Raw genomic sequence first — 72,089 nt, 5'->3', positions numbered from 1 at the left:
TAAAACTCATTTCCTGTAATAGTTATGATAAACCTAACCTTGGCAAGTTGTTGGATTTATCATAACTATTATTTTGATACTTGAAATCACTGTGCAAGCTCATCCCTCTCAAACATTAGACTTTTATTCAAACCTTCCCAAGTTAGACCATGGAGCTACAGTGCTAAAATGGGGAAAATAAAAATGGGCAACTTTTTACCCTTGCAAGGGCATATAAAACATAGGTAGCTGTAGACTCAGGAAGCAGGGCTTGCTTCATAATTACAGCGGAGACCACAGTAGTGCACATCTGAGTGGATTAGATCCACTGGGGTTTCTAAACCTACATGCCCTATCATGTACTAGGGTCTTATAGGTAGGCTGTCTGAACAATTGTAATTACACAAATTACCATATACCTTTTAAACAGAGCACTGGCCCTGTGCCTAATTAGCAGAGCCCAGGGCACACTCAGAGAAAGTAACCACCATTATAAATAAAAAAAATAGGGGTGATCAGGGCAAAAAGGGTGCCCTCAGAATGGGTGCTTGTAGTTTTGCCTGTCTGGTAGTGTCATATGACAAGCCACAGATATTGGCTTTGGCGGTGGTTATTCACTCAGACACTAGAGCATCTTTCTTCTACAAATGCAATATCACCTTGTTTTTTTTAAATTAATTTAACACCACAAAATAATGACACCCCAACTTTTTAACCATTTAAAAACACATAATTATTTGGTAAAATCTTACTAACCTTCTGCTTTTCTGAATGTTGCCGACCATTTAATATGAAGAAAAACATAGCAAATTGTTGCAAATGGGTTCCGTCCATTTAGTACACCAGGTTGTAGACCTTTACAGTAGCTGAATCTTACTACCTGAGTCTCAGTCATGAAAATTGCATAGTAATTATAGTGCTCTTATTTGCCACCAATGTCCACCTTTTAAGATAAAGCCACTGCAGTGCAGCTAGGGTAAGAGGCACTGGGCTGGTTCCACATGAACATATGTGCACATGCATGTGAGCACGTGTGCAGGCCATGCACAAGCCTATTGCCCATAGAGGCAGGAAGTAGGACGTGTAGACATTTATGTTGAATATTTCCTTACAGTGAAGTATCCACAAAAACGATATTCACTGTAGCAAGGCTGGTAATTGCAGGAGAGAATAATGGGCTACATTGTTACATGTATTAAGTGCTAAATTTTGATTCAAGACATCTAGAGAACTACTTCTTCCACTCATTTCAATTGTGATTGTAAGTCCTCTTTAATGGTAAAGTCAGACTTAAAATCTTTATTTTGGAAATGGATTTTAAACATGGTTACTAATTCCAGTGATATGATGGTGATTCTTTTAACATGTGATTATTGGACTTATAATGTGATGACCAACTGACAAACAGAACAGACTCCTTGACAAAGCCAATAGGCTTGCCTCATATTTTAATGTGGTGACCCTTTGATAAAGTCAATAGGATTGGCTTATATTTATGGGTACCCTTTAACTAAGCAAATTTGTATGTTTTATTTAAAATGACCACCTCTATATAGTGGTGTTGTACCTGGTATAATTGGGGTACTGTGACTTTAGGGGTCATGACAGTAGGGTTTGAATGTGGTTTCAAAATCCATATATCGGATGTATATATTTGTAAATTACATGTAGTAGTGACTGTATAATGATTGTACATTTCATTTTTCAAAGAAAAGGCACTGACTGGACAATGGATTATTGAGTGTTGTTATTGTGTGCCAGCAAATGGGGAATACCAGCTCACACCAACTCCCCTGATTTGGACTTGGACTGCTCTGCTTTGCAACCCTGTGAGAGTCACGTACTACAATGGGGTTCGTAGCTCTAGTGAGAAAACATTTATGACCTATTACTTGTGCAGGCCTCACATCCTATATAATTATTAACTCAATTTCTTAAATTGATGCTCAGAACTGGAATCAATGGTACAGAGTTTTAGTAAGCATTGATAACGTTTGATGAGTTCAGTTTTGCTACACACTACCTATGCATTAAAACACAAATATCAGAGCAAAAGCCTCTGATAGGGGTTCAAAGATTTGGTTATGTGACCTCATATTGTGGGAAAGAAAAGCCCTAACACGCATATGTTGTGAAAAAATGATGGGTGGTTGATGTACTAACTGTGCTTATTACAGCTTGTTTCCATGTTTAACAACGTGATTGTGGGGTGGGGATTTACACACTAACTCCGTTTCGGGTCTTCCAGGCCATAGTGTCTTTTGAACCTCAGAACTGGAAAGTAGACCTGAAAAGGGCGGGTGCCTCTTTATGGATTTAGGGCCTGAAATAGGTACCTACAACATAGAATGGGGTGAAAGGGTAAGCCCTGCTCCCTGGGTTGGAAGTGACTGGGGGCTCCCAGAGTTTATCACACTTACCGCAGGCAAGGTAGATTTCCTGTGAGGGAGCCCACCGTGAGTCATTCCTTTTTGCAGAATTTCCTACCATTGGTGCAGGCCAAAAACCACTATAAGTGTGAGGTGGCAGGGTACCACTAGGAGATCCTGCCAGAGGGTGGGGTGGTCCCCGAGAATGTTTCTCATGGTGACAGACGTGAGAAAAGGTTGTGGTTGCCATGATCCCTTAGGTTATCTTGTGGGGATGGGTGGCTGTCCAAGAGTGGCTCGTAGTGGTGTGTGGTCGAGAAAATAAATGCTTCTTGAGGTAGATGATGTAGTGACTGACCATCAGGAAATCAGGGAGGGGGTGGTATACTCCCTAGATTTCAAGGATGGGTTAGTGGTCGACCCTTAGATGTCAGGGTAGGGTAGCAGACTGCCTGAGGACTGTTTTACTCGAACATGAGGTGGCAGCTGTGGTGGTGCCCAGCTAGGACCAGACCCCAGAATGGAAAGCGGAGGTCCTGTGGGCATGGTTAGGGTGTCCCAGCCAGATGGTGAGGTGGGCCTACTCTTGGAGATTGCTTTGAGCATTGGTCTAGGGAGAGGAAACCATGGGCCTGACTTAGCTTTTAGCTGAATCGTTCTCATCATTATTTTTCCACCGGATAATCTGTTCACTGGCTAGGCAGTCCGCCCACCTTATTTAAATGCTGGCAGGCCCATAGATGAAACTCGATTGATGAGCCCCCATCACCATCAGAATTTTAGACCCATGTCAAAAGTGCCATAGGCAAAAGTGACTGGCGGTGAGACCACAGACAGTTTTACGGCCAGCCCAATCATGATGTGCCTTCCAGCCGACATAAATGTGGTGGCTAAACCTCCACACCTGAGTTGGTGGATTTAAAGGCATATAAGGTCAAAACTTACCTTTTTCTACTTTTCACTTTTCTTGCTGCCATGTACCCAAACATACAAGTCCTTCATTTGCTGCTGCTACTTGACCATGTTGAAAATAAAGCATGTTGTTGCCGGAACCGAAAGTAAGTGACTTTTCTAACTGTTACCATCAGAATTATCTGTTTAAATTAGCTCTGGACTCATGCATTTCCTATAAATACTTACAATACTTACAAGCAATAGTATAATAATATTCAATGCTTATGTGTGTATTGTGGCAGTTTGAGTAATTTAATGAAACACAACTGTATATTTTATTAACAATTACCAATTTTGCCCAAACTGCCTTCATGCTAATGGGAATCTACGCAAAAAATCCCATTAATTCCAAATTATAAATATGTCCACACAGGCATGTTTAATCATTTTCTTTAAACCATCAAATCAGATAGATATGCATTACACATTATGTGAACAACATTATTCTAATAAAATGTAGTAATTGCATTGCACAATGCAACAAGTGGGTGTAAAAGAAATATACATGCAATGTCACGTCTAAAGTTAAAACATTTCATATATGTTTTAATGTCACATTTCCTGTTGTCTAGTGCATTTTCTCAATATCATTACATTTCATTTAAACCAAATGTTTTAATAATTAAAATTTTTAAATAAACACACCTGTATCAAAATGTAAAAAAACATTTAACATTTTTTAATTTTGGCAGGTATCCATTATCACTACTGTATGTACTCTACAAATAAGTACAAAATAACACCTGTTTTGTTCACTGCCATGAATAAATTTAAATTAATGTTACTCACATTTCATAAATAGCATTGTTATCAATCATTTACTTTTATTCAATAAATAATGTCCGGACAAACTTTCAAATTTTTATTTTTAATTTTTAAATGAGATCCATCTGTCAAAAAATATCTGAATAAATAAACCATTAATGTCCAAAAACACAGGATCAACTGAATTAATATTTGGGCTTATGCCCATGAATTTGCCTCATAATTGCACTGCCAAAGGAAAACCTCCTCAGGACGGGGCATTTAGTGGGCACAGAGAGACACCTCAAGGATTCTTCTTGGCAGAGGTGGGTTTGGGTTTCCTAGGGTTCAGGAACAGATAGAAGTGAAATTTGGTGGAGGAGAAGGGGTAGAAGAGGTGAGAGACGATTGGGTTTGGGAGGTAGAGGAATCCAGAGGGGGTCATGTGTGTGTACCTTTCAGTTTTGTGGGTGCATATGGGTCTGGTGCATATGGTGTATGTTTGGGTGTGTGCTTCTTTGAAGGTGTGTTGTGTTTGGGTTGTTGTGGGTGTGCTTTTCTGCGAGTGTGTTTGGATGAGTGTGCTATTGAGTTGGTTGGTGTGGTTGTGGTGTATGTGTCTATATGTATAGATGCATGTGTATCTGGTGTATGTTTAAATGCATGTGGTAGTGTAGGTGTTTTGTATTTGGATGACTGTGAGTGTGTGGGTTTGGTGGGTGTTGTTTTTTATGTAGGTGTGCATGTGTGACTGTGTTTGTTTGGATGCGTGTGCTGTTGAGGTTATTGTTGTGGTTGTGGTGGTTGTGGGAGTGCTGGTGGTTATTTGTGTGATGGCGTGTCTGTGGTGGTGGAGCTTGTGTCTGTGGTGGTGGGTGTTGTGGCTGTGGGTGTGATGGTTGTGCTTGTGGGAGTATTGGTGGGTGTGGTGGTTGTGTTAATTTTTGTAGTGCCTGTAAATGTAGTACGTGTAGTATCAGTAGTGCATGTATGTTGGATAGGTGTATGTGTTTCATTGTGTGTTTGTGTTTTTATACGTGGGTGTGCTGCTTGTGTCTGTTGGAATGTGTGCATACAAAGAAGTGCGTGTGCTTGGGTTTGGGGTGGGAGTTGGGATTTGGGATAAGGAAGGGACCGCAGTAGGATCACAAGGTTGGGCTAGTTGGGGTCTGCAGTCAGTGCAGAGGCTATTTTCGCTAGTGATCTCTGCATGCCAGACATTGAACTGTGAATGACACCCAGAAATTTGTTGCATTTGGCAACTAAGGCCCTGGATGCCATTTACAATTACTGTCTCCCCTACTGCTATGTAACAGATCAATAGATTCTTCAGTAAAAAGCAGTTGGGTTTGGCCAATGGGGGGAAACAATAGGGAGAGTGGTAATTTGGTTGGTTTACTCAAATGAAGGTGGTAAAGGTCCTGTAGGGTCTGCCACCACTAGGAGCTGGCTGCTTGTGGAGACCTCCAAAGATGATGACAAACAGCTGGCTGATGTTCCAGTCCCCTCAGCCGCCATACCACTGTGTCCATCGGTGTCTGAGGTCTCACCACCTGTCAGGAATAAGGTTGTACGCGGTCCAGGTCCCGCCCAAAACTCCGCTGCGCTTATTTTCAGTGCTTCATGCGCACCACTTGCCATCCCCTCTTGTTCTAGAAGTGGTCATCAGCATCACCTGCCCTTTGGTAAAGCTCATGTAGTTCCAGGGTCAGGACATTGGAGGACAAGATGCACTTATCAGTGCTATTCTATGAATGGACTACAATTCCCAGGTTTCTAGAGGCAGCGGCCATCTGGGGTATGGCTGGCCTATAAAGCCCAGCCACACCCAAGCACATTGCTCACTAATTTGAAAACTTTGATGCAGTCAGAACTCGTGGGGGTCCCTCTGAAGAAGAACAGATTTCCTGCATGGTAGATTGACAGCAAATCGGAGTATCCTTGTTTCCATGGTGAATTCAGATACGAGTAGGCCGTACTCGTAGCGGTAATGTCTTGATGAGCCCAATCTTGAAGGGAGTTGTTACTTCCAAAAGTAAAGCGCCCCTTAGCACAACGAGCAAAGCGCTTTCAGTCCAAAGAGTAAAGCGTTCCTGGCACGACGATAAAAGCACTCCAGGCCAGATGAGTAAAGCGGCCATGGCGTGACAATCAAAACGCTTCGGGCCACATGAGTAAAGCGCCCCTTAGCACAACGAGCAAAGCATTTCAGGTCACACGTGAAAAGCTCCCATGGCACGATAATCAAAGTGCTTCAGGCCACACAAGTAAAGCGCCCTTGGCATGACAATCAAAGCCTTTCAGGCCACATGAGTAAAGCGGTTTTGGCACAAGGATCAAAAAGCTTCAGTCCACATGAGTAAAGCGCCCCCTTAGCACAGCGAGCAAAGTGCTTTAAGTCACAAGAGTAAAGCGCCCTTGGCTCGACAATCAAAGCGTTTCAGGCTACGTGAGTAAAGCGGTCTTGGCACGAGGATCAAAATGCTTCAGGCCACATGAGTAAAGCACCCCTTAGTATAACGAGCGTAGCGCTCCAGACAAAGCGCTTCATGTATGATGATCAAAGCACTTCATGAACAACAAACAAGGCCCTCTGCCCAACGAACAAAGCGCTTCAAGTTCAATGAGTAAAACTTTCAGGCCTTAGTAGTAAATGTGAAAACGTTTTGGAGATAAGCAAATTATAGTTTCATTGTTTTCTGGGAAGCATAATATGTGGGATACATATTTAAGTCTTGAGAATTTCTAGGCTGAGATCAAACGTTTATGTTATGAATGCATAGTTGTTACATGATTGATATTCAGAGCATGAGCATAGTCCAAAGCTCTTGCCATCTCTAGGTTCAGAGGTTGCATTTTGTTCTTGTTCCATGATTCAAAGAAGGGGCTATGCCCAGTTCAGAAAGGGTCTCAATCTGATAGCACAGAGGCGCCTTTATTCAAGAGTCTATTGGTGAGTTATACTGTTATGAATGAGTATATGCATATTTGTTCTCACCGTTTCTTTTCAGATCTCTCTCCCTGCAGTTCCCTACCCTAATTCCCTTCCCCTGCCTGGCTTCATCATAACTTGGTGCTCTGATAGCTTTCTGAGTTGGTGACGCCGGGAGGTGGGCCTTTTGTTCAGCAGCATGCAGATCCAGAGGAAAGAGCATTGTGACATCACCCAATACACAGTGGTCAGCAGCTTCCCCACCTTCATGGCCCGTGTACCCTTTGCCTGCTCTGCAAGATGCTGAAAAGATAGATTCAACATTGTTATTGGATCAGTAGAAAAAACAACATGTCTTAATATTTATATTTTACTTGCTTGAAGCCTTTCAAACGTATGTATACTTTGATTTACCCTATGCATGTAGGTAGCATCTTAAGGACCCATTTGCTTACAGTTTTGAAACTTACCATCATTACTTCCACTTACATTTTTATCATTTCTCTTAAACATTTCACATTTCTCTTAGAGGTGTTTAACACATCTGAATGGTACAGAGTGGTTGTTCTGAATAGTGAACTCATGTCACAAAAATAAATATGTAGCAATAAATCTTGTCCATCTGCTAAAGTACCTTTCAATAACTCTTTTTCATCAATACAGATTTTCCATCTGAACATGACAAAGGACATAAAAATGTTGTTTTGAGGAATGTATTACTCTGTCACAAATATGTACACATTCCTATTTATTAATGTTTGCCTACCACATTCATTTATCTAAAAACAGACTGGCTTACATGCCAAACTGCAATTGTGAACATGAACTGACATACATTTCAAAGTGAAAACATATTTTTCATATGTTTTTGCTAAAGAAATTTGCCATTGTTCTAACATGCCTAGTTATTTTGGATCACATGCTCACTAGTATTTGTTTATTATACCAACTCAACACTATCACGTTTAGAACACCCACTGTATAATAGGTGCATTGTATGCTATGTCCCCTATAATAGGCTCTATATAACCTCCTCACAATTGTGACAGAGCATCACACCTGACACAATCAAGAATTGGGTTCATTTGGTGAAATTGTCCCTCATAACAGACAAAATCCAGGTGTATCTTTTTTGTTAGGCAGGCATATGTCTGCTCAAAGCAGTCCTTTGGTAGTGATTAGACATCTAGCGGTAAAATTTTCCACAAATCAATGCACAAAACATATCATCATACACCTTGTGCAAAACTTAAACCTTCCAGAGCTCTCCTTGTGTGCTGGACATGTGTCAACCTTTATGTTGGTGCCACAATTTGTTTGCCATAACCAAACAAAGTTATCTAACATTAAGAACTCAAACAAATAACTTACCCCCTTGATACTGCTGTTGGGTTCTTAGCTGCCCATCAAGATCAGGATTAGCCACCATAAGTATGCAGGGCAATGGGTGGGTCAGGGTGTGGTGCATTCACTTTCTGCATTGGGAGGACTGGCTGAGCAGGGCTTCTGATGACGTCCTGGTCCAGCATTGTAGGTCCTCCCACCTCTTTCGACAGTGTATGCTCTGTCACTTGTAGACCCCCAGGGTCCACCCCTTCTTGGTGATGCCTTCCATATGGTCTTCTTCTGATGAGCATTGACCTTTATAAATACAAATAAAATAAAAATATGTTTTGTGAGATTTTGTTTGGTTTCTGAGATGTGCTAAATATTGTGAGGTACTGAAGGCTAAACAAGTTTCTCATTGTTAGCATACAGCTCCACACCCAGCTGCACTGGCTTAATGCCTAATGTCCGAAGAGACAGATACTATGGTTAGAACCATATACTTTGATTAAGGGCAGTATGGAAGGGCTGCCACATGTGTCAATGAGAGTGTGGGCTTTGGTAATGTATGAATATGTATGCGTAGGAATGTTATATATATGAATGGGTGACTGTGAGCCTGTGTCATATGTACCTACAGCACCGGACATTCCTTTCCCCCTACGTTGCACCATTACATGTACAATACAAACAGACGCTTATTATTCAGACAAGTTCAGGACTTGAAGTTTGTTAGCACATTACATTTCTCTCATTTTAATAAATGTCTGTATTTTTCACTTAGACTCATGGCACAGTGTCTTCTGGGTACTGGAAGTAAGGGGCATGCAGTTTGTAAATGGAAAATTTAAAAATGTGAGCTCATTGTAATTAAAGGTTACTATGGTCATGAAAATATGTTTTCATTTCAATTCACAGACATTTGAAAACATTGTTAAACATAATTTTGTTCACAGCCAAATTAATGAGTTGACCTCTCCAATCACAACACTTCACTGAGGAACTAAAAGGGACATTATCCTTTCAAATATGTACCTGTTCCTCTGGTGTCACATACCGCTGGCAGTACAGGGACCTCAGCGGTCAGCACTTTCAGCCCCTCTGCAGAGATATTAGGGGCCCTATCACCCACTTTAGCAGGCATTGTTGCTCCCAGAGGTCAGTAACAGTAGCAAAAGTGGAGGAGGTGTTGACTGCAGTGCTAGGAGGCAAGTGAGCTTTTTTTCTTAATGCTGTGTACATTTACACGACGTACACAATTGCAAACAAGGCAGACACATCCATTGACTTTTGTACATTGCTGTCACACATTTTAGCCTATGGCTTTGCCTGTCATTGAATGTTACACCCACTAAGCTGTCAATTTCTGATTACAGATGTTAGTACAATGCAAAGCATTACTGTGGTAAAATGTGATTGTGGCACGGTTTATTTCATACTTCCATTGACTGAATTTTAGAATTAAAAAAATTAACAAAAATAATGTGTAACTAATGCATTCAAAATGTATTATTTAAGCAATATTTTAAAACGATATCAGACATGTAGAAAGTTATTATTTTAATTTACAGCATCACTGAAAATATTGTGTCTTATATGTTACAAAAACATATGGAATTTTGCAAAGACATGAGATGTGAGTTGACTAGCAAAGATGTGTTTGCACACTGAAAGAGATATTTCTCTTTTTTCTTAAATTGAGACATATGAACCAAGGGAGAAGTAAAAGAATGTAACATCATGTGTTCAAACCTTTTCCATACTTTGCCACCATAGAAAAACAGGATATCAAAAACATTTGATTGAATATGTAAACTATTCCTGAGTTATGTCATCAGCTGGAGCCAGATATTCTGCCTTACAATAGGAATACCACAGAAATAACGCCAATAGTCAAAATCATTACATTATTCCATTTTGTGGCGACAGGATCCTTTCAATACACTGTGACAGTATCTGGTGGCATGTCACAACCAACATTCAGTGGTGTGCTACAAATATTTCTCTCCTCCATGATGAGACACATCAACAACGTCATCCGGTTTCCATGAAATGAGGATTTTGCCAATGTGAAGGGTGATTTGTGCTTTGGGTGGCATTCCACATATGTTTGAAGCAAATTATGACACACATATTGTCTTACTACCACCACACAACAGTGAACAGGTTTACTGCAATTGAAAGAACTTCCATTCAATCTCAAGCATGTGTGCCCGTTTCCCAGGATCAACACATAGGGCCTGATTACAACTTTGGAGGAAGTGTTAATCCGTCCCAAAAGTGACGGATATACCACCAGCCGTATTACGAGTTCCATAGGATATAATGGACTCGTAATACGGCTGGTGGTATATCCGTCACTTTTGGGACGGATTAACACGTTCCTCCAAAGTTGTAATCAGGCCCATAATTCCTTTGTGCTACGTAACAGTAGCATACTCCTGCAAATGTCACAACTTACTCCTGGAAGGGCTTGGCTTATTTGTAAGTGCAATCTGAATTATAATTATTTAGTTAATTACTAGTGTTACAAGCTTCAATAGGATTAGATATTTTTGCTCAATATATTTATTTTTTCATATAGGAAACTCAGCTTACCCCTACTGACCATGGTTGTTAGCACTACTGATGAATCCAACAACACCAGGGAAAGTCCACCTAAATGAGGCCCTTGGGAGAACACCAAGGCCAGTGGAGTGCGCCTTTGTGCTCCTAAAGGCCAGATTTCACTGTCTGGACAAGAGGCCTCCTGTAATCACCTGATAATGTGTGCAAAATCACAGTGACATGCTGCGTGTTGCACAACATAGCTCTCCTAGGGACACCCCATACATTGCAGAGGATGGAGACCATGATGAAACTCTGGGTGAGGATGTTGAAATGGCAGATTAAGATGATGGTGGTAAAGAGCAAGGGACTAACAAATGTCAAGAAGTTATTAAAAACTTCTTCACATAAGTGCAAGTATATCTTTGCATGTTGTCACTTTCCACACAAAACAACTTGTAATATAATGAACATATCAGTCTGTGTTTGCCATTTTTCACGAATGGGTACTTCAGGAAATCCTAGGGCCAAAATATTTGTTGATCAAAGTTTGGACATATTGACTACTGTGTTAATTTAGATTTTTTATCTTTGATTGTAAGTAATGTGTCCGCATAATCTGTCAGTTGTAATGCATCTATTTTGTCATGTAAAATCATCATTTTTTTCTTGTTATTCTTTTTTAAGATCCTTCTCAATGTCATCTCCATTTGGACAAATCAAAGTTGTGACACGTGCAGTTATATGCTGCTGTCACAAAGTACAAAGGAACATGGGTTGATCCTATAAAAAATACACACACTTTGCATATACATATCCTGTACAAAGACAACTTGAATAGTGATTAAATAGAGGTTTTTGAGGTTGTACTAGACTTCTTTTTGTTGAATGTTGCCACAAAGGCAATATGTGCTGCTGAACTTGCTCTAACCATATGTGTAAGTTGACACAGCATACTCATCTCCCTCCACATTTGTAAAATCTTCATTTTAAATATTAAGTGTTAAGTCTATGAAGCTGTTGATGTGTCTCATCATTGTAGAAAGAACGTTTGTAGCACATCACCAGATACTGCCACAGTCTATCGGACCAAAAAATGTAATACTGATATGATTTTGACTCTTGGTGTTATTGGTGTTGTTGATGCGGGATTCATATTGTGAGACAGGATGTCTGGCTCCAGTTCATGACATAAATCAATAATTGAATGCCTATTCAATCTGACTTTTAGGATTATATCATGTATCTATGGTGTCAATGTCTTGGACTGTAGAAAAAAATGGCACAGACTATTGGGTTTATCCATGGGATTTATTTTGTTGTTTACATTTGACAACCAATTCTTTCTTACAGATGTATGAAATTAATACATTAGGATGTGTGGTATTGTTTTCATTTTAACTTTTTGGAAATGTAACTTTTGGGGGGAAAATTTTGATTATTTGCATTCTTAAAATGACAATGGAAGGAAGTAATAAAACGTAAATACAAAAATGCAGTCTTTGAGTTTGAAGTTTTACAATTTATTTTATAAACAGAATTGAACTGAAACAGGATGAAAGCCAATAAAAGAAGAAAGAAAAAAAAAAAGAAAGAACACAGTTAACCTTGAAGAATGAAACTATTATTGTAGAGGCGAAATTGTTTGAAGTACAATGTACAAAATACAACTGATATCAAAAAGGTGAATAGGTCCAGAAAATAGTCCACAGAGTGAATTCAGGTACACACTGGAGGAAACTGGCGACACTGGAGGTTTTGCCACCCTTTCCTGGTGTAAAGATGAACTTCGACTTCTGGGAGGGGGGGGGGGCAAAGTTTCAGGGACCGAGGTAGTCATGGGTGTTTTTACTTGTAGCACGGACTCCCTTTCTATTGCTGAGGTAGGTGTGTTGGGCCCAGATGTTGTATGGCCACAGAAGGTATAGATGTTGAGGGGAAAGCCCTTCACATATGGTGGTAAATGTCAAACAGCACACTTACAGGAAGTTCAAATTACAGTTGAGATGTGCACCCTCTGCAATTGCTTAATGTCCCAGAGCTCTCTAAGGACCTGGGCCATCATGTCTTGGGACTTATAGAGGGATCCTAAGACTTTGACAATGGTGGACTGGGTGACAGGAAACCCAGTGGCCTCAGTTTTGCTGTCCCACAGATTCCCTCCCACTACCCTTTACCCCTGAGCTAGTGTGCCCCGTCTCACTGGGTCCCGGCTGAACTGGAGGTGGTGATATTGGTGGTGTTAGCTCAACAGCAGCCAGGACTGGGGTGCACAAGATTGCGCTGATGTTCCTTTAGACGCAGGAAGTGGATGTATCAATTGGCTTGGGTATTGCAACAGCTGGAGTGGGAGGTATAGGTGTGAGCCCAGTGAGACTCACTAGCTCTATCCACGCAGACAGACCAGATGGACCATGCTGCTCCATATCATTGGGACATGCAGGAGTGGGGTCCTCATTGAAGACTTGATCCTGGTCTGGAATGAAGATATCCCACCGGAAGATGGTTGTCTACATACTCTGGGTGTAGGACATAATATTAATTTAAAAAAACAAACAAAGTTGAAACGTCCGGATTATGCATTTGATGTGGTTTGAGATACAAATGACGCAGCCTAAAATTAAAAAAATAAAATAATAATAGTATTATTAGACCTTTCAGTGCTTTTATGGTGATTACACAAACATTATAAATTACATACATGCAAACTTCAAAAAAAGCACATAAAAAGATGTCCTGAAAAGAAAAAGAGATTACTTAGGAAGGGTACATAAAATATATTGCACATTAAACCTAAAACAGTAGAGAGGACAAATGAGAACAATTCCAAGGCATGCAAGGCTAAAATTCAGACTATTATACAACTTAGTAGGATTAATGGCATTGGTCATCATATAAACTCTGCTATGAAACATTATTATCATTACAACTTATATTGCGCATACAACATGACATGAAATAAATTATTTCAGTCAACATACTTTGATTTGAGTAACCAATTGCATCACGTCAATTAAACTACAAGGAAGTGACAATTTACAAATTTACATAAAATAATTCCATTTTAATTTGTTGCAAAAAATGGGGCTTGAGAAATGCCTGACATTTTGACATATGTGGATATATGGAAGGAAAAGTGAGAATGATGAGCATCACATTGCAAACATATTTTTCAGATACAAAACAAAGGCATTTTGATATTTGTAGTCCTTTCAATTTGACATCGCCAACACTTGGAAAATTGTAAATTGAAGTTTCTTAGTAAAACATACGCAGTGACGATGTGCACACATTTAGGCCCATATTTATACTTTTTGACGCAAAACTGCGCTAACGCAGTTTTGCGTCAAAAAAATTAGCGCCGGCTAACGCCATTCTGAAGCGCCATGCGGGTGCCGTATTTATTGAATGACGTTAGCCGGCGTTAGCCGCCGTCGCCGTCTGGTGTGCGTTAAAAAAAACAACGTACACCAGGCAGCGCCGGCGTAGGGGGATATGGGGCTTGGGCGTCAAGAAATGGGGCAAGTCAGGTTGAGGCAATTTTTTCGCCTCAACCCAATTTGCGCCATTTGTTTTCACTCCCAACCCCCATAGAAATGACTCCTGTCTTAGCAAAGACAGGAGTCATGCCCCCTTGCCCAATGGCCATGCCCAGGGGACTTCTGTCCCCTGGGCATGGTCATTGGGCATAGTGGCATGTAGGGGGGCACAAATCAGGCCCCCCTATGCCACAAAAAAAAAAATACACTTACCTGAACTTACCTTAATGTCCCTGGGATGGGTCCCTCCAGCCTTGGGTGTCCTCCTGGGGTGGGCAAGGGTGACAGGGGGGTCCCTGGGGGCATGGGAGGGCACCTCTGGGCTCCTTCAGAGCCCACAGGTCCCTTAACGCCTGCCTTTTGCAGGCGCTAAAAAACTGCACAAAAGCGGCCGTACGTAATTTTTTTTGACCCACCCACTCCCGGGCGTGAATTTTGCCCGGGAGTATAAATCCGACACACATGCCTCGGAGTCGATTTTTTAGACGGGAACGCCTACCTTGCATATAATTAACGCAAAGTAGGTGTCCACGCTAAAAAATGACGCTAACTCCATGGACTTTGGCGCTAGACGCGTCTAACGCCAAAGTATAAATATGGAGTTAGTTTTGCGTCGGAATTGCGTAAAAAAAAAACGACTATAAATATGCCCCTTACTACTTTATGACATATATGAAATAAAGTGGAAAAAAAATTAAAAGCACCATACCTTCATGGTATATTAGATGGGGTTTTGAACCAGCTATCATAACCACAACAAAACACACTCAGACACACAAAGCAAATGCAAGAAATGATCAATGAAGAACAACACACATATTGACCACACACATTGCCTAGAAGTAAAAGGAGTGCTGGCAACATAATGCTACTAATTTGATGATTCAAGTGATTTTTAAAATTTGGTTTAGATATTTAAGTGGAAAACATATTAGCAACAGCTGATGTAAGAGCTAAAACAACATTTATGTTTAGTGGGAGATTCATAAATCTAATTTACCAGTCTCCACTCCACAAGGGATTCCTGTAAAGCCTATCAGGATATAGGATAAGCAAGACCTTCTCCTCCCAGGGAAATAATTGTAATGGTTGGGCTTGGAGAAGCCCCACCTGTCATCTGGTCCTCCAGACAACACTTGGAAGCCAGGGAATACACTCTCCCCTGCCAATCATTCTATCTCTTCCTAATTTCCTCCTGTGTGTGCAGGTTGTTGGCTAAATCATTCACTCTGTCAATATTCTGGATCCCATTTGTCTTTTCTTAGATATGATGGTGTTTTGTACTTATGGTCCAAACAATTGTGACTCTAGTCTAATAAATTCAGTTACCATGGCTTACAATCTCTGTAAAATGAGGTCCCTGCCATTGTGAGCAAATACAATTGAATGCAATAGAGGACCCACAAGGTAAGGAAAAAAATAAAAGACTGAAAAATTAACAGACAGAGAAAAATTAAAATAGCATGACTTCTGTGTGTCAAGTTCAGCAGCAAAATGATTTTGTGCAGTGGAGTGGCAAAGAATCTTGGTCTGAAATGGAGTGTGTTTTATAGTGTGGTATGCAGGTGTCCACAATTAGCCAAAAACTTCAGGTGTATGCTGCCAGCATCCACCCAATAGTCGTAGACATAGTTCAATGTTGAGCGGGTTTCATGATAGGCTCCTGCCGTCTGGAACCACAACTAGAACAACCTCAGCACAACAGTGAAATCTAAATCTGTTTGGAGTAATACCGCCATCCTGATGGCAATGGAGCGTAGTTAGCCAGCATAGAATGATGACGTGTTGGCAGCGGGAAACTGCATATGCAGCGGACTACACTCTTTGAACGCAGATGGAGGTTTAGCCACTATACATCTAAATGCGGCAGTTGGAGCTTGACAGAGATCTAAATCAGGCCCTATTTCCGTAAGGGATTGTTGCTATGAGTTTTCAGAATGACAGGCTGCGGAGGCTGTGTCTAAGTGGGCTCCTGCCTGGTGTGCTTCTTGAGTAAAAGCCTTGGGCATGGCCCGGAGAACCCTTTAAGCCTTGGCTTGTTAGGCATTGGTTAGGGTGGTGGATGAAGCCCCGAGCATGATAGTGCAGAGAGCAGGTGCCCCGTCAGTGGTACAACTAGATAGTCACTGTCACCCAGTGGATTAGTCTTGAATGGCGCTAGACACTTCTGTCTGGGATTGCCACAATGTGCTGTAAGAAGGGCAGGCTTCAGTGGATTTAGCCTGGCAGACTACTGGTGGGTGCACTTTAGGAGTACCATCCATGGGATGCCAGTATTGAGGTCAGACAGGAAGTGGAAATGGTGCCTACACTGGCCTAACTTGTTGCCTTGTGTGTGCGCACTCTAGATGGAAGAGCCCCTGAACATCAGTAAGGGTGAGTGGTGTTAGAAATTGGGTCTTTGGATGACAGTCAGGTCACCCCCTGTCCAAGCAAGGACCCTCACTAGTCATCGTAAGTCACACACAGTAAAAATTATTCTGTGCCTATTCTGTGGTAGCTTGGCTCCAAAACCTAATACCCCCGACCCCCACCCCAAAACCTAAAACGCCCCGCCCCCAACCCCTGCTCCAAAACCAAAAACCCCCCGACCTCCCACCCCCGCGCCAAAACCTAAAACGCCCCACCCCCCCAACCCCACCCCAAAACCTAAAACCCCCTGACCCCCCGCCCCATCCCAAAACCTAAAACGCCCCACCTCCCCAACCCCGCCCCAAAACCTAAAACCCCCGACCCCACCCCAAAACCTAAAACGCCCCACCCCCAACCCCCGCTCCAAAACCTAAAACCCCCCGACCCCCACCCCGCCCCAAAACCTAAAACGCCCCACCCCCCAACCCCACCCCAAAACCTAAAACCCCCCACCCCGCCCCAAAACCTAAAACGCCCCACCCCCAACCCCACCCCAAAACCTAAAACGCCACACCCCCCAACCCCGCCACAAAACCTAAACCCCCCGACCCCCACCCCAAAACCTAAAACGCCCTGCCCCCAACCCCCGCTCCAAAACCTAAAACCTCTGACCCCCAACCCCCCCAAAACCTAAAACCCCCACCCCTCAACCCCGAACAAAACCTAAAACCCCCCACTTACCTGAGTCGTCGCCTCGTCATCTGCGTCGTCCTCCTCAGCCAACTCCCTTGTTTGTACCTTAACCACGCATGTTCGTTGTTCAGGGCATGCGTGGTTAAGGCACAAAATAACGAAGTTGTTCCGCTTTTGTTAACCAGGACTTCGTTATAAAAAAGTCGGCGTAGAGGATGTTTCCCCTTCTCAGCAGAGCCAGAGGGCAGCAAGGCAGCAGGGCAACAGCAGGGCAGCAGTCCTTTGCATAAAAGCAGTCAGGTGAGTCATTTGGGCAGCCAGGCAGTTCCTCTTGGCAGGTTCTGGTTCAGGGATTCTTCTCCAGTGGTATCTTGTCCAGAAGTGTCTGAGGTGGTAGGGTCAGAGGCCCTGTTTAAATACCCAAATGTGCCTTTGAAGAGGGGGAGACTTCAAACAGTGGCTTAGAAGTGCACAAGGTCCCCTTTCAGTTCCATCTTGTCTGCCAGGGTCCCAGTAGGGGGGGCTGGCAGTCCATTGTGTGAGGGCAGACTACTGTTCTTAGACATGTAAGTGTCTGGCCCTCCACCTTCCCAGCCCAGGAAGACCCATTCAGTATGCAGATGTGAGTAGGTGTGACTGTTTATCCTGTGTTTGGGGTTTGTCTGAGTGGAATGCACAAGGGAGCTGTCAACTAACCCAGACAGACATGGATTGTAAGGCACAGGAGGATTTAAGTGCAGAGAAATGCTCACTTTCTAAAAGTGGCATTTCTAAAATAGTAATATTAAATCCAACTTCACCAGTCAGCAGGAGTTTGTATTACCTTTCTGGCCATACTAATTATGACCTTGTTACTCCTTTCAGATCAGAATCTACCACTCAAATAATATATGAGGGTAGTCCTAATGTTAACCTGTGAAAGGAGCAGGTATCACAACAGTGTAAAAACAAATTTAGGAGTTTTACACTACCAGGACATATAAACTGCACAGGTACATGTCCTTTCTTTTATCTACATAGCACTCTGCTCTATGTATTACCTAGGGCCTACTTTAGGGGTGATCTATATGTAGAAAAAAGAAGAGTATACGACTTGCCAAGTACTTTTAAATGCCAAGTTGAAGTGGCAGTGAAACTGCACAGACAGGCCTTGCAATGGCAGGCCTTAGACATGGTTAAGAGGCTACTTATGTGGGTGGCACAATCAGTGCTGCAGGCCCACTAGTAGCATTTAATCTACAGGCCCAGGGCACATATAGTGCACTTTACTGGGGTCTTATAAGTAGATTAAATAAGCATATTGGATATAAACCAATGTCACCATGTTTTAAGGAAGAGAGCATTTGCACTTTAGCACTGGTTAGCAGTGGTAAAGTATGCAGAGTCCTAAAACCATCAAAAACAGTGTCGAAAAAGTGGAGGGAGGCAGGCAAAAGTTAGGGGTGATAACCCTAAAGGCTGTCAGGTCTAGTGGCATAACACTTCTGTTAGGATTTGTCACTCTGAGCTGTCAGAAGGACATGCTGCCAAAGGCTCAGCCTTAGTAGACTTCTACCTGGTGCACTTTATGTGTACCAGCTTTGGAAGTGTCGTGCCATGAGGATGCCTGGGAGTCCTGGTTTACCAGGTATGGACTGAGGAGTTGGTGGTGCCCCTTCCTCTAAGATTGGTGGAAGGCAGCAGTATGCAACTTCGGGGTAACCTGTCAAATTTCACCAGGTGATCTAGAGGGACCCTGTCTCTAGGTTGAAAGCTTGGTCACCGGGAAGGCGCCTGAAGTGGGATCAGGTTAAGGTGTGGCCTACACAATACATAGTTGCACTTCTGCCTGACCCAGTGGGGCATGAGAGTCCACAGATGAGAGGTTCTTGTGGTAGAAACTGCCAGGGGTGACTCTTGTCAAAAGAGCAGTCTACAATTAAGCTGGGGTTGGGTTAAGAAACACAGCCCTCCCAAGAGGGTTTGGTGACAGTGACAGATCCCAGAGTAATTCATGTGTGTGGGGGTTATCAGTCTTGTGCGGGTCCTGTGTCTGCATCTGTAGGGTATAGTGACCCAGAGGAGGGAGGTTTCTGGATTTTGAATTCTTCAGAGGGAGAATAGCCAGTATACCCATAGGGCAGGTTTCAGGTCTGTCTGTTGTATTTGCATCAGTGCTCAAGCACTGAATCCTTGCCATTGGTGTGATGGGTGCAGAATTGCATGCCCCAGGAGAAGAGTGGGCCTAGACCTGCTATAGCCAAGTTGGCATTTAGTGCAGTCTGGTTCCCTTTTGGTAGAAGTGGCGTCAATGTTTGTGTTCGTTGAGTGGTCTCATTGTAGGGAAACCAACACCTTTGTAAGAAAGTGTTTGTGGGCTGCAGGAGTGCAACACCAGTCCTCCTTGGTCAACTTAAATTTACCCTATGTCTCCCAAATCCTGCAAAGCATGACCTGGGGAGAAATGTCTATGTTTTTGAAAGTAGTCACTGTGCTGGTACTTTTGTTTTGCAGCTGGGCTTGCAGAAGCCTCTAGTGGTTGGTCCTCTGTCTACATTTTATATGGCCTATGGGGCATATGTATCAATCTTTTATGTAGCACAATGCAAAAAGTCACCTTGCTGTGATAGACGAAGGGGAAAGGGCAGGAATACGCCATCTTCAACATTATTCAGTGCATTCCTGTATTTTACTACCACTGGTCCACTTTTGGCTGCCTAGCGCCAACAGAGGCACCCTTGTGTCATGTTGCAAGGGTGCCTGAATTGTAGGCAGGATTGTTTTTGTGCAGAATGGGAAATCTTACACAAAAAGTCCTCAGAGGTATTTTCTTCTTCATATGCATGCTGTAGAATGCAGCACATGTAGAAAGTGGAAAAATTAGGAAAAATAAAGATATTTCTCCTTGTTACGCGTCACCTGGGGATACGCAGCATTGTGGCACAATCCCAGGCCTATCACTAATGGTAAATCTGGGAATGCACTAAAATGCATGGTTAGATGTGTGGGAACCTCATTCTATAGAGTAATAAAGCCAGCAATGTCCACTTCCTTGTCTTACTCTACATTTGTCAAGCCACGCAAGGCCATGCAAGGTGACTATATGATGAGAGTCTTTGATGTCAATGAGTCTTAGAACTGGGGGCTAAACAAAATGCTCTTAGAATCCCTCTGAGTTCAAGTGACATGGGTCAAGTCCTTCCTCAGCAGGGCAGAGGGTAGCAGGCAGAATTGGAGAACATCAGAAAAGCAGATTTTCAGAGCAGCAGTCCAGAGTAACAGTCCTTGTATCAGCACAGAAGTCCTTCCTCCTGGCTGAGTTCTATACAGGTCAAGTAGTGTACTGAATTGGTAGCGTCAGAGGTCCAATACTTAAACCCAACTGTGACTTTGATGTTTGGGGTGACTTTAAAGAAGGATCTCTTTGAAGTGCACAGAGGTCCTTTTTTTCTGCCCTAGTTCTAGACTCAGTACAGTGTGGCATGCAGCCCTTTGTAAGGGGACAGGACACAGTCTATTCAGGTGTAAGTGTGAGCTGTGCCCAGCTCCTCCCCCCTATCCTGCCCAGTATGGCCCATCAGCCACACCTCACCTCCCTTTTTGTGTGGATGTTTAGAGGGAATGCATCAGGAGTAAGCGAAAATGGAGAGAGTTGTCTCAGCAACTGGTGACAAGCTCTCTGCAGTTCTGAAGTCAGGGTAGAAGAAAGTTGTACACTGCCCACTGACCCACCCTCTCTTTAGATGCTAAGAGGTGAGGGAGAAGTTCCCTCCCATCTTCCTCCCTATCATCTGTCACCAGCAACATAGTGACCTCAAACCTCTCAAAGTGTGGTTTGAGACCGTTGATATAAATCACCCTTACATGGTGCCTGGGGGTCTTCAGGTCTACCAGGCAGGGGACCTCCCCCTTTCTCTCAACAATCTTATAGGTCCCAGTCCAATAATCTTGGAGGGCAGTGAGCTCCTTGGGTTTCATCACCCACACTTTCTCCCCAGGCTGGAATTCCACAGGGATCACTGTTTGGATATATCACTGTTTCATTACCTCTTGGCTGGCCTCCAAATTGTCAGAAGCTTGCTTCCACAACTTGGCCATATGGCTTCTGAAGGCTAGCATAACTAGCAACGTCTTCTTTGGGGGCTCTCTTGGGAGCTTGTTCCTACCCCCTTCATCAGACTGAGATGTCCCCTTACAGGATGACCATATAGAAGCTCAAAGGAGGTAAATACAACTCCCATCTGTGGTACCTCTCTGTAAGCAAACATGGTAAAAGAACATCTCACTTGTGCCTCAGGGCTTCAGGCAGATTCTTGACCATGCATTTAGGGTACTGTTGAATCTCTCAACAAGCCCATTGGTTTGTGGATGATAGAGTGGGGAGAAATTATAGCAGACTCCACACTTTCTCTACATTTTCTACATAGAAGCAAATATGAAGTTGGTAACTCTGTCAAACAACACTACCTTGGGAAACCCACTTGGGTAAAAATCCCCATTAGGGCCTTAGCCATTGCCTGGGCTTTGGCCTTTTGCCTCATGCCCTCTAATGCTGGACACCTTGCAGAAGTCCTCCTTGGTGGATTCTCCTTCTACTTGCCATCCAGCCAGTTCAGGTAGATCACCAAGGGAGGTTATATTCTCTCTTCTGGGCTCCGGGGCAACATCTGGTGCACCATCCACCTCAGCTAGGAGACATTCATTGGCAGGTGTCTCATGCCCCTTACCCTTCCTGTTTTGGGCAGCTGTCTAGGCCATTCTTCCAGGCTCTAGACTTCCTGGACTCCCTTCCTAGGCAGCCATGGGCCTGATGGCAGCACACACCCACTCAGGCAACCCCACCATTTCCTGTGACCTAAGCTTCACTGCCTTCTAGGTAGTGTGCTCAATATCATTCCCTTACAAACAATCCACTGGCATGGCAGGGCTCACAGCTACTTTCAGAAGAACCACACTCAAATGAAACATGGGCTGCTGGGTAGTGAACCTCACTGTTGTCAGCTACTACAACCTGGTAGTATGTATTGGGGAAAATCTGCTCTGGGACCACCAGCTGACTCCTTACTATAATCATACTGGCACCTTAACTCCTTATCTCTTGATGTTAACCCACTGTTTATACTTTGCATTATTGGAAGGGACATGGGATTTTGGGACCATTTCCACATCACCCAAGTGCACTAGGGTAACCTCACTGAGTTACCCCCTCTTAGCTGGAACAAACTCCTCCTCAAGCACTACACTAACCACTCCTTGTGGTTTTCCTCCAGTGGGTGGTGGTGCCCTTTTGTCACACTTGCCTCAAAGCACTCATAGTCCTTAGGGTTTTTGTTCTCATTTTTGTCAGAAAAGCTCTTTTTCTGGTGGCCAGATTGGGAATCGGACCCTTTCCCCTGTGAACTGTTGTGAACTGTTGTTAGGGCCTTGAGAGAACTCCTCCTCCCCCCCTTCATCTGGTAGGAGCCCTGATCACCCTTTTGGGATCCCCCCCAGATGTCTTCTTGAACACTCTGGTGCTGAACCAGATATCCAACTCCTCAGCAAGCTTCCGCAGGTCAATCATCTTGCTATCACACAGTTCAGTTAAACAAATATATAGCAGGTGCTCCTTTAAAATCAAGTTGTACAGCCCAGCGTAGTCAACAACCTTGATGCCCCTCACCCAACCCTTCAGTGCCTTACTGGCCTAATTAAGGAAATTCACCCAGGTCTGAGATGAGATTTTGTAGTTGCCCCTAAATGTCTGCCAATACCTTTCAAGGGTCAGCCAAGGTTTGTTGACAAGAATGGCTTTCATGCTAGTGCAGTGTGTCTGTTATACTTCCTCTTGGTACCCAATCTTTTGGGGTACGGGCCTTTCCTTCTCCAGTGGACACTGCAGGTATGCTGCAACCATTACTGCTGGACTCCACTTAAATGACTTTAATGTCCAGCTGCCTGAGGAAAGCTCATGGGCCATTCTCCTTTCCTCCATGGCCAACCTCTATACATCTAGAGCTTGCTCCTTCTCTAGTTTTCAAAGCTCCAACTTAAACTTTCTCTTCTTCCTCCTGAACTCCAGCTCTTCTGAGGACACGTTCCTAGATGGCACATTACTTCCTGCACGTGGATGGACTTACAGTCCTGGGAGACTGTTTCTCCCCTCCCCAAAAGCTTGCATTTCAAGACCCTCAGGCAGGCCCTGTGCCAATTCCTCCTCAGAATCTGACCTCTCCACTTGATTGTCTCTGTGTGTCTGGTGGGCCTCTGCCCATGCTCTGAAATCCATTTCGAACTCTGCTTTTCTAGTGCTCCCTTTGACAAGCAACCTTTTCCTCTGGCAAAATCCCTTGAGCTGGGTCACTGTGTAGATCTCTAGGTTGCCCAGTTCAAACTCCATCATGGCAGGTGAGGTCACAGACACAACAGAAAAAAATTGGAATAGGGAACACTTGGAAAAGTCCAATAGTGTAAATCAGGGAGAATTTAAACATATACTTATCTTGATATGGAGTAGTAGTGTACACCAAGGCACGGTATGGAACAGCACAAACATAAGTCCTTTTCCACCGCAGCCACCAATATTAGAAATTGTGGGCTTCATTTACAAATGGCCTGTGTACTGGTGCATCATGTTTTTTAATGCACCAGTGGTGCAGGCTGCAGGGACATATCTAAAAGGCCATGCAAATCCACTTTGCATGGCTTTACATGCCCTTGTAGATATGGCCAACTTTCAAGCATTATTCTGTGTGAAAGGGGCTTTCCATAGATGTTGCTGTGGGTGTTTCCAGTACAACCCCAGTGGAATCTGAAGCATTTCCAGGTTTACAAGGTTTTGCAAACCTGGTAATGTGTCAGCTTTCTATGCCACCCCAGGGGTGGTGTAAATGTGGCAGAAAAGGGAAAAATACAATTATTTCTCCCCATTCATTCCTCTTTGTGTGTGCATTGCCTTCTACTGCACACATTGGAGGAGAAAAATACCTTTTGTGGTTGTTTTTGTGCAGCAAGGTGTCCTTTCCAGCACAGAAAATAATAGTTCCCGGAATGCAGGCATCAGTGCCTATGTTAGTGCATGGCAGCAATTTGTGCGCCAGCGCAGGGGACAAGGACAGGAATGTACTGTATCTTGCACATACAGCACATTCCTGCCCCTTTGTTTTGATGCTGCCCTACAAGCAAAACTTTGTAAAGGATGTCCAGGGTTTCTGGTTTGCAGAGGTATGCACCTTGTCCAAGCAGGAACCACAATCCTAGTCAGGGTAAGTCAGATACACACCATAAATTAACCTGTGCTCACCCTCCAGCAACTTGGTAGAGTGTAGGCAACCTTAACTTAAGAGGCAACGTATTTGTGCCATGCCATAGGGAAAGCACCACAAAAAGTGCTGCATCAGTTTAGCACAATAGTTTTTATTTTGATGAACAAAACATAATCAAAATGACAAAAAGTGAATTAGTATAACCGGAGTTATGAATATTTTAAGATTAAATGAATTTGTAGTGCTTAAAAGCTAAAAGTGCCAACCCATGCTATATGGTCACAGTAGACCGGGCTAAATCATAAAGTTCAAGCACACTGCAATTGAGCGTGGGTCAGACTCAGGGACGAGCCTAGGCCTACTGAAAAAGTACCTTGGCTCTAGAATGCTTCGACGCTGAAGCTGAGATGCGGGGAGCAGAGGAGGTGATGCATCATCATTGGTCCTTTTTAAGCAGGCAATGCATTTGTTCAAAGCTGCATGAAGCAAGGAGATTTGTTGGAAGCTGGAGACAATGCTCAATGCAGTCATTGATGTGGTGTCCGCAATCCTCACAGCAGTAGTGGTGCGCTAGCATCAAGAAATATGCACCAGTTCTGATCAGTGCAACATCCTTGATGCTCAGATTATGGTAGTTGCAGCAATTTATACCCAATTCCAAGGAACCAGGACTGGATAGGCACCACTTGGCAGGGCAAGAATCACAGCATGCAAAGTCCAGATGCTGTTGCAGGTTGATGAGAAGTCTCTGATGTCCATGAGACTTAGAACAGGGGCCATGCCAACATGATCCTTGGACTAACTCTGGGTTCCAGTGAGATAGGTGCAGTCCTTCATCAGTAGGGTAGAGAGTAGCAGGCAGCAGGGCAGAACGGCAGAAAAGAAGTTATTCCAGAGCAGCAGTCCAGAGTGACAGTCCTTGTGGCAGCACAGCAGTCCTTCCTGCTGGCAGACTTCTTCGCAGGCCCAGTAGTGTACTGAGTTGGTATGGTCAGAGATCCATTACTTATTCCCAATTGTGCCTTTGAAGTGGGGGTGACTTCAAAGCAGGGTCTTTGAAGTGCACAGAGGTCTTTTCTTCTTGCCCTGCCTCTCCATACTCAGTCTAGGGGTGTATGCAGTCCCAGGCCTGCCATTGTTATACTGCCCAGTTGACTTGGCATTTAAAATCCAGTGCTAAGCCTTAAACGCCCCTTTCATTACACATAAGGTAGTCCCTAAGTAGCCCTTGTGGCATGGTGCTGTGTAAATAAAAGGCAGGACATATACTTTTAAATTTTACATGTCCTTATAGTGAAAAGCTCTCAAATTCATGTTTCATTACTGTGAGGTCTACCCCATTGTAATGTAGCATTGGGTATTATTTATTACATTAAATAGGCTATAATTCCTAATTGAGAAGGGCTGGATCTGTCCTGTGTGGTACCTATGGAACTGTAATGATAAATCATCTTAATGGTAAAGTAAGATTTATTGTCACAAGTTTTAAGCTGCCACTACTAGAAAGTTGCCATTTTCCTACTCTGCCCTCTGTACCTGTAGCATGTCTCCAATACACATTTGTGGTAAGTGACAGCTGAATTGTGTGCATTCCTTTCAGACAGCCATACACATAGGGAGCTTAGGTGTGACCGACAGGCCATCCACATCCTGAAGGACCATCCTGGGCAGGATGGTAGGGAGGAGCTGGACACAGACTCAATTTTACACCTGAATAGGCTGTGTCCTGTCCGTACACAAAGGACTGCTTGTCCCCCTGTAGTGAGTCTGGAGCCAGGACAGAAAAGGGGAACTACTCTGCACTTCAAAGCCCATCATTGAATTCTCCCTCACTTTAAAGTAGGTCTGGATGAAGTTCATGGAATCCCGTGAAGGGACAAAAAAATTCTGCTGAACTATGCGGAATTCCGCAAGTGGCAGAATGAGTTAGATCACACTGATCGAGCTGATTTTTAGCACTGGGTGTTTGTCCCATGTGGAAAAATCAAGTTAAACGCCACCGCGCGCAGCGCCAAAAGGCCCTGCTTCTCTTCTTCCACTTAAGTAGATTTTCTACTCAAGCTGCACCTTTCTCAATGCGAACAGAAGGTTTCTCAATGCGAGAGGTAGTGACCATCCACAACCACCTGCATTGAGAAATCTCACCAGGAGGTGGTCTGAGTAAGATTTTTTGGAACTCTATGCTATAAGTGGAGCACAGAGTGGGAAACAAATCTGCAAACTGCAAGCCGAGTGGAGTGTAGTTTACCTCCCACCTCTACTTTAAAGTTACCTCTATGTATACAAACTGGACTTCTGACCCGACCAATTCAGTATACTTCAGGACCTGTGGATGCTCTGCCAGGAACAAGGACTGCTATGATACTGAAGAACTGAAACTATGCTGGATTTCTGCTCTAGAAGAACTGACTTTTAGCATTTCTGACCTGCTGCCCTCCTTGGTGTGTGAGAGGGACTGTATCCTCATCACTGGAAGCCAACATCTAGAATGACTCCGAGGGCCAGCTGACCAGTCTCTGTTTCCTTAAGTTTCAGGGACATAAAATACTCACCTGCTACAGCACTATGACTCTGCCATCTGTGAGTGTTGCACTGAAAAGTGGTGCCAATCCAGTCTCAGGCCCTTGGAAGTGGGTATAAAGTGCTCCTCTAGCAAGAGTCCATACATCAAGGCTGCTGCATTCCTATCAACACCAACGCATCGCTGCTGCTGCAAGGGCCAAGAGCATCGCATCACCGACCGCACAGCAAATCCTCTCCATTTCTGAAACATATGCATCTTTGTGCAGCTCAGAACTGATGCATTGTCTCCATCCCAATGATTGAGGACACCACATCCTCTCTTCTGCTCCTCGCCTCTCCCTCAACGTCAAAGCAAACAATGTATTTTGCAGTGGGTCACAGCTGGACCTTATATCCTACCCGTGCTCCCTCACAGTCAGCCTGAAAAATGCTTTTGACACTAGTTCAGTTTATTTTATTTTTTAAACTCATAATTCAGGTTCTACTTATTGATTTGTGTTGTTTTATCCCTAGTCTGTCAATTAAATAAGTTCTATTTGTCTAACCATATGTAGTATCTTTTTGTGTGGTGTTTTCACTGTTTAACTGTTTGACATGTTGCACAAATACTTCACAAATCGCCTCTTACGTTAAGCCAGACTGCTTTGTCTCAAACTAAAAAGGGGTGAGCACAGGTTTATTTAGGGTGTATTTGTGTTTTACCCTTATTAGGATTTAGGTTCCTTCTTGGACAGAATGCATACCTCTGACAACCAGAAACTCAGTTTCTAAAACATGTTTCCTGATTTCAGTGAGATGATTGTGATTCTCTTAACATAAAATTATAGACCTTAAGATGCGTTGACTCCTTGACAAACACACTAGGCTTCCTTTATTTTATAATGTGGTGACCCCTTGGAAAAGCCATTAGGCCTTATATTATAATGTGGTGACTATTTGACAAAGTCAATAAGCATGCATTTTAATAGTAGTGACACTTTGACAAAGCCAATAGGTATGTGTAGGAGACTGGCCTGGTTTGTAGTCAGTACCTTGGGTACTTAAACCTTATACCAGGTCCAGTTATGCCTTATTAGTGAAGTAGTAGTGTTCTAGCAGCTTAGGCTGATAGGAGTAGCTATAGCAGAGCAGCTTAGGCTGAACTAGGAGACATGCAAAGCTCATGGAATACCACTTATAGTTACACCGTACTTATACACAAGTAAAGACAATACTCAGTGTTACCAAAAATAAAGGTACTTATTTGGGTGACACAGTACCAAAAATATCTTAGAGACAATACTCCTTCTAGAGGTAAGTAAATAGTCATAGAACAATGCAAACAATAGGAAATGTTGTAGAATGCAATGGGAGAAAATGGGTCTAGGGGCAACACAAACCACATACTAAGAAAGTGGAATGTGAATCACAAATTCCCCCCTAGACAAGTGTAGTGTGCACAGATTCACTGGGAGAGTAAGAATACAGTGAAGGTAAGTGAAACACCTCACCCCAGAGCCCAGAAAAATAGGAGTAAAGTACTGCAAGTTTCCATAGGACACACTACACCAAGTCTGCAAAGAACAACTGCTGGATTAGTGGACCTGAAGACCTGCAAAGGAAGGGGACCAAGTCCAGAAATTGAAAGAAGTTCCAGGAGGGACAGGAGCCGCTGCCAACCAAGAAGAGGGTGCAAAACAAGAGTCCCCGGTTAATCGAAGACTGCAGAAATGCATCCTAGGAAGATGCCAGCGGGTTCCTGCATGATGCAAAAGATGTCCCATGGTGTGAAGATTGTTGCAGATGAGATTTCGTTTTGGAAGACGCCAACAAGCCCTGGCTACAACAAAAGTGCATTTTGTGGAAAAATGGCACTGGATGGAACCAGGAGGGATCTGGGGGCCTCAACTCTGTGTGAGGAGGAAAGCACTTTAGAGAGCCTTCAGGATGCCAGCCAGTGCCCCCAGGAGCCTCAGGACCCAGGTTCAAAGGAGGTGCAAAATGCAGTTAATGCAGAAACAACAAAAGAAGGTCCCACGCCGCTGGAAAACAACTCGCAAGTTGAGCGCCACAGGATGGAGTGCTGGGGACCTGGGCCAGGCTGTACAAAAAGGAATTTTGCAAAGAGTGCACAGAGGACACAGGAGGCAAAGAACATGCTGTACATTGGGGTACCATCGCTCTCAGGGAAGGCAAGGTCTTACCTCCTCCAAATTGCATCAGCAGGACCTCAGGACAGTCTATGTCAAGGATGTCCACCCTATGTGTCCTTAGGAGCACGTTCGTCACTGTGAGAGGCGTCCCAGGGTACTGGTCGTCATCTTGGAAAGGTGCCTGCTTGGGGCAAGGGAGTGACTCCATCACTCCATGGAAGATTTTTTCAGTCCTTCTGGTGCAGGATGAAGACAGGGAGAACCCAGAGCATGCACATCATGGAAGCTGTTGCAGTTGCTGATTGAAGCTGAGGTTGCTGAAGAAAAGTGCTTATTCTAGACACTTTGTTGCAGTTACAGTGTTTTTTGGAGCAGGCTGCTGTTGATCCAAGGTCAGAAGAGTCTGAAGTTGTTGCAGAGGATTCCTGAAGGAAACTTGCAAGCAGAATCTGAAGAGAACCCACAGGAGAGACCCTGAATAGCCCTGAGAGGGGGATTGGCTACCTTATCAGGTATGGACCTATCAGGAGGGGTCTCTGACGTCACCTGCTGGCATTGGCCACTCAGAGCCCTCCAGAGTGCCCCCACACCTTGCAAAGCAAGATTGCTGAAGTCTGGGACACACTGGAGGAGCTCTGGGCACCACCCATGAGGTGGTGATGGACAGGGGAGTAGTCACTCCCCTTTCCTTTGTCCAGTTTCATGCCAGAGCAGGGGAGAAGGGGTCCCTGAACCAGTGTAGACTGGTTTATGCAAGGAGGGCACCATCTGTGTCCTTCAAAGCATTTCCAGAGGCTGGAGGAGGCTACCCCTCCCCAGCCTGTAACACCTATTTCCAAAGGGAGAGAGTGTAACACCCTGCTCTTACAGGAAATGCTTTGTTCTGCCTTCCTGGGACTAGGCTGACCAGACCCCAGGAGGGCAGAACCCTGTCTGTGAGTTGGCAGCAGCTGTAGCTGCAGTGCAGGCCTCAGAGAGCTGGTTTGGCAGTACTAAGAGTCCACGGTGGAGCCTCCAAGATGTACAGAATTGGCTCCCCAATATCAGATTTGGAATGGGAGGACATTTCCATGACCTTAGACATGTTACATGGCCATATTCATAGTTACCATCGTGACTATGGTATTGACCTATATGTAGTGCACACGTGTAATGGTGTCCCCGCACTCACAAAGTCCAGGGAAATGGCCCTGAACTATGTGGGGGCATATTTGCTAGTGCAAGTGTGCCCTCATACTTAGTAATTTTGCACCTAGCCTTCAGCAAGTGAAGGTTAGACATATAGGTGACTTAGAAATTACTGAAGTGCAGTGAAAATGGCTGTGAAATAATGTGTGCGTTATTTCATGCAGGCTGCAATGACAGGCCTGTTCAAGGGTTTGTCTGACCTCCATATGGGTTCAAAAGAAATGCTGCCGCCCATATGGATCTCCTGGAACCCCAATGCCCTGGGTACCTTAGTACCATATACTAGGGACTTATAAGGGGGGTCCAGTATGCCAATTGAAATTGGTAAATGTAGTCACTAGCCTACAGTGACAAATTTAAAAGCAGAAGGAGCATGAGCAGAGCCTTAGTGACACAGTTAGGCACTACACAGGCATACACATTAGACCACAAACTATGAGCACTGGGGTCCTGACTAGCAGGATCCCAGTGAGACAGGCAAAACACACTGACATATAGGTTTTTATCTATGAGCAAAGGGGTCCTGGCTATCAGGAGTGACACAGTAAAAACACACTGACACACACTCACACACAGGCCAAAAGTGGGGATAACCATGCTACAAAGAGACTACTTTCCTACAGTATGTTTTCTATCAAATGACACCCCCCAATTTGTGATATTCTATCTGGTATAGGGGAGGATGTACAGTGATTCATGGGGTCATGAGCCACTAGGGGTCAAATGTGTTTCCCAAATATGACGTATACATTTGTAAATTAATGTGCAGGATTTTGTAGTGTGCGTGTTATAAATGTATTTTTCCTTTTTCAAAGAAAAGTACTGTTATTATAGTGCAACAGAGATTATGTTTACCAGCCCACCCCACCTCCTCTGAATAGGCAATGGACTGCACTGCTTCACTATCCGGACAGAGTCAAGTGAGGTAAGGACACAAATGTGGACCTATTATTAGTGCAGGCCACAACATCTGCGCAACTAATCTCCCAGTTTCAGACATGAGTCATTGCTGCAATATTTATAGTACACATTAGCCTTTTTCACTATTCTCTAGTCTGGTAATAAACAGTGGGGCATAATTTACTGAACTAACATTGCATATTTCAAGATCCCAAATTCAAGCCCACAAATGAAGATTTCTGATACTGAATTGAAGGCACAGAGAAGGCCAGAAAGAGAACAAATATGGTATGTGAACATTTAGGGCAGAGTCTCTATGATTAGCAAAGCAGATATAGCATACAATTTTCTCTGTTTTGCACTGGGTCTACTAATCAACAAGAGTCTGGTGATGTGTGCTTCTGCTATCAATATCTGTCTCCAACATATATATGGCTTATAGAAGGATATTAATTAAAATGTAAAAGCATTATTGGTTTTGTACAGGTCAACTCTCAGATGTATTATCAAGTTGCAATACATGTTGAGCCTTTTTTGCCACAGATTTTAATGCTGATTGTTACAGCTTACTCATTGCCTCTGCACTCAGCAAATATAATGTGGCAGGTGGCCGTTTGCTCATATTACCTACCTAAACTTGGTTGATGCTTTAATGCCATTGGCAACATCTTTAGTGACGCACCTCTTGTAAGTTAAAAGTGAGGTCTAGTGATGAGATGTTTAGTGGTGTTAAGCAAAGTGAAACTGCTATTGACAATGTTTTCTGTGAAATGATCTAGTCGTATGCATCTCAACTTTGTAAGCCACATACCTAGCTTGATGGTTGAAGACATGTGGATCCAGTTCCTGTAACTCAGTAAATCCTACATAATTATGGCAGGGGGAAGAACCATCTCAGATGTTGGAAGTTATTGTCTCTAGTGCTGTGCATTGAAGGTATGTTCAATGTGAAAAAATCACCTAGTTGTGTAATCACTCCATTTTTGGCTGGCCGGCATTGTTGGTTTTTAACTTAGGACACTGAGACACAGCTGTCTATCCACCATTATGTGTGCTATCACCCCCAAAACTTGGCTAATCACTAAATGGCATATTTACCTTTCAAATAAGGCCATATTATATGATAGAGGAAAATGCATCAATGGTGTGGATAGTTAAATGTCAACATGCAGACTGCAGCATCCATTGTGCTATCCATCAGGCTGACAAAGAAATATGTGGCTTCAGACCTACATGATAACACGACTGCTGCAGCTTTTAAAACTGTAGCTGAATCTGTCAAAATACCCCTTTATAATGAAGGAAACCCAAATTTAAATTTGAAGTAAGTCTCCCCTAAGTAGGTCTTCTAGTCCCCGCAGTAGGGTACCCAATATTTACAAGTGATAAATGCAGGAATTTAATGTTAGCATGCTCTTAGAGTGACTAGTTGGCAAAAACAGTTTTCACTGTATTGGGCCATAGCTGTTCTAGGTGAAAATGAAATAAATAACAATTAAAATGCTGTTTTGCCTCATTCGTCTGGAATACACTTCCGATTTTATTCAACCATACATTTTAATAAATATTAGAAAATGCAATTCAATTGTGAAATTCAACTTCTGATAAATGCACCAGAAAAATTACTTTAAAAAAGATTGAGGGCCAGATTTACATGAATGTGGCACCTCTGTATTGATGCGCCAGATTTCTTGTGCCCCACCCCACAGCCACCTAACAACACCATGGATGTGCTGTATTTACATATGGCACACTATGATGCATGTTAGGCCAACAGAGTCTAAATTGTGACTCTAGTGGAGCAAAGTGCTAGGAGGACCATTGATTTCAATTAGTGCATCCTTTTAACGCCTGTTTTGAGCCAAAAATTGCAAAATGGAATTGTGTATATTTCATTACGTCAACTTTACAGGCCTCCTAATGCCGGAATGCCCCCCTTGCATACATTATGCCTGGTGCAGGTGTTGAAGCAGATATGTTAATTAGAGATTATTAATGAATGTTTATGCATTTTGATTAGCAAGAAAATGTTAGAAAAATTAAACGCAGAAAAATTAATGTGCACGTTTGAAAATGTGCCCACAAAGAGTGACAGTCAACTTATACGAACTTGTACTAAAATGACTAAAAATGTGTAAAATATTTAAAATGTGCAATAATAATGTAGTAATATGTCATATTAAGATGTATAATGTATGTCTTGCATTATATTGTAGAGCTAACTTAGCCAAAGTTGTGGCCTAGCTTTTGCCAGGCTTCATGCAGAAGCTGAATTTCTAGCACTGTAGAGAAGCTAATGTATTGAACTGTCCATGAACGTCTCATTTTAATAAAGTCTGCTTAGCTAGAATTTTCTGCAATGAACCAATGGACAGGAGATGAGGAAATCAAAATTGTATCAAACCTGGTGTAAAGCAGACGAAGTGTACTTTCCCAAGACTCGAACAATAGAAACACTGACTGAAGATGAAGATGCAACATTTTCGATACCTGATGAGCCGGATGATGAGAAGATCGTACAGTGAACCAATCAACAAACTTAGAACGGCGTAATCTTAGAACTTATAGATTTGTAAAATAAGAATTATTGGTTAGGGTAATGACTAGTGATTAATTGACAAATTAGGAATTAGGGGATGGACTGGGCAACTTTAATAAAAAGTCATGACAAAGGGGGAAAACTTCAGATGTGAGGCGAAAATTGACACAGATGTAGATGTCAGAAGATGTGATTCGAGATCCTGTCATTGAGCTCATGTTCTTGGGAGCTGATGCTTTGCTGATCGATTGATGACCTGAAGACAAAGATTGACTTTGTTGCTGATCCATTCCGTGGATAGGTAGCTATGACAATTTGACTGTTTAACTTTTGTGCCTTTTCTTTCTAGGTACCAACTGCGCTGTTTAAAAGTTTTTCTTTTAGCTAGATGTTTTCTAAATTTGTGCTCTAAATTGTTTTCGCATGAAGTCTTACATGCCAATGCTAACCTGAGCTAGGTAGGGTTTTTTATTCTGAGACGTTGACATATATGGTGACAAATGATTGACAAACTGGTTGCTGAACTCTGCTATTAATGTCACTGTATTCCTCTTTGCTGGCTTATGCTAAAGCATTCGAGCATATGTTTTCTCAAATTCTGATTAGATTCAATAAAGTTTGAATTAACCATTTGGATTAGAATTGTGACTAATAGGGAAATAAAAATTTCTAAAATGGAAATTGAGTTGTGGGTATTCATGAAATGTTGATATCATTGAATAATGATAATTAATTCTCTTAGTGGTTATTGATTGGGTACATTGAATATTGATAACATTGGTCACGACATGGCTAGGATACTCCATGCGATCCAAAATGTACATCGGCCTATATGCTCCCCCTTGTAAGTTTACTTATTAAGGACCAGGCGCGCTAGCAGTTTTTGGTAGAAGCTTGATGGTTAGTTCCCTTGGAGAACTAGTTATGTGGTGACCGATGGTTATGGTGGTAGTTTAAATTACGGTTAGTTATTCATTTTATGTGGTTTGAATTTTGTTTTCTGAAACGGCAATTGTAGCAAAGATGATGTCTCCTTAAGCCCAGAAATGACTTTCCCAGACCCTGAATCCCACTAGTAAAGTTGGGTATGTTCTCGGCGTATTAGTGATAAGTGTGAACGTGGTAGGTTGTGCTTGCAAAGGCTCATGCAGACCGCAGGTGAATTGTGATGTATGAGATGTAAAGTAGGGAGTTTTCATACTCCAGTTGAGGTTTAGTAGGAGTGTGTGTACTCTGCAGTATGAGAGTAGGGAAGTCATCTAACTTCACATGTGTGTGGCGCTTTGCGCTCAAAAATTGTCCACATGGTTGTTGGTGATGTACGGACCCTGCGTGGTCTAAGACTACGGAGTATATTGACAAGTGTAGGAGACACTTGGTTATATGTTGTAATCTGTCTGTCTTAGTAGGTTGATCGGCGTGGTCAACAAGCCAGTGAGTAAGAAACATTTTTGAGTGATATTTGGCGAGTACTATGTGCACCAGGACAGACCCATTGATTAGTTGACAGTGAAATTTGCGGGTCGGATTTTGCTCACAAATGCAGGAGACTGAGAAAGAGGAAGAGCTGCATGAGCGAAAGAGCCATCAGTGAAAATCTGTAAGGTCTCTGAAGCGATTGTGTACCTTCCCGTAGTAAACCAGCTGATTTGTTTTTGGTTAATGGGTTTTAGGTAAGTGCTCACAATATTTTTGCATTAGTTTTGTGTGAGTTGAAGACTAGGAGGACAAGCCGCAAGACTTTGTTAGTCACAGTGTGTGAGTGTGACGTCAGAGTGAGCCGCGCTGGGATAGGTTGGTAAGTAAGAAGAGTCACGAGCGGATTGGCAGCCATCCCCGAGAGGCAATTAGTTAAGAAAGTGGGTGAAGGGAATCTTGGGAGTAAAAGTCATTTCCTTATTGGATCGAATAAATACTGCAGAGAAAGATTACGTTTTTCAAAGTGTTTAGGAGTGCCTTGAAGGGTGATAGTTACATTAATGCGACAGTGGGGGACCCGACCCCACCAGAAAATTCTCCGACATTTATTGTGATGGAGGAGCGAGGTGTCACGCCATGTCTTTGGTAATGCAGTGGTGAAAATTGACAGAGAAACAGGGAGCTTTAGCATTCCCGAGCATGGAACATTTAATTTGAGAATTTTGGATCAGTTTGGAATGACATTAAATGAGACGCAGTCACTTCCGAGACTGGCACAGTTTGAGGAATTAGAGGTTTGCGAGCTCATAGCGAGACAACAGCAAGAAATGAAATTCCAGAGGAGAATAAGGAAGGTAGAGAAGTTCTTAGCAGAGGCGAGATGGCATTGGGAATAGAAGAAGTGGAGAGTGGCGACATTGCAGGGTGTTATGTTATTTCCTGCAATTACAGAAGAAGATGAGTCAGAAGAGACAGAGAACACTAGTAAGGGTGAAAAGAGTTCAGGGGGTAAGAAGAAGAAAAAGACTTATGTGGAAGAAGAAGATTCAGATGTTGAGGATCTTATTACTCAGATGTCGGGGAACTGACCTCCACCATATGCAATGCATGAAAGGGATCCAAGTACTAGTTCTGCTCCAACTGCCCCACCCCAATTGTCGGGGACAGTAGGACCAGTACAGATAGATAATGGACAGGTGCAAGGGGTAGTGCAGAATACTCCTAATACAGTGACTACTTCGGTAGTCCAAGCACAGATGCACCCTCCAACGATACAGAGAATTTATCCAGAAGTACCAATTCTTGAGACAACTTCGAACTTAGTGGTTCCCACGGAGCAAGTGGTTCGGAGGCCAATGATAGTTCAGACTGAGCCAACTCCAATATTGTTGCCTCAGGCACAGCCACAGGGTTTGCCAAAGTTCACACCAATGTCAGGGACACAGTTAGATGTGACACCAGTAATGAATCAGAGTATGAGGGTAGCCCTTCCACAAAATGCAGGTGTCATGGGTGCACCAGATGCAATATTGTTGCCAATTACTGTTGGTCCAGTGGTCCCATTATTTGCGCAAAAGAAGCCGATTGCAGGAAATCAGCGTGATATGTCACAAAGCTTTGTGAGGAGGGGGGTGAGAGATCAGGAGCACGTATTATCATCTATGGGTCAGAACTTTGATGGATCTAGGCCATTAATGGACTTTCGTCCACTTGTTGCTCTTCCAGATGTGGTAAATGGCCCGAGTGTAAGTCAGAGCTTGAAGTTTTTGACACCTCAAACTCCAGGTGCAGTGGTGCAACAGACACCATTGCAGAACATGAGTAATATTTCATTGCAGGGATTGACAGCGCAGCAGTTAAATGAGGGGTTAGATAGTCTGAATACCCCACGAAGTACATCCAATGGTGAAACAGACTAATCGTGTAAGGTTGGCTACCGAACTAACCAAATTAGTCGAGGGATCAATGGGAGTGAATAGGTTTGAATCCTATACTGAAGAAGAGCTGAGATATTTGTGCCCAAGAACCATGAGAGAGGTGGGCAAGATACATCAGAAGTTGGCAGACTTCGCAGATAAGCATGACATAGAAATTGAGGAAATGAAGCATCTGAAATGAAGTTACAGATTAGACTATGAAGCAAAAGTTTTTAAATACATGAGGTCAGCTGGGATGAAGGCGGATCTTAAGGAACTATAGCAGAGTGCTCAGATTTGGGGAGCATTAGAGAAGTGGGATGGCAGATGGGCAAAGAAGAAAGATAAATGGAAATAAAATTCAGAGGAAGGGTCTGAAAGAGTTCAGAAAGAAAAGGATCCAGTAAAAATTTTACCAAAGAGGGAAATTCCAGGAGGGCAATTTGTTCATGTACCCTGGCACAGGAGTGATATTCTGTCATTCATAAATGATTATCCAAAATTGAGGGAGAAACCAGTTAAGTGGTACCAGCAGGCAGATAGATTTGTGAAGCTTTCGAAATGTCTGTGGGAAGACCTGAATACTCTATTGGAGATAGTGGTTCCAGCTGATTTGTGGGTTGAGTGCAAGAAAGCAGTAGATAGGCCAATGAGTGAACCGGAAAGAGATAGAGTTACAGGTGCACCATCACCTGAAGTGATGAAACATTATTATAAGGTGATTGAATTCCTGAAGATGAGAATCTTGCCTAAAAATATTGACTGGCAGAGAATTGACAGGACAGTGCAGGAAGTAAAGGATTCAATAAATACCTATTATGAGAGATTGCTGAAAGCGTTCAAGGAGTACAGTGGTAAAGAAGCGATTGAGCCAAAAGATTTGTTGCACTTTGTGTTCAGGTACATGGAAAGATTGAGACCTAAGGTAGGCTAGATGATTAAGAATCATTTGATCTGTTGGCAAGCGAAACCGATTGATGAGGTGTTGCAGTATGCAAAATACTGCAGTGATGAGATTGAGTTGAAGCAGAAAATGTTGAACGAGAAGGTGATGGTGATGCAAATTAAGGCAGCTCAAACAGGAATGCAAAGAGCTTTAGTGCAACAGATGCTGCAGCAGCAGAGAACTGTTATGTTCCAACCTCAGATGAGAGGTAGGGGTCGTGGAGTCAATATGAATCGTGGTTCGGATTTGAGTAATGTAGTGGTTCAGAATGATGTGCAAGGGATGCAAAAAGATGTTGCCGTGTCACCTCTGTGGAAACGTGGGACACTGGAAGCGGGAGTGTCCAATGATGGTGCAGGATGGTGTTGTTCAGCAAAGTGGTGATGTCAATACATTTCAAACTGTGAAAGTCCCTAGAATGAGAGGACTTAATCTGCATTTTCAGAATAACATGAATCAAGTACAATGGTTTCAACCCATTCAGCAGGTGCAAATGCCTCATGCACAAATGACACAGTTGCAACCAATGCAGCAACAGGTTTCTATGGTACCTAGACAGCAAATGCAGATACCTCAAGCCCCGATGGAACAGCAACAAATAATGCTTACTCAGCAGGTCACAGGTCAGAGGCAAGACAAAAGTAGTGGTACAGTGCACCAATTCCCATTACATAGTGAGAATGAAATAAACAATGAATTAATACTTATTAGTTCAGGTGAGGAGCCATGCATGCCTGCAGTGTCCCTAGAGGTAGATCAGAGAGGACCTTTTGTGAAAGGAAGGGTGATGGGTCATCTGGTGCTGAGTTTGGTTGCCTGAAACTCCATTAAGCTAAAAAGCAATGGCCTGCGACTAGCTGCCCTAATTGTTAGTGTTTAGGTGTGATAAATGCTGGCAGAGGAGGAACAGTGACTTTGGACCTCAGCGGTCTTTTTTAAAGACCGCTGAGGTACCGCCGGGCTGAAAACCGCCAGAGCAGGCGGTTTTAATCCCAGCGTATTATGACTGCTGGCAGCCCTCCGCCCTTTTTTGGATGGAGAGCCGCCAGCAGCCATACTGGCAGTCGGCGGTAAAGTGGAGGCTGCTCCATCTCTACCGCCACGTCATCAGAACACTGCACACCGAATCACAACCCAGGATTCGGAGTGGCGGTGTTCTGGTGACGGGGAGCTGGTGGCGGAGCAGCCCCCATGGATCCCGTTCCCTCCAGGAGGATCACCGAACCTGGTAAGGTGATCGTCCATTAGGGGAGGGTGCATGGGGTGTGCATGTGAGTGTGTAGAGGGGGTGTGTGAGTGCGTGTATGCAAGCGGGGGGTGTTGTATGTATGGGACATGTGTGCGTATATGTCTGTGTGCATGTGTGCGTGCATGTGTGCATGTATGTGTAGTAGTTGTGTGAGCGTGCGTGTAGGGGGTTGGGGGGTGTATGTCATATTTTGGGTGGGTGAGGAGGGGGTTCCTGCCAACTTTGAGGGGTGGTAGGGGGGTCGTGGGTTTGGGCGGAGAACTCTGGGGAGGGGGATTGGGAGACCCCTATCAGTGCCAGGGAATGTATTCCCTGGCACTGATAGTGCCTACTGCCATAGATTTGGTGGCGGTACAGAACCCCACAAACTCCATGGCTGTATGCAGCGTTGTGATACGGCCGGCGGTCTAGTGACGACCGCCGAGCTGGAGGCCGAAGTCTCCAGCCCAGTGGTCGGAGTGTAGAAGTGGCGGTTTGGCATGGCGGTAACCGCCATGCTTGTAATTTCACTTTTTTTTCCGGCGGCCTGTTTGCGGTATTACTGCTATTTCTACACAGACCGCCAGGGTTGTAATGAGGGCCTAAGTCCTTTCGGGACAGACACTTGCGTGCAAGATAGGTGTCTCATTTCAGCCTAGGAAGGGAAATTTAGGAAGTTTCAGGAATTTAATTAAAGCAACTAGGGTGAGACCTGCCTTTTCATAGTTTTGTATACTATGCTACAATCAGTGGGAGATAGAGCTGGTCCCAGAACCGGTTTGGTATGGTTGAGTAAGGAGGAACACACCCCTGTTGGGGGCTATAGACCTCCTCTAGGAGCATATCCTTCTACCATGTTGGAGTTTCTAGGAATAATGTGCTGTTGCATAGTTAGCAGCAAGACAAACATAATGTGCTGCAAAAGTGGAAAATCTGCCCTTGGGAACTGTATGGCCATTGGTTAGCGAGTACCCATTAGTTATTCCCACCCACTGTCATATGCAGCTCAGGTAAAGCTATGAAAACCAACATGTTGAGTGGGACTCCATCCAACAGTTTATTTTTTTATAAGTAAAACCATGGCCTGGACAATGATTTATTCAGTGTTGTTATTTGCTTACGGACTAGTATGGTAGCCTGCACCACCTTACCTGAGTATGCCTTGCACTGCTTTTCCTCGCTACCCTGCAATAGTCAAGTGCTACAACATACAATACTTTGTTTCTAGTAGATAGAAGGTTGCAGACTTATTACTTGTAAAAGGCTCACATATACTTGTAAAGGACTCACATTCTTCACTTCCCTTTAACCTGTTTTTTAAACCAATATCTGATTGTTTTATTGTATATTGTAGGAAAGGAATTGAAAAGCTCGGGTATGAACAAGTTCCACATGGGCAAGTGAGGAGTTGTCTTACCAAATTGAAAGGAAATTTGTGAATGGTTAGATTTGTTTGAGAATTTTCAGAAAGAGTCCAATCACTGAATAAGCACTCAGCACAAGCTATGCCTCTTTCCCCACATATGGGACTAAGGTGCATTTCCAAGATGTGTGTGGAAAGCCTGTTGGTTTTGAAGTTCTATTTAGAGGTGGACCTTCCTCCAAATTTCCCCAGGCAGTGTGACAGCTGTCTCCACCATCAAAATCCTTTACCTGGCAGTGGAAACCGCCATCTGACCTCGAGGTCACAGTAATGGTGAACCCTTCCTCACTAGGTTTGGACTGTGGGGACTGATTTTCCTTGCCTAAGTCTACCATGTTAAACAGTGACAACAAATGAGGAACCAAGGTGATGGAGAAAAAAGCACTAAAAATAATGCCATTGTTATTTTTGTTTTCTTCAAATTCCTGCTTTGGTAGTTTGAAAAAAAAAAGAACGTTGGATGGGTAAAAACAGCATTGCAACTGATTAGTTTTCAGCTGTGCTTAAAGTGCCTTTGCTTCACCCCTAGATGTATGGGAGACACACTGATACATAGTGTGTACTAAACCTATTGCCTTATTGATTTTTTTAATAACTCCAAAGAAGTGATATTTTTGTAGACAATATTTAGTATTTATGTCTGAAAATACTCTGTTTGTGATTTTTAGAAATGGGGTCTTTGGTTGACAGACAGGTTACCCCCTGTTAAAGCAAGGACTCCATTGGTGCCATCACCCACACTATTTGTCCAGGTTGGAACTCGACCAGAGTGGCATTCTGGTCATACCAGCATTTCATGTCCTCCTGGCTTGCTTCCAGGTTCTCCTGTGCGAGACTCCTGAAGCGGGCAGTCTGGTTTCTCAAAGCCAGCATGTAACTGAATACATCCTGGGGGGGTCTACTAGGAGCTTTTTCCTAAGCAATCCTTTACCAGGCTCAAAGATCCCCTCACAGGGTGGCAATAAATCAGCTCAAAGGGTCTAAACCCAAGTCCCTTTTGAGGCACCTTCCTGTAGATGAACAGAAGGCATGCCAAGAGGACGTCCCACTTCCTCCTCAAGGGCTCTGACAGGCCCATGATCATGCCTTTCAAGGTGCGGTTGAATGTCTCAACCAGACCATAACTTTGGGGGTGGTAAGGGGTGGTGAACTTGTAGGTTACCCAACACTCTTTCCACAGATACTTCATATACGTGGATATGAAGTTGGTTCCCCTATCAGATACCACTTCCTTGGGGAACCCCATGCAGGTAAAAACCCGCTTCAAAGCACAACCCACCACAAGGTTCCGGGCCTCTGGGTACCGGGTGGCATGGTCCACCAAGACCAGGATGAACCTGTTGCCCATGGCTGTCTTGGACCAGGATGAACCTGAGTCCCCACAATGTCAATGCCTACCGTCTCAAAGGGAGTACTGACAACAGGTAAAGGTTGGAGGGGAGCCTTACATTTCCCCCACTCTTGCCACTTGCCAGGGAAGTCTGACAAGACCTCCAATGTGCATCAGAGTGTCGGAACATTAGGGGCCAGTAAAAGTAGATGACAAGCCTCTCAAAGGTCTTGTCCTGCCCCAAATGTCCAGCTAAAGGCACAACATGAGCCAACCCAAGTAGGAAGGCCCTGAAGCACTGGGGTACCACCAGCACATGGGCTGACCCATGCTCAGGAATCTTAGGCTCGCTTTACAGGAGGTCATCCTCCCAATAAATAAGGTGTGATCCTGGCTCCTTGCCAGCCACCTGGTCTACACCCTGCTGCCGCAAACCCTCCAGAGTAGGGCATGTCTTCGGTGCGGCACAGAATGCTTTGCTGGTGGGCCCCCCCTTCCTGTTTCCACTGCGACAGCCAAGTACCTCCTCAAGTTCAGCAACCTCTTCCCCTGTAGGCTCCGGGGCATCACCATCAGGCTCAGCCTTCACCCGGACCGTGGGAACTTCCGGGGCCGGTTTCCCATGCCCCCTGCCTTTCCTCTTCTTGACAGTCCCCTGTGCTACTGTTTCAGGCTCCATGGGCTCTTGATTACCCTGACTGGCTGATATTGACCGTGTGGAAACTCATACCCACCCAGGCAGACCCAACATCTCCAAGTGAGACCTGTGTTCCACCTCCTTCCAAGGGAAATCCTCCAGGTCATTGCCTAGCAAACAATCAACAGGCATGGTTGGACTCACAGCTACCTTCAAGGAACCTGAGACCCCCCATTCAAAGGGAACCTGCACCACTCTGCACAGGCGCTCTGAGTTGTCCACTGCAACTACTTGGTGAAGTACCCGGGGATCAACCTGCTCTAAAGAAACCAGCTGACTCTCCACTGTAGTCCCACTGGCTCCTGTGTCTCTCAGAGCCTCCCCCCCCTATCCATTAATGGTCACCCACCGCCTGTACTTCTTACTGTTTTCAGGCACTGGTGTTCTCTGGACCATCTCACTGTCCCCTAGTGAAACAAGGGTCATCTCAGCTGATTCTCACCCACCTGAAACCAACTCCTCCCCAAGCGCTACACTGGCCAAACCCTGGGACGATGCACCAGTGGGTGCCAGTGTACTTCTGGGGCATTTGGGGTTCCCCCTCACATGACCCAACCGGTCACATGCATAGCACTTACTTAGGGGACCACCTGCCACTGGCTTTCCTTTGGAGAACCATGACTTAGAACCATGACTTCTTTTCACTGGGGGGTTTTGGAATCCTTACCCTGGGAATCAGTTTGGGGCCCTTTAGAGAACTCCCCCTGTTTACCCTTACCCCCTTCACTAGGCAGACAGTGAAAAGCAGGCTGGGGCCCTGTTAGGGGGCCCCTGCACTGCCCATGCCAGTGGCATGGGCAGTGCAGGGGCCTCCAGGGGCCCCAGGACACCCGTTCCTGCCATCCTGTTCCTGGCGGTGAAAACCACCAGGAACAGGCTGGCGGGAAGGGGGTCGGAATCCCCATGGCGGCGCTGCTTGCAGCGCCGCCATGGATGATTAGCCCAGCCGGGGGAAATCCGGCGGGAAACCGCCGGACCCGGTTTTCCGACCGCGGCTTTACCGCCGCGGTCAGAATGGGCTTTGAAGCACCGCCAGCCTGTTGGCGGTGCTTCAGTCATCCGCAACCCTGGCGGTCATAGACCGCCAGGGTCAGAATGACCCCCTATATCCTATGGAACTCGTAATACGGCTGGTGGTATATCCGTCACTTTACCGTCACTTTTGGGACGGATCTACACCTCCTTCAAAGTTGTAATAACCCCCTATATGTCCCACCTTAACTATACAGTGCACCCTGCCCTTGGGGCTACCTAGGGCCTACCTTAGGAGTGTCTGACATGTAAGAAAAGGGAAGGTTTAGGTCCACACACAGACTCTGCCGTTGCAGGTCTGAGACATGATTACTTAGCTACTTATGTGGGTGGCACAACCAGTGCTGCAGGCCCACTAGTAGCATTTGTTTGACAGGCCCTGGCACATCTTCTGCACTTTACTAGGGACTTACTAGTAAAACAAATATGCCAATCATAGATAAGCCAATTACATACACATTTTTTAAAGGAGCACTTGCACTTTAGCACTGGTTAGCACACATCAACAACCTGGGGAACAGAGGCAAAAAGTTAAGGGACACCACGTCAAGAATGAAAAGTCTAACAATGCTAATCTAGTACCATACCTACAATGGAAAACCCTTCACAATGGGAGTGGAGACCATCCATTTACTGGCTAGGGTGCAGACCACCTGCCGGGTTGTAAAATTTACTCCTCGTCTTTAAGCTTTCTGAGCTCAATATGACTGCACAATGCCATTTGTTTCAGAGTTTTAATTCCCAAATTAATTTTCAATATTATTCACCATAAATAAATGTTCACTACACATATTCACTTTCCAAATAATGTCAATCTGTAATTTTGTTTGCCATTTCTGAAACATGGTGTGAAGTACTAATGACTGAACCTTGTCAAGTCATTGCTAACCTCCACAAATTTTTGAAATTATGTTATGTATGTTATGTTATGTGGATTTGAAGAGTGCAGTTAATCACCCATTATGGAATCCAGGCACTCAGAAGGGCAGGCCTGAAGAGGGAGGAGGAGATCTTGCCTGTTTCTTCTGGAAGAGTTGTGTCTGTATTGAGGTTCCTTTGGAAGTCCATGAGAAACGGAGGTTCTAATGTGTTGCAGGATCTTGTTCCAGTTCTTGGCTGCGATGTATGAGAAGGCGCGTCCTCCGCTTCTGGTCTTTTTGATGCGAGGGAGGTGTGCTCGTGCCTGGGACTCAGATGGAAAGTGGCTGGTGGGTTGGGAGAAGTTGGGGTGGTGGTTGAGGTACACTGGACTGGTGTTGTGGAGAGCTTTGAGGGCATGGCTGAGCAGCTTGAACTTACATGATTCCTGAATTGGGAGCCAGTGGAGATTGTTGAGGTGAGAAGAGATGTGGCTATTTCAGTAGATGCTCAGTATGAGTCTGGCGGTGGCATTTTGGGTGGTTTGGAGTCATTATGGAACACGGGCTGGGATTTTGAAGTATATGCAGTGTAGTGAGAGATATAAGATGGCAGGTTGAATGTCATCAAGTTTAGCAATATTTAAGATGAAAAGCAAATGACTAAATGTGAATAGAACAGTGCACGTTGTATAAAATGCTAACTACACTTTATCTTCAATCCAAAACCATATTTGGGATCCTGATTAATGGTGGGTGAAGCTTGTGAAGTTTTACTCCATTGAATTCAGTGAAGGTATCTTAAAACTTTGTGAAATTCTGCAGAGTTCTCCATGTGGTGAAATGCGGCCTGGTGAACATGCCTGATCCAGATAAGGGAGCCTTTGATAGCGTGACTATATGCTACCACAAGAGGGAGTCAAATGTTCATGGAATTGTTCCTGACACAGGTTCCCGTAGGCAGCCTGCTATGCGAATCCTTTTACTATGTTTATGGAAGCACGCAGAGTAGTTTTCAGGGCATGCAATAATCACCAGGCTGCTTTTCCTTTCTACTAGAATAATTATTTTTCTGTTTTCAAATCATCAGTAGTACATGATGTAGAGCAAGTATCCACGATGGCTTACTAGACAAAGGCCCATATTTATACTTTTTTAGCGCTGCATTTGCATCATTTGCATCACAAACTTTTATTGTATTTTGTAAGTTTGCGCCACTTTTCTGTCAAAGAATGACCCAAATTCAGCATTAAAAAAGTATAAATATGGGCCAAAGTGAGAAGACTGCCCTTGTTCTCCATATCTGTTATTGATGCCAACATCTCCATTACCCATAAAAGAGCCTACACCTCCACCAGCTGCTACTGGTAAGGTATTCTCGTGCTGTCACATTATTTGCCTGCTTTGCTACATTACTTCATTGAGGAGTCTAGATGATGGACTAGAGCAAGAACTAACGTTAAGAAAATAGAGGAAGGACTACTAGTGCTAATGCTTTGTGGAGTTAAAAACAAGGAGGCTTTAACTGGCAGACAGCTTATACCTGTGAAGAGAGTATATTTTCCCTCACACTCCCTTCTGACTATATCTGCAGTAAACATTTTGAGTCATATAGCTGTGGCTTGACAACCGTCTTTATGGGAACTCAGTAATTCAGTTAACTCAGTATTGTAACCCATGCTACAAGAACACACTAGGGTCCATATTTATACTTTTTTAGCACTGCATTTGCGCCTCTTTTTGATGCAAAAACGGCGCAAACTTACAAAATACAATTGTATTTTGCAAGTTTGCGCTGCTTTTGCGTCAAAAAATGACGCAAATGAGGCACTAAAAAAGTATAAAAATGGGCCTGAATATATATATCACATTTGTTATGTCACGCCTAGCCAGAGATCCCTCTCCTTGCAACCATGCTACTGTCAGGTACATGCCTCTTTTATACACTATGTGGCGTGATATGGAATCTAAATCTGGGTTTCCACCACCACTCCCTAAATATGCATTCTATGTTATATAAAGATTGTGGTTGTCATCCCATACAATACTATGGTGATTAGAAAACATAATATGTGTCCTCTAGTGGCAGTCAATAATGTAAGATCATGCAGAAATCAGTTTTTCTTCTGTATGAGAGTTGTCTATTATTACTTTGCCTACAATGCCAGTATAACATACAGTAACAACTTGAGTTGTTTTTCCCACCTCCATGGAAATATTAGAAAGATGAACTGATTTGTGAAATAATAAGGATTTTATATTTAAAAAAGGGAAAATAGCATACTTTATATGCAAAAATAAAATATGTAAAGGGTTTGTGTTGCTGTCTTGCTACAAGGAGCCCTTATACTGGACAAGAAGGAAGCAGAAAAAAAGAAAGAAAATTGGTCCATGGTAGAAAGAACAGATGAACACTGATTGAGGGAACGAATGAATGAATGAGTGAGTGATTTATAGGGTGCATGGCTGATCTAAGGAGTGTCCCAGCGCTAGAGGAAGGAGTTCATCACAGTTCACATGGAAGTTCATTCCTTGCTCTGTCAGCATGAAAAGAGAAGGCTTTTTTGCCCCGACTGATACGCTTAAAGCGAAGGAACAGCAGAAACAAAGTAGAGGCAGAACACAGAACTCTGGACGAGAGGTACTGGAAAAATCTTTTCACCAGATAGCCAGAACTGGACAGATACACTACTCTGTGAACCAGAACCAGGGCTTTAAATAAGATCTATTTTCTGACAGGCAGCCAATAAGGGCTTTCAAGGCTGACAAAATCGAAGAATTCCTAAACAAACGTGAGAAGCCTGGCCGGTACATTTTGGATCACCTGCATGTGCTTTACCAAGGCCTCTGCAACTCCTAGGTAAAGAGTGTTATCGTAGTCTAAGAACAAGGTGATCCTGGACTCCAGAGGGAGGAGGAGAAGGAATTCTTTCAGAGTGCATCGCATCGCAAAGCATTGTCCCACCATCGCAGAGATCTATAGCCACATGGAAAGAGTGATGTTCAGATTCACTCCTAAGATTTTAACCACCAAAGATGGAGGGGGGGCTGCCAGCAACGTTCTTCCCACCAGTTTGACACATGTGATCCAAATTGAATAATTTCCATCTTCTTTATATTGCATTTGAGTTAGCTACCTTGCATCCAATTTAAAAATGGCACGAATGCGGTCTGGAAAAGATGCTACAATTGAGGCATGGGAGCTGTCCGTCAAACGCAAAGAGCAGCTGAGTATTATTGGCGTATTAAATGATCTTACACCCAAAACAAGCTACTGCAGAGGCCAGAGGGGACATAAAAACATTAAAAATGGTAGGGCTTAAGAAGGAGCGCTGCAGGACCCTTTGGTTGCCTACCTTGACCTCAGAAGGAAAAGGGGCGAGCCAAACTGATTGCCTTCTGGAGTCCAGGAAAGACTTGCAGCAGTCACACTCAATACCACCCACAGCGGAACTTCGGAGAAGGGGAATAGAGTGTGGTGCACTCTATCCCCCTGCAGCAGTCCCACACAATACCCCCAACACCTACAGTGGGCAGTCGGTGCAGGAGGCAAATGTGGGACAGTGTTGAAAGAGGCAGGTAGCGCAAGAAGAATCAGAGCCGCATTTTTCCCCGAATCAAAAGACCACATAAATTGCTTTACAGTCATAGGCAAAAACAGGTTTAACAGAGTTTGAGTTATGGAAAATGGTTTCTTATTGTGAGAGAGCAGGGCTGATTGCAGAGGCCCCTTAACTTTTTTGCCCAATTTTTCACTTTTTGCTGGTGTTTTCCTGACTCTGATGGTGCCCTGGGTACTGCTAACCAGTCCCAGGGCCTGTGCTCTTTGTAAAATCAATATGAAAATTAGGCTGATTATAGTTTGCTAAGTCAACCTACCTATAAGTCCCTCGTATATGGTAGAGCATGTAGGTTTAGGGACCCCAGCATAGGTAGTGCACCCATAGGTGCACTGCTGAGGTGCCCAGTGTCATTTTAAAGGCTGGCCTGCCTTGCTGGCTGCTTTTAAATGAGAGTTATATGCAAATTCGACTTTGGAATTAAAAGTAGTTCCAAAGTCTTAAACTACCTTATTGTTACATATAAGTCAACCCTAAGGTGTGCCCTATGTGCCCCTAGGGCTGGGTGTCATGTAACTATAAGCATGGACCTTATAAAAATAGTTGTATAAGCCATGGTGAGGTAAAAACAGCCAAATTCGTTTTTCCCTCATTGTAGTGAATGGCCTCCATAGGCTAGAATGGGGAGACTTTATTTTATTTTTTAAAGTCCCCTTAAGTAACAGATACCAGAGGTTTGGTATCAAATTAATTGTTATAATAAATCCCACAACTTCCAGTTGTGGGATTTAAGATAACTTGTTCAGGTAAAGAGTTTTAAACTTTACCTGAAAAGTTGCCAAATTCAGCCCTGCAGTGTTTATGCTGCTGTGCTCTGATAGTGCAGCCTCTGGCAGCCTAGCCAGGCTGCCTTGATGAGTTGTGAAGTGGCCTGGCTTCACACAAAGAGATGTGCCTGTGGGAGGAGATCTCCCCTCAGCAGATGGTGAGGCAGGAAGGGGAGGGCTGCCAAACTGGTTTTCAAAGGCAGAGAAGGACATTTGGAGCAACCCAGCAACCTCCCCACATCCAGCAAACCCAAACAATTAGGTGCCCCCTGGATCAGATTAGGAGAGGGCAGGAGAGGGGTATGTTTAGGATTTTTACCCACACCAGTGGGTGGGCTCAGCCAGATGTAACCTCCAAACATCACTTTCAGCCATGATTGATTTTTGAGGAATGTTGCCCCCTGGGATTGATTTTTTGCCACACTTCCCAGGAAGTGGTCATCACAGGGGAAAGGACCCTGCACCTGATTGGGGAACCAGGACCCCCCTGTTTTTCACCCAGGAGCAGGGATAAAACTGGCAGACCTGACCCACACCTCATGTGCCTACCAGATACCCATCAGATTCCAACAAGGAAGAACTACAGGAGAAGAAGGACTGCCCTGCTGGACCCCTGGCCTGCACCTGGACCCTGCATTCTGAAGGACTGCACCAGCTGCACACTTGGGCTTCACCACAAGAAGGACTTTGCCTGGCTTCAACTGGCTCAAGGAGGGATATGAACACAGGATTAATGAAAAGGAAGAAAACATAGGAAACAGCGCTCACAGTCAGTTACTTAATCAGACCTGACATATTCTAAATGCACGGTGCTCCTGGCAGGAGGATCTTCCTCACTCCTCCAATGTTTCCAAGGAAACCAAACTATGACAAACAATTGTCAGGGCACTCATGAATAAAAAGTTAATTCCTCCATGTGTATCATGATTTGGTAGGTCATCAAGTATGAAACGGACCAGGAAAATAGGCATTAGTTCAATTTATTTAAAAAAAAATTAAAGTCCATTAAATCCACAAAAACGTCCTTGAAACAATTCTCCATATTGCAACACAGTATAGTGGTTTGAGGTCCAAATCGAAATGGATACCCACCCTTGCTAGCGGTAATTGTATTGACACATTCTTTAAGCTAGTATGGCGGGATCTAAATGCTTTAGAATCCAAGAATAATACACAGTACTACAAGATTTGTGATAATTTGAGCAACGAAGAACGCAGTAATTTAAGGCAATTGCAGACACGTACAGACATAACGATCAGGGAAGCTGATAAAGGTGGTAATATCGTGATCATGAATGCCCCAGATTACGAACAAGAAGTTTATAGACAACTTGATGATGCCACATGTTATGAGAAGATTGATGTAGACCCCATTCCTGCACTTGCAAATAGGATCAACAAATTTTTGCAGGAATGTTTGAGTCATTCACTATTAAGAGAGGATGTATACATGTACCTTCGTGTCCTCAAGCCGAGGAATCCTTGCATCTATACATTACCAAAAATACACAAAAACCCTATCTCTTCACCTGGCAGACCTATTATCTCAGGTATAGGTGGCCCCACAGAGAGACTCTCGGAGAATGTGGACATTTTCTTGCAGCCATTTGTGGTGAACTTGCCGTCCTATATTAAGTATACCAAGCACATACTAAATATACTGGCAGACATTATTTGGGAACCGGGTATGACTTTAGTGACATTAGATGTTACTTCTCTCTACACGAGTATAAATCACGAGCTGGGATTGATGGCTTTGCGTTATTTCCTTCATAAGAGACCAGCTAGCCTGTATGATCATACTGAAATGTTACTGAAAATGGTGGAACTGATTCTAAATAACAATGTCTTTTTATTTAAGAAACACTGGTACCGCCAAAAACAAGGCGTGGCCATGGGATCCAGATTCTCACCAGCCTAAGCTAATCTCTTCATGGGATTCTTTGAACAAAATGTTATTTGGAACAAGGAGGGAAATACATGGAACACCAATATACTTTTTTGGGGCAGATACAAAGATAATTGTCTGATGATTTGGACGGGTGACACAAAGAAACGTAATGATTTTATAACCTACCTGAACACTAATGATTTTAATATCCGATTTACCTCTGCACACAGCACGACCAGCATTGCTTTCCTAGATGTAGAACTCTTTATCCATGACAATAAAGTTGAGAGTCGTCTCTATAAAAAGAGCACGGCATGTAATTCCATTCTACATGCGCGAAGTGCGCATCCAACACACCAAATTAACTTGATACCATATGGAGAAATGGTACGGGCGAGGAGGAACTGTAGTGTAGCGAGAGATTTTGTACAATGTATAGAGGACATGGGAACTAGATTCAAATCATGGGGTTATCCTCCTCATTTCATTGATAAAGCACAAGATAGAGTCATGCACTTAAAAAGGACTGAAACACTCAATCATAAATCTAGACCAAGAGACAGTAATATCCGATGCATAGTGAATTACACGAAAACAGCTACATTATTACGCAAGTGCATGAATAGACATTGGCATGTATTGACAGCAGATCCTAGTTTCAAGGGAATGATCCCGGATACTCCAGTATTTACATTTAGAAGAGGGAGGAGCCTGAAGAATATGCTATGCCCCAGTTATCGCATCAAATACTAACAGGACAATTTGCTTACGAGCCGCAATAAAGGCTTTTACAAATGTGGTCACTGCGGTATGTGCAGATGGGCCTAATCCTTCATTTCGACATTTGAGAGCTCTACTGGTGCTCATTTTGAATCAGGGATTCTCCCTGTTTACCGGCTGCTTCTCGTGGCAAGTCGAACGCCGCAGGAGGACGGTGACATATTATAGAGTGGATGAGACTCAAAGGTGAGCGAGTCAATGGGAATGTTGACGTCTTTATAGCTGGTAATTCTGTCTTGGGTTTAAATTAACTTGGATACCCTATTTACTTATCTTTAGCGGACTGTCTACTCAATAAGCGGCATGTCGGAAAATTGGGAAGATGCTATATGGGGTATGTAAGAATCCTGCTACAAATTTTGGAGCTCTTCTGTAACAGAGCAGTTATTTGTTTGTTTACTAATGATTTGCCATCAAAGTTGGGGCTTATTCTGAGTTAATTCTATATTGTAGACACTGGACTACACTTTGCTTGCGATGGGGATCCCAGAAACATTCTTTAAGTATACCATTCGGAAGTCCCTCTAATTAGTATGGAAGGTATGCCTCATTCTCTTACAGCATATTTTTATTTTTTTGATATTAGGAAAACAGTAGGCTTTTGTCTTTCCCTTTCCTTTTTTTTTTTTTCTCCTTCTCTCCTTTTTCTTGGATTTATACTTGTGTGACTCCTGTTGAAATTTGGGACACTATTTTCTATACTTATCGTGCACGCGGGTGTCACGATTATTGTGATAGTACTGACCGCTCTAAGTTTGCCTCTTTCTGTGCTCATTCTCTGACTCTTATTAATGGAGAGATGTTACTCTCCATGTTAACTTAGGTTGCATGATACGTTCAACTTATATTATGGTGGCCTTTTTTGTAACTTAATGCTCCTGTTATTACTATATTATTATTACTGTGTTTCACACAAAGTCACATAATTATTTTTGATAGGTTCTTTCACAGAAGTCACGGGGACAATGATATTGTATGCTTAGTGGGTTGAGCTTGACTGTAATCTTGGTTATTATTTATATTTCTTACAGCCCTGATGAAATCTTTCAGATTGCTTATCTTTTAGGACGAAACACGTGTTGGCTGTTGTTGCAATATGGAGAATTGTTTCAAGGACGTTTTTGTGGCTTTAATGGACTTTAATTTTCAAAAATTAAATTGAACAATTGCCTATTTTCCTGGTCCGTTTCATACTTGATGACCTACCAAATCATGATACACATGGAGGAATGAACTTTTTATTCATGAGTGCCCTGACAATTATTTGTCATGGTTCAAGTAGGGACTACCTATTTGCTACAGGTGAAAAATTGCTAACCAGAGTCCCCTGCACCAACTCCTGAAGAAACCAACCAGCCGACCACTATCCAGTGGCCAAAAAGGAGTTTGCGCCAGGTGCATTCTGGGAGTTGTAGTCCACACCCCCAAGGATCATCACAGAGCTTCTGGAACCTTGGGGTGAGCTGAGGACCCCAAAACAACCTTAAAGGAACATCTGGAAAAAGATCCAGAAGTTTAGAGAAGTTTGGAGAACTTTTGAAAAAAAGCTCCATAGAGGGACTGACCTGCTGCGGCAACTCTAGCCGGCTTGCCTCAACCTTGACCTGGCCTGACTTGCAGGTTCGTCCTGGTGAAGAAAATCTCAAAAAAAGAGACTAAGTCCGAACGTTGGAATTTGACCAGGTCCTCCCAGCCAGCGTATCCGAGGAGGGCTCCAAGGACATCGGATCAAGATCCAGGTTTGCCCCGGTCGAAGGATTTTCACCTCGAAAAAACGACTAAGCCCGAAGGTAAAAATCTCAATAGAGAGTTCCCGCGTCGTGTATCCGAGTAAGAGTTCCAGGAGGTCGGATTGGACTGGCAGGTTCGTCCAGCTGAAGAAAATCTTCACAAAAACAACTAAGTCAGAAGGTAAACTTTTGACCGAGGCCTCCCGCGGGCTGTAGCCGAGCAGGGCTCCATCGCAGTCAACCTTAAACTTTGACTTTGCCCCGGTCGAGGTGCAACCAGATGACCAGATTGGCGCTTTTTGTTTATAGGCGCTAGACAACAATAATTCTTTAAAAATTCATATAGCCGGTTCCCCTTATCCGATTTTATTTGTTTTTGTGTCATTTTAAAGATAAAAATATAATCTATTTTTATAAATTGATTTTGGATTTTTAAACTGTTTCCTGTGTTTTATTTAATTACTGTTTTTTTATATTTGAATGCTTTACGCTTTGTCTCCTAAATTAAGCCTTGTCGCTCATTGCCAAGCTACCAAGGGTTGAGCTAGTTTTAATTTACTGAGACCTAACTGGACCTAAGTGGAGGTTAGTGGCCTATTGCTAAGTTTAGGTACTTTCCTGCCCTTACCAATAACCCATTTTCCAACACTTATTATCTTTAGAATCTAGTTTTGTAAAACTCTGAGTTACTCAAGTTTGTTATTTGATATTCCCAGAGCGATGCCTGTATTAATCCACTAAAAGCATTAAACGGGAATTTGTGTGTTTTTATTTTTGGATCATATAAGTAAATACATGTTCTCAATAAAAAGTTTTCAAGAGGCGAAGATTAGTTTAATGTTCTTTTTGATATGTCAAGTTTACAATGATTTTATATTGACCTACATCTTAAATGATAGACAGTATTCTAGTTAAACTGCCCGTCACCATAAAAAAGAACATGCTTTAAAATGATCCTGTTGTCAAAATGCCTGCTAAAACAGAGACGGTATTACAGCTAGAATTTCAATTGGAAACGTACACTCATTTCCATATTATTGTTTTCCTTCCCTTTTACAGAAAACAGCTAAGGAGCCATTATATTTTCTAGCAAGCTGTCTTCTACACCCTGAAGGAAATATTATAAGATTAAATGTGGAATAGCCTTCCTGCAGCAAGGTGAATGTTTCTCATTAAAGCGATCCCTGGTTGATCTCCTAAATGTAATTCCCTGCAATAACGTGAAACGTTTGAATTATTTATGCTCTCATATTACATCAGGAATATAATTTCTGAAAATAAATGTATTGTCATCAGTAAAGCATCTTTTGAAGGTTACCTATAACAGATGGCTGTAAGGCGCAGAAGATGTGCCCTTAATAAGCAAAACAGCACTTTGGCTTTCTTGGAGATTTATAGTCGAGAAATATGAGGCTTTATTTTAGTTTCAGTCCCATGACAACACAATATTGTTTTGCACTTGTATAGGTTTCGGGTCATTAGGAGCCTATTGTAAATCAGACCACTGTTGAGTTGCTCCTCCATTTAACATTTACAAATCCATCACGTTTTACGGTCAATTTGGTCAAAGCATGCATAATGGTTCAAAGTTATAAATACCAGAATGCATGGCCTTGTACTGACTTATCAGTTCTAATTACTTTTTGAGCTTTGTTTTTGCACGCGAATGTCTCCGTTACAACAATGCCTGTATAATTAACATTACTTTGCATTGTTAAATTCTGCAGTTTTCTCTATATACTTTTTACTCTTGTTTGTTTTAATATACTCCACCCCTGTGCTGATTGTTCTCATGTTTGTTTGTTACTTGGGTTTTAATGCGTGGCAATATTACAGGCTGCTTTTTATGTTTTCTTTTCCAGCTACTTGAAGCATTGCGAGTTCCTGGGTAATTATTTTTGTTTTGCTTAAGGCTACATTAACCCAGTTGCTTTTTAAAGCGTCTATTTAAAATAGTGCATGCCAAAGAAAATCACATACCTGTATTGGAAATAGGGAGGCAAAGTAGGGATTGCAGGCTGAGACCATAGCAGTCTAGCAAAGTCCTATAAACTTCTCTTAAGATATACTTTTATTTTTACAGTTTCATTTTGTAAACTATCTCCACTCAAATGTGACACAGTTCCCTTAGCTCAGCAATAACAATGGGCCAGATGTATCAGGCTCCCAGTTAGCATTTCTTAAATGGCAAATTTTAAGAAATCACTATTTCGGAAATGCAAAATGGGATGTATCAAAATTGTGAGTCAGTAATAGCGATTTTTTAAAATTTGCAAATGCTATTTGCGAGTTGTAAATACCAAATCGCAAAAAAATTGCGAATCAGTATTTGAAAATCGCAAATTGCGAAAACAGCAAACCGGAACAGGCTGATGACATCACAAACAGGAAATGAGTCAGCCCATGCTGTTTCCAGTAGCCACACCCACAGGAGTACAGAGAGGCACAGCCCAGCACCACGGAGGCAGCCTTGTGAGACAGCACCAAAAAGCAACATGGCCACTGATGGGAACATGAAGGAGAAAGGTGACAGGAAGCGCAAGTTCAAATTCAGTGAGCAGGAATTGGAGGTGCTCACTGAGGAGGTGGTCAGAAACCACAACAAACATTTTGGGAAGAACTCACTCCAGGTGCCTGAAAGTGAGAAGAGGAAACTGATCAGACATCCAGATGAAATATGTGCAATGGGGGTTGCGCAGCACTCCGTTGAGGAGATACACAAGCGATGGTACAACTTGCATTCATGTGCAAAAGAGAGGGTTGCCAATAGGCTAAAGGAGGCAGGGAGCACCGGAGGAGGATCACCCACCCAAACACCATCCACACCAATGGAAGGCATGATGGAGTCACCACTGCTTCCTGAAGCTGTCAGTGGTGTCACTGACATTGACACCTCTAGGAAACCTAGCACCAGGAAAGGTAAGGGCAGTTATGATGTGTGTCCCCATATGTGCATGTACAAATGCCCCCTAGAAAATAGTTGTTAACTCGATGCAGTGTGATAGGTAGTCCATGCCACATCTTACATACAACGCAACAATGCCTTATGGGAGTGGTAGTCCACAACCCTAAAGTGCAACTACCACATAAATAGCAAGATGGTGTTCAGCCAAATAGAGAAACATCACAAAAGACTCTTAGTCATACAATGTTAGTGTACAATTAATACTATTATGCAACTATTTGTGAAATATTCAAAAATGACATGCTGCACATTGTCATTGTAGATGTCGCAGGCTCTGCCGCAGCATAAGGTGGCAATGTGGGGGATAGCGAAACACAGACACAGTCCGACTCAAACACCAAGGAGTCCTTCATTATTACACCAACTAGACGCAGGGCAAGAGTGTTACCTCTTCCAGAGTTTAACCTGGACTCAGATGAAATGCCAAATGAAATATCCACACCACTCCCAGAGGCTAGAATCACAGTAAGACAGCAGTCCCTGCCCAAGCGTCAGTCCACTCCCCTCAGGAGGTGTCAGGATGCAGGTAGACAGTACACTGATAAAGGAGAGGGCCCATCACTCTTTGACGGCCTTGAAGCTTCCATGCTGAAAGTGCAGTGCCTGCAATGTAAACACATGAGGTCAATGCACAGGCAGTTGGTGTCTCACAATGATAACATGGGAGTACTGCACAAGCAGTTGGAGTCTCCTAATGAAAACATGTGCAAGCTGCATAAGGGACAGCAAACAGCAGCAGAAAACAGAAAGGAGATGACTAACGCCATTAGGGAACTCTGCACTGTGATTCAGCAGAGCCTGTCGGCCACCGTAGGCACCATCACCAATTGATGGGCCGTTTGGATGGGTTCTGCAGATCGGTCAATCGGCTCGCTACCTCAACTGTCTTGATATCATGATGTGCTGTCGGCATACAAGTGGAGATGGCACATTGCAGTCGGGACGTTGCACAGGGATTGGTGCAAATCACCAATGTTTTGGATACAATGCAGACAGCACGGAGTGCTACAAACAGTGAACTGGGTGGGGGGGAAAGTGAGGAGTTCTCTAGCCTGAGCAGTCTCACAGCCCCTAAGAATTGCAGTACCAGACACAGTACTGTCTTTGAACCTGCTGCAAGAGGTGCCACCGAGGCCACTGAGCACTCAGGTTCAGTGCGTGGACGTAGGAGGTAGTGATGAGGGGTGTAGGGGACTAGCTTAAAATGTAGCAAAACATTATACTATGATGCTAATAGTGTGACACTGTTACTCACAGCTGTTTGTGTACAGTGCATAACTATGTCTTAATCACAAATATGTTACCTGAAGTGAAGGCAATAAAGATGCTACCTACACCAATACATATAATAGACGTAGTATTGTCATGACTTGCATCAGAAATGGTTGCGCGTGATGTCAGCATGTCTATGTCTGCCTTCTACTGCACTGATTCTGTCTACTGGGTGAAGGGGTGGCAAGGGACCACCATCCTCATCTGAGTCCGGCTCGTGGGTTCAACATGTATACCCCTCGTTGTAGCAATGTTGTGCAACATAGCACATGTAGCCACAATTTTGCAGGTTGTTTCAGGGCTGTATTGTAGTGCACCACCACTCTTGTGGATGCATCTGAAGCAGCCCTTCAGCAGTCCGAAGGTACTCTCCACAACACTGCAGGTTGTCCAGTGAGCAGCATTATACCTCCTTTCAGCTGGCTTTGCAGGATTCAGGTAGGGTGTCAGTATGAAGGACCACACAGTGTGGGGACTGTCTCCTGGAATGATGTGAGAGTAAAATGAGTACTTGTTATATGTTACGTCTCATTTACATCAATGAAACATTGTCAACTATTACATTACCCAGTAGATATCCTTCGCCAAACTCCCCAGCTAGAAGTCTTGTATAAATTCCACTGTGGTGAAAGATGTAGCAGTCACGTATGCTACCTGGAAATCTGGCCACGAGATCAGGTATGATGTTGGAGGCATTGCTAATTACCTGTATGTTCATGGAATGTTAATTTTTACGGTTTTGATAATCATACTCTGTGGCCGATAGTGGACAGATAGCTACATGTGTCCGGTCGATGGCGCCTATTACATGTGGGAATCGGGCAATCTGGTAGAAATCACCTGTGCGGTGTTGAGGAATCTTATGTGCTGTTGAATTTTGCTCAGCATTACATTGAGAAATGTATTGAAAAATCATGCGAGAGGGCTCTCTGTGAGACCCCTCCAGCTACTGTTATGACCCCTTGATAGCTCCCTGAGGCTAATAGGTGCAGGGAGCATAATACCTGCACATGGGTGGGTATACTATTGGTCCTGTGTGTGGTGCTCTGCAATATGGGTTGTAGATCAGCTATCAGGTCAAGTATCATAGCTGAGCTTAACCTGTACTTCTCATATATCTCCTCCTCTGTCTGGTCAAAAAGGGTTATGCGCACTCTGAACATGTGCTCCTGTCTCCTGCTACCTCTCCTCAAACCTACCAGGATCCTCATCCTCCTCAACACGATGTAGAGTGCTGCCATTGTGGGAAAGGGGTTGAGTCGTTCTGCGCCTTTTTAAGTAGGTTGCACCTGGTTACCACCTGATTTCAATTAGTGGTAAATTGCATGTGCAAAAGGCCATTCTGCAAATATTCGCTATTTGAGAATTTTTGATGCCTAGCGTTGCGAGATACAATTTGCATGTCACAATCTGTGAATCGCAAATAGTGATGTGAATTTGCGGATCATTATCTGCAAATCACAAATCTAGTTAGTAAGTTGTATTACGCAGATAGCGGCTCGCTGAATCATGTTGCTATTTGTGATGCGCAGATTTGGACACACAAATTCATGTCGCAGTTGCAATGTATCGTTATTTTAGCGATTCCTTATATTTGCACTACAAATGCATTTCAGATATCATGAAAGGCATTTTTGCATTCGCAAACGGACAAATTTTACAATTTGCACCGTTTGCGAATGCAAAAAGTTTTGATACATCTAGCCCAATAATTCTTTCAAAATTTGCAGTTTCTGGGATGTGGGTTTCCTCTGCAAATGCCTATTATTTACTGGTAGTCTTGATTACTCCTGGTCGTGTGTCCTCGTCCCTTTCATGACAGATGGTGATATATATATATATATATATATATCTCCCAGACAGAAAAAAAGAACAAAAGGAATGCTTGTCCTCTACCCCACCCCCAGAGTACCTAACATGTACTTACTCAGCATTCATTCTGTGCTACCAAGCCCCACATATGAAGGCGGGCAGTTCGGGAGGGAGGGTGGGCTTCATGAACGGGACAAGGACACAGGACCAGGAGTAATGAAGAAGATGTCAGAAAGGCAGGGAGCACAGCGAAGTAAGCCTCCACCATCAATCTGGTTCAATGTGAGACCTTGCTTGTGAAGAGCATAGTTCAGACGTGTGCTCTAAGACTTTTTGAGTTTTAAATCTTATTCTTCTTTGGATCTTCTATAAAAATACAAGAATGCAACTACTGCTGATTATGAGATGAGATGTAAAAAGTTGGCGCTCTTTCATTTGGGGTGTGCATCAGTACTTAATTTGTGAAAGAATGGCTGCCAGGATCTGAAGCTCTTCTCAGAAGCCAGCGGCTGGTGCAATTAAACCTTGCCATGCAGTGTACCAAGACTAACAGACTTTAACCCCTTCTGTGCCTGGGACGAGATGATCTCGTCCAAGGCTACAGTTCCCCTGTGCCTTGGACGAGATCATCTCGTCCTAGGCACAGGGGAACTTGGGGGCGCGCTAGCGCGCCCCCCGTGCACCCCCCTTCCCCCCAGGCGGGGATGGAAGGGGAAGACCTTCCCCTTCCACCCCCGCCCCCCCCCACGGCAATCCGATGACGTCAGCGCGCGCGCAGCGCGCTGACGTCATCTAGTGTTGCCGGCGCGCTGGAAGCCATTTGCTTCCAGCGCGTCTTAGGAGCAGGAGCTCACAGGTGAGTCCTCTCCGTTTTTGGGGGGCGGGGGGGTTGAGAAAACAGACATGGGGGGAAAGGAAAGGGTTTTTCCTTTCCCCCTGTGTCTGTTTTCTCAAGATTCCTGCTCCACGATCGCGGGAGGAATCTCCACTAGCCACCAGGGATTTTCTTTGTGCCTAAATTTGGGGGCGACCCCTTTTTATTTGGATTTCGCCCCCCCCCTGGGGGCAGATCCGCCGATTTTTCGGCGGATCTGCCCCCAGGGGGGGGCTAAAACCACTAGACACCAGGGATATATTTTTTTATGTTTGTTTTTGGGGGCGACCCCTTGGGCAAGGGTCGCCCCCCCCGCGGGCAATTTTTATTTGTATTTCGCCCCCCCCCTGGGGGCAGATCTGCTGATTTTTCGGCAGATCTGCCCCCAGGGGGGGGGCGAAAACCACTAGACACCAGGGATATCTTTGTTTATGTGTGTTTTTGGGGGCGACCCCTTGGGCAATTTGTATTTTGCCCCCCCCCCCCCCCGGGGGCAGATCAGCCGATTTTTGGGCGATCTGGCCCCGGGGGGGGTGGAAGCACACTAGGTGCCAGGGATTGTGTTTAGTGTGTGTTTGGGGGCACCCCTTGGGCAACGGTCGCCCCCCTAAGGTGGGGAAAATTTGTATTGCCCATCTCTGCCCGTAATGTTGTAGGGCCATCTGCCCCCAAGGAGCGCAGAGACCACCAATACGGCAGGGATTTTTTTGTTTTGTGTTGTGCTGGGGGTGCCCCCTTGGGGAAGGGTCGCCCCCTGAAAGGGGGCACAGAGGTGTTGCCTATTTCTGCCCCCCTTGGGGTCAGATTGGCCAATTCTTTTACGACCATCTACCCCGAGGGGGGCAGGATCCACTTAGGTACCAGGGACAACTTCTAAGTTCTTGGTGGTGGGGTGTTTGTCAACTGGCAAAGTATTTGTATTTGTGATTATAACAATTTATTTCTTCTTTTTCTTCTAGTTCAACGCTTTTGCTTCCTTTGCTGTGTATCTTTGCGGTTTTGGCAGTAGTTGTCCTGTGGTTTGCATAGTTGCATGTTTTAGGTAAGTGAACGCAATTTACTCCAAAGGGGTATTGTTGACATGTTTGTAGGTGGTGTACTAAATGCAGTATTGTGTGTTTGACATTGTCCTTAGATTTGAGCACAGTGGTGTTTGTGTTGTCATATGTCTAAATTGCTTTTTTCTTTTTTCTTTTTAGTGGGATATCATTGGTGATTGCAGAGTAGTTGCTTGGTGAGTAGCTATTTCAGGCAACTGTGTGGTATAGTTTTTTGTAGTACATAACTCTTTGTGATAAAGCTACACTTTGTTTATTACTTATTTTAGTGCTAGTTGTTGTTGGCAATCCATTTGGTGTTAGGATCATGGCTAGCCGCAAAGTGACCGCTCAGCAGGTTGTTCGCATGCTCTTTGAGTCGTCTTCAGACCATGATTACGACACTGACTCTGCATCTGAGGCAGAGGAGGAAGCAGGAGATTCTGGAAGTGAGTTTTCTGTCCAAGAGTATTCTTCTGATGAGGAAGCTACTCTCAGTGCAGATGAAGGGCCTGTGTTAGAGGAGGACATTGATGTGCCAAGAGTGCAGCAGCCTGGGGCTGCAGGGTTTCCCATTGGAAGACCTGACACCTGGATTGCCCCAAACATGGAGCAGCCACAGTTACCTGCATTTACGGGTCTCCCAGGGTGTAGAGTTAATACGGAAAACTTTTCTGCCTGTCCATTTCTTTCACTTGTTTATGGACGATGTATTTTTGGAAGAGATTGTGGAGCAGACAAATGTGTATGCAGAGCAATATTTGCGGGACAACGCTGCCAGACTAAAGCCTCAGTCTAGAGCTTCTCATTGGGTTCCCACATATCTGGAAGAGATGAAAAGGTTTTTAGGTTTGTCTTTTTTGATGGGGTTGATCAGGAAGCCGTCACTGGCTTCTTATTGGTCTACTAGTCCCTTGATGGCAACTGCTATATTTCCTGCAACTATGACACGTAATCGGTATTTGCTTCTTCTTCGTATGCTGCATTTTGTAGACAATGCTTTAGCCTTGCCACGAGATCACCCTGATTGTGACCGCCTTTTTAAGATTAGGCCTGTCCTTCATCATTTTGTGGATCGGTTTTCAGAGGTCTATGTCCCAGGCAAAGAGATAAGTGTGGACGAGTCTTTGGTCCTTTTCAAGGGGCGTTTAGTTTTTAAGCAGTACATTCCTAGTAAGAGGACACGGTATGGGATTAAATTGTATCTGCTGTCAGAAAGCAGTACAGGATATGTGTATAATTTCTGGGTCTACACTGGTAGGGATTCCAGTATTGACCCTCCTGGTTGTCCGGCCACTTTTGGAGTTAGCGAAAAAATTGTGTGGGAACTTGCTAGACGGCTGTTTAACAAAGGTCACCATTTGTACGTAGATAATTTCTACACTGGAGTGCAGTTGTTCAAGGAGTTGTTTAGGGTGGACACTGTTGCTTGTGGCACAATCCGTTCTAACCGGAAAGGCTATCCAAGGGAGCTTGTCTGTAAAAAACTTGAGAGGGGACAGTGCAGTGCCTTGCGGAATAATGAGCTGCTAGCTCTGAAATTTTCAGACAGGAGGGATGTGTACATGCTATCGACCATCCATGATGAGAGTACTTCCCCTGTGGCTGTTTGGGGTCAGGTTGCGGAAGTGCGCAAACCTGCGTGCATTTTGGACTACAATAGGCACATGGGTGGTGTTGATAGAGTAGATCAGAGGTTAGAACCTTACACTGCTCTTCGTAAGTCATATGTGTGGTATAAAAAGTTGGCCCTACATTTATTTCATTTGGCAACTTTTAATGCCTTTATTGTATACAAGGATTGTTCACCCGAGTCAAGGATGACATTTGTTAAATTTCAGGAGTCGGTGATAGAAAGCCTTATTGTGGTGGAACTGGCAAGAGTTCCTAGAGTAGAAGTGGTGGAGGATGTGGCTAGATTGAAAGATCGGCACTTTCCAGATCACATTCCTCCCACTCCCAAAAAAGACATGCCCACAAAGAAATGTAGAGTGTGTGCCCGGAGATTAATCCGGAGGGAGAGCCGGATGTACTGCCCCGAATGCACTTGAAAGCCTGGCCTGTGTGTTCCCGGCTGTTACAGAAGTTACCATACCCCAAAAAAATCTGGGAAATACCTTGAGCGTAAGCTGTCTGTTTTATATTTTCATATGTTTCACGGTTGGCATCTGTTGTGTATTTAGTTAGAGCTTTTGTGTTTGTAGTTTTGTGCTTATTTTATAATTAGTAGTTTCTTTGTTGTTTATAAATAAAAAAAAATGATTGCGGTGTTCGTGGGGTGGCGCTTGGCTGGCGGTGTGCGTGGGGTGGCGCTTGGCTGGCGGTGTGCGTGGGGTGGCGCTTGGCTGGCGGTGTGCGTGGGGTGGCGCTTGGCTGGCGGTGTGCTTGGGGTGGCGCTTGGCTGGCGGTGTGCGTGGGGTGGCGAACGGCAGTCCACACTCCCATCATTCTGGTGTGATTCTTGTATCAGGCATGTGGGCTTATGTAAGTGATGGGCCCTTGAGTGGCGCGGTCTGTCGATGTGAGTGTTGTAATGTGCTGGGCCCGTGGCTGGCGGTGTGAATGGTCTTGTGCGTGTCATGTATGAAAGGTGTGTGAATGGCCTGTAAAGCGGTTGGTGCCTTGTCACGGCTTTACAGCTCACGAGCTGTGAGTCATTGGTTCACTTTTTTGCCTTTCAGTTATTAGCAGTGCATTTCATTTTTGTGAAATCTCTTGTTAATAAAATTTGATCCACTGAACCATCACTCACCCTCGTGCCAAATCCAACCAGTATGTGTTGTAAAAAAAGACAAAACCTGCTCCGCTGTAATCAGGCGTCGCAGCACACCTGTGACACGCTAGGTGCCTTGGCTGGGACCCCAATGATGAAGCATGCCACCAACTTGGTTGGTGGGTGAGGGGTCTTCTTCACATAACCTAAGTGTGTTTCTTTTCACAATTTTAGTGTTTGGCACATCACGGACGTATGTGCACACATCAAAGTGATATATTTAAAAAATGCCTGTGTTTGGGGGGGGAGGGCCCACCTATGTTTTTGGTCCAGGGTGCGGCTGTCATGTAGGGAAACCTACAAAACCCAGATTTTTTTTTAAAATAGGCACCCCAAGGAGTCCAGGGAGGTGTGGCTTGCGTGGCTCCCCCAACTATCCCTTCTATCCCTTCAGGTTTTGGGCCTTATTCTGTTGCAGGCACCTGGCCCACCCACACAAGTGAGGTATCATTTTTATCGGGAGACTTGGGGGAACGCTGGGTGGAAGGAAATTTGTGGCTCCTCTCAGATTCCAGAACTTTCTGTCACCGAAATGTGAGGAAAACGTGTTTTTTTAGTCAAATTTTGAGGTTTGCAAAGGATTCTGGGTAACAGAACCTGGTCCGAGCCCCGCAAGTCACCCCTCCTTGGATTCCCCTAGGTCTCTAGTTTTCAGAAATGCACAGGTTTGGTAGGTTTCCCTAGGTGCCGGCTGAGCTAGAGGCCAAAATCTACAGGTAGGCACTTCGCAAAAAACCCCTCTGTTTTTTCCCAAAATTTAGGATGTGTCCACGTTGCGCTTTGGGGTGTTTCCTGTCGCCGGTGCTAGGCCTACCCACGCAAGTGAGGTATCATTTTTATCGGGAGACTTGGGGGAACACTGGGTGGAAGGAAATTTGTAGCTACTCTCAGATTCCAGAACTTTCTGCCACAGAAATGTGAGGAACATGTGTTTTTTTAGCCAAATTTTGAGGTTTGCAAAGGATTCTGGGTAACAGAACCTGGTCCGAGCCCCGCAAGTCACCCCTCCTTGGATTCCCCTAGGTCTCTAGTTTTCAGAAAAGCACAGGTTTGGTAGGTTTCCCTACGTGCCAGCTGAGCTAGAGGCCAAAATCTACAGGTAGGCACTTCGCAAAAAACACCTCTGTTTTTTCCCAAAATTTAGGATGTGTCCACGTTGCGCTTTGGGGTGTTTCCTGTCGCCGGCGCTAGGCCTACCCACGCAAGTGAGGTATCATTTTTATCGGGAGACTTGGGGGAACGCTGGGTGGAAGGAAATTTGTAGCTCCTCTCAGATTCCAGAACTTTCTGCCACAGAAATGTGAGGAACATGTGTTTTTTTAGCCACATTTTTAGGTTTGCAAAGGATTCTGGGTAACAGAACCTGGTCCGAGCCCCGCAAGTCACCCCTCCTTGGATTCCCCTAGGTCTCTAGTTTTCAGAAATGCACAGGTTTGGTAGGTTTCCCTAGGTGCCGGCTGAGCTAGAGGCCAAAATCTACAGGTAGGCACTTCGCAAAAAACACCTCTGTTTTTTTCCAAAATTTAGGATGTGTCCACGTTGCACTTTGGGCTGTTTCCTGTCGCCGGCGCTAGGCCTACCCACGCAAGTGAGGTATCATTTTTATCGGGAGACTTGGGGGAACGCTGGGTGGAAGGAAATGTGTAGCTCCTCTCAGATTCCAGAACTTTCTGCCACAGAAATGTGAGGAACATGTGTTTTTTTTAGCCAAACTTTGAGGTTTGCAAAGGATTCTGGGTAACAGAACCTGGTCCGAGCCCCACAAGTCACCCCTCCTTGGATTCCCCTAGGTCTCTAGTTTTCAGAAATGCACAGGTTTGGTAGGTTTCCCTAGGTGCCGGCTGAGCTAGAGGCCAAAATCTACAGGTAGGCACTTCGCAAAAAACACCTCTGTTTTTTTCCAAAATTTAGGATGTGTCCACGTTGCGCTTTGGGGTGTTTCCTGTCGCCGGCGCTAGGCCTACCCACGCAAGTGAGGTATCATTTTTATCGGGAGACTTGGGGGAACGCTGGGTGGAAGGAAATTTGTAGCTCCTCTCAGATTCCAGAACTTTCTGCCACAGAAATGTGAGGAACATGTGTTTTTTTAGCCAAATTTTGAGGTTTGCAAAGGATTCTGGGTAACAGAACCTGGTCCGAGCCCCACAAGTCACCCCTCCTTGGATTCCCCTAGGTCTCTAGTTTTCAGAAATGCACAGGTTTGGTAGGTTTCCCTAGGTGCCGGCTGAGCGAGAGGCCAAAATCTACAGGTAGGCACTTCGCAAAAAACACCTCTGTTTTTTCCCAAAATTTAGGATGTGTCCACGTTGCGCTTTGGGGTGTTTCCTGTCGCCGGCGCTAGGCCTACCCACGCAAGTGAGGTATCATTTTTATCAGGAGACTTGGGGGAACGCTGGGTGGAAGGAAATTTGTAGCTCCTCTCAGATTCCAGAACTTTTTGCCACAGAAATGTGAGGAAAACTTGTTTTTTTAGCCAAATTTTGAGGTTTGCAAAGGATTCTGGGTAACAGAACCTGGTCCGAGCCCCGCAAGTCACCCCTCTTTGGATTCCCCTAGGTCTCTAGTTTTCAGAAATGCACAGGTTTGGTAGGTTTCCCTAGGTGCCGGCTGAGCTAGAGGCCAAAATCTACAGGTAGGCACTTCGCAAAAAACACCTCTGTTTTTTCCCAAAATTTAGGATGTGTCCACGTTGCGCTTTGGGGTGTTTCCTGTCGCCGGCGCTAGGCCTACCCACACAAGTGAGGTATCATTTTTATCGGGAGACTTGGGGGAACGCTGGGTGGAAGGAAATTTGTAGCTCCTCTCAGATTCCAGAACTTTCTGCCACAGAAATGTGAGGAACATGTGTTTTTTTAGGCAAATTTTGAGGTTTGCAAAGGATTCTGGGTAACAGAACCTGGTCCGAGCCCCGCAAGTCACCCCTCCTTGGATTCCCCTAGGTCTCTAGTTTTCAGAAATGCTACAGGTTTGGTAGGTTTCCCTAGGTGCCGGCAAAATTTTGGATGTGTCCACGTTGCGCTTTGGGGCGTTTCCTGTCGCTGGCGCTAGGCCTACCCACACAAGTGAGGTATCATTTTTATCAGGAGACTTGGGGGAACATAGATTAGCAAAACAAGTGCTATTGCCCCTTGTCTTTCTCTACATTTTTTCCTTCCAAATATAGGAGAGTGTGTAAAAAAGACATCTATTTGAGAAATTCCCTATAATTCACATGCTTGTATGGTCACCCCGGAATTCAGAGATGTGCAAATAACCACTGCTCCTCAGCACCTTATCTTGTGCCCTTTTTGGAAATGCAAAGGTTTTCTTGATAGCAATTTTTTACTCTTTATATTTCAGCAAATGAATTGCTGTATACCCGGTATAGAATGAAAACGCACTGCAGGGTGCAGCTCATTTATTGGCTCTGGGTTCCTCGGGTTCTTGATGAACCTACAAGCCCTATATATCCCCGCAACCGGAGGAATCCAGCAGACGTAACGGTATGTTGCTTTCCATAATCTAACATTGCAGGGAAAAGTTACAGAGTAAAACGTAGAGAAAAATTTATGTTTTTTTCACCTCAATTTCAATATTTTTCTTTTTCAGCTGTTATTTTTTGTAGGAAACCCTTGTAGGATCTACACAAATGACCCCTTGCTGAATTCAGGATTTTGTCTACTTTTCAGAAATGGTTAGGTTTCTGGGATCCAGCATTGGTTTCATGCCCATTCCTGTCACTGACTGGAAGGAGGCTGAAAGCACAAAAAATTGCAAAAATGGGGTATGCCCCAGTAAAATGCCAAAATTGTGTTGAAAAATTGGGTTTTCTGATTCAAGTCTGCCTGTTCCTGAAAGCTAGGAAGCTGCTGAGTTTAGCACTACAAACCCTTTGTTGATGCCATTTTCAGGGGGAAATCCACAAGCCTTCTTCTGCAGCCACTTTTTCCATTTTTAAAAAAAAAAAACGAAATTTTCACTGTATTTTGGCCAATTTCTTGGCCTCCTTCAAGGGAACCCACAAAGTCTGGGTACCTCTAAAATCCCTAGGATGTTGGAAAAAAAGGACGCAAATTTGGCGTGGTTAGCTTATGTGGACAAAAAGTTATGAGGGCCTAAGCGTGAACTGCCCCAAATAGGCAAAAAAAGGCCTGGCACAGGAGGGGGAAAAGGCCTGGCAGCGAAGGGGTTAATCAACTACTAGACACCCTTGCCCTTTGTTGTTATTCTTTCCAGTCTTTGAGTCTTAGTGATTTCCTCAATTTCCAGTACTCTCCCCAGTCAATATATTCTTCATTTATTAACTACGGTTCTAGGGTCTAAAGTAATAAACAGTTTGTTGATATTATTTGAGAACTTGGGTCCAATTAGCATATATCTGTAATATGACAAGTATGTGATAGTGGAAAGCATAGGATGAAAACGGTGTGGGATACTTTGCAATGCCAGTTTTTGATTACAGTGTAGCTTTGCACATTATTTCTAGTGCACATAGCTCCTGCACAGAAACAAAAGAATTTACTTGTATTTATAGCCTTATAAGAACAAAACTTGGGGGAGCTCCCATGCAAAGTACGTCGGGGGGGGGGGGGGGCCCTGGCCCAGTCAGGAGCTCTCAAAAGGGCTCCTGCCGCAGGTGCACAGTTAGCTGCGCTGCGGGGGCCCCCTGAAGTTTAGCCCCACCCACACTGCTGGGGCTGCAGGCGCTGTTGCTGAACCAAGATGATTGGGGCACATTTTTCATATAATCCAGCTCTCATAATTTCACCTTTCCATGTTTTTGTGGGTTTCTGATTACCATATATTTGCCGTAAAACTGGAGAGCATTTAGAACTGCTAAAATGGCTGCAGTTTTAACTTTCAAAATGCGCCCCCTTGGCACTATGCAGCATCTCATGAAGCCTTTATTTGCGATAGTGGATGCAGTTTGTTGTAATTTTGAAATGTACCGGATAACGTACTCCATTCTCATAATCTTTGAATATGCAAGTTACAAAGGAGTTCTTTGACCATATAGAGGCACAATGTTTCAGCCCAAGTCCATTTTTTGGTCAAAGAATTCTGAGGTGACTTGCAATATCCTTCACAATGTATAGAAAAGGGGTACTTTATGCTGTAAAATACATGGACCTTTTGCCCCTTCATTCTCAAATTATATTACACAGCTAAACCCATGTTATGTGTGACATATTCTGCTGCTCCTGACTGTTTAGCCAACAGAGCTTTGAATATTAGGATTTTCACATTTAAGACAAAACAAAATGACCCAGAGTGCATCCTGAAAATAAAAACAACATGATTTAATGAAGGTGTTGCACATGATGTGTCTTTTGTCATTTATTTCTATGCATCCACCAGAAATGAGCAGCTCTGGTCCATCCGGGAAACATGCATCAATCCTTGCTCCTGTGAAGACTAAAGGAACAAATGTATTTCTTATTTTATCCTTCACCTGAGAAAGAACTTATTTTAGTCACGGCATACACATGTGACATTGATATTGGACAACAGATGACATTGGACAGCTTGTTTTGTTTCTAAAAGATAAGGGGGGGGGGGGAGTGAATTGCATGCCCCCAAGCACTAACTCTGTGAAGTGACAGTTTATTTAAAATGCTGCGGGATGCATGTAGACCAAATTCTTCACGCTGTTCAATTGCCTTTGTGCCATTTGAGAACTGTGATGTCATCATAATTTGCTTGCAATAACTTATAACAAGTGACATTTTCCTAGTGAAGGTGTATGGTCCCACACCAGTAATATTCCAATAAAGCAATACTTTACAGGGAGACTGCAATTTCCGACATTCATAGATAGCTAAAACTATTAGCTACAGTTTGGCAAAGAATGAGGCTTTACTGGCCTAGCACCTCCCCCAGTGAGACAAAAGCTGATGGTAATGTGAACCATAGTGGCCACATTTTATTATATTAACCCCTTCGCTGCCAGGCCTTTTCCCCTCCTGTGTCGAGCCTTTTTTTTTGGCTATTTGGGGCAGTTCGCGCTTAGGCCTTCATAACCTTTTCTCCACATAAGCTACCCATGCCAAATTTGCATCCTTTTTTTTCCAACATCCTAGGTATTCTAGAGGTACCCAGACATTGTGGGTTCCCCTGAAGGAGACCAAGAAATTAGCCAAAATACAGCGAAAATGTAATAAAAAAAAAAAAAGGAATTGGAAAAAAAGGGCTGCAGAAGAAGGCTTGTGGTTTTCTCCCCGAAAATGGCATCCACATGGTTTATAATGCTAAAATAACCATCGTACCAGCTTTCAGGAACTGGCATTCTTGAATTAGAAAACCCAATTTTTTTTTGCTTTCAGCCTCCTTCCGGTTAGTGACAGACATGGTGGTGAAACCAATGCTGGATCCCAGAAAGCTAAATATTTCAGAAAAGTAGACAAAATTCTGAATTCATCAATGGGTAAATTGTGTAGATCCCACAAGTGTTTCCTACAAAAAATAACAGTTGAAATAAAAGAATATTGAAATTGAGGTAAAAAAACAGCAATTTTTCTCCACATTTTACTCTGTACCTTTTTCCTGCGATGTCAAATTTTTTAAAGCATTATACCGTTACATCTGCTGGCCTCTTCTTTTTCCGGGGATATATTGGGTTTGTATGTTCATCAAGAACTCTAGGTACCCAGAGCCAAAAAAGGAGATGCACCTTGCAACGGGTTTTCATTGTATACTGGGCATACAGCAATTTATTTGGTGCAATATAAAAAGTGAGAAATAGGTACACAGAAAACCTTTGTATTTCCAAAATGGGCACAAGATAAAGTGTTGAGAAGCAGTGGTTATTTGCACATCTCTGAATTCCAGGGTGCCCATACTAGCATGTTAATTGCAGGGCATTTCTCAAATAGACATCTTTTTTTCACACTGTCCTACATTTTGAGAGAAGAAATGTAGAGAAAGACAAGGGTCAATAACACTTGTTTAGCTATTCTGTGTTCCCGCAAGTCTCCCTATAAAAATGGTACCTCACTTGCGTGGGTAGGCCTAATGCTTGCAACAGGAAACGCAACATGGACACATCTGATTTTTACAGTGAAATCTGACATGTTTTTTGCAAAGTGCCTAGCTGTAGATTTTGGCCTCTAGCTCAGTTGGCACCTAGGGAAACTTAGCAAACCTGCAATTTTTTTTAAACTAGACACCTAGGGGAATCCAAGATGGGGTGACTTGTGGGGATCGACCCGGTTCTGTTAATCAGAATCCTCTGCAAACCTCAAAATTTGGCTAAAAAACAATTTTCTCACATTTCAGTGACAGAAAGTTCTGGAATGTGAGAGAAGCCACAAATTTCCTACCATATAGTGTCGCCCCAAGTCTCCCGATAAGAATGGTACCTCACTTTTGTGGGTAAGCCTACTGATGCGAAAGGAAATGTCCCAAAACTCTATCTGGACACATCAAAATGATGAAATACAAAACTACCTGTTTTTGCGGGGGGCACCTGCGTTTTTGGTCCTGGGCTCAGCAGCCATCAATGGAAACCTACCATACCCAGATATTTCTGAAAACTAGACACTCAAGGGAGTCCAGGGAGGTGTGACTTGCGTGGATCCCCCAATGTTTTCTTACCCAGAATCCTCAGCAAACCTCAAATTTAGCTAAAAATCACATGTTTCCCACATTTCTGTATGGGATCACCGCACCAGGACAAATTTCCTACCACCCAATGTTTCCCTCAGTCTCCCGGTAAAAATGATACCTCACTTGTGTAGGAGGGCCAAGTGCTTGTGACAGGGAAAAGCCAAAAACATGTTGGAATTGGGGGGGAACCAAAGCG

This window comes from Pleurodeles waltl, chromosome 9, assembly GCF_031143425.1.
Source record: "Pleurodeles waltl isolate 20211129_DDA chromosome 9, aPleWal1.hap1.20221129, whole genome shotgun sequence".
Taxonomy (NCBI): domain Eukaryota; kingdom Metazoa; phylum Chordata; class Amphibia; order Caudata; family Salamandridae; genus Pleurodeles; species Pleurodeles waltl.
The sequence above is the reverse complement of the archived record's forward strand: the minus strand, read 5'-3'. Positions refer to the sequence as shown.